Below are 70608 nucleotides of genomic sequence, written 5' to 3'. Positions count from 1 at the left end.
GTGGTTTGGACATGTGCAAAGAAGGCCTACTGACGCTCCGGTTCGAAAATGTGACTACGGGACAGAGGTTCAGGGCCGAAGGGGTAGAGGAAGACCTAGGAAAACTTTGGAAGAGACCCTAAGAAAAGACTTGAGTACTTGGATCTAACGGAGGACATGACACAAAACCGAGCGCAATGGCGTTCTAGGATTCATATAGCCGACCCCACTTAGTGGGAAAAGACTTTGTTGTTGTTGTTGTTGTAGGTCGTCCAATAAAAACTAGAACCCCACATATATACATGGAAGCTTTCCAATGGGGATGCTCAACCAAGAGTAAATTAGAGATTGACAAGGAACAGCTGACGTACTCTGATAAACATGAGATGCTTTATTCACCAATTGTCTAAATTTAATCCGTACTCATAAAGCTATAAGTTGCACCAATTGGGCCTTGTTCCCTTACATAAAACCGTCTCCGAACACCATGACTACATTCGAAGAAGCCAACCTGAATTCCATAAAAAAAAATAGAAAGCCTCACAGATGTCAGAATAGAACTTACCCATTGGACAAAAGTTGAATTTAACCTAAAAGCAAAAAGAAACCGGCAAAGGAAATCTCAGTTGAGAGTGTCAAAAGCTTTAGCCACATCAAACTTTATAGCAACATTCGTCAACGCATTTAGTATCAAGCAAGTTGACATATTCAAAGCCAGAAATATGCAATCAGAGATATGTCGATATTTAAGAAAGCATATTGGTAGGCAAAATTATCCGTGAAGCAAATGAGGCTAGGCGAACAAAAAGAATTCTGTCAATAATTTAAAAAATGAAAGATTCTACTCAAATGACAGTGATTATAACAACTCTTCATTGTCAAGTAATTGTCAAATTGGTTGGGGCATATAAACTGTTCTGTTAATAGAGGGTCGTTTTTGTAGTTTACGCAATAACAAAGCTGTATATCCATTATCTTGTACATTAAATTAGTGAATACATAGGTGTTCAAAAAGTATAAAAATGAGGTTGACAACTTGACATCCCACATCCTAACTTCTGGTTGTCGTGAAGGAAACTCAAGGCCTTGGTATGGGCTGATGGCATCCCCTTTCAGCTAAACCTTTTTTGTTTTTTTGTCAAAGCTAAACTTTCTTTTTAATTGCCGAAATTTCAAACCATATAGCAGAGAGGGTGGCAACCATATTTTGAAATTCAGTCGAGGAGAATTGCCTAGGCAAATTACTGATGAGATTGAGTCTCATATTAATGGAAGGAGAGATCTTATATGAGTTTATAAGTTATGCTACTTCTTATATTGTCAATTGATTTTATAGTGGAACCTCAACTTTCTTCATAATATTAAAGCATGTTGTCTCATGTGTGAAACTCAAACGGCCACACGTGTTTCACGTCATCCAGTTGTATTGTCTACATGTTAGGCTTGAAAATTTACCACACGTGAGGGAGCGTGTTGAGAATGAATCTCACATTGATGAGAGGAGGGACACTGCAAGTGCTTATAAGTAAGTTGAGCTACCCTCATATTACCAATTAGTTTTATAGTGGAATCCCAACTTTCTTCATGGTATCAGAGCAAGTTGTTCCACGTGTGAAGCCAAACGGTCACACGCACTCCACGTCACTCCGTTGTGTTGTCTATGCGTTAAGTTTGAAAATTCGCCACACGTGAGGAAGCGTGTTGAAAATGAGTCTCACATTGATGGGAGAATGGAGGCGGTGTTGAGAATGAATCCCACATTGATAGGAGGAGAGACCTTACATGAATTTATAAGTAAGTTTGGTTACTCTCAATATTGTCAATTGGTTTTATAGTAGAACCTTAACTTTCTTCAATTATCACAAATTTTCTTATCAATACCAAGAATGAAATCACCAAATACTAACAGTGCATCAGGAAACCTGTTCACACTTGTTTGATCAATAGAAGACAACAATGATCCATGTTCCACAACAGTCGTTACAACATAAATAAAAACAATACCTTGCATCATATTGCCAACCAAAAACTGCACAAACAAATGTTGGCTAGAAGAAGAGCACACAGTCGGAGATAAAATATTAATAGTAGTGAAACACCCAATATTTGAAAAAGACTGTCCTCGGTCATTAACACCCAGCAAAACCATCCTAATTGAATTCCAATAAAAAGCTGGAATCCTTGTCATTGAAGTCGTAGGCTCAGCTAAAAAGGTCGTACCCAGTGCACAAGGCTCCCGCTTTACGCAGGGTCTGGGAGAGGTGAATGTCGTAGGCTCAGCTAAACTAAAAAAATCCGACGCATATGTCCGACGTTCATTCACAATCATATCATGCCGATTAGTTGCGACCTGCACATTATGCTCATTCCCACTAGTAGAAAAAACACTTTGCGCAACGTTGGTACCTTCGTCGCGCAAAAGTCAAAAATCGTTGCCTAAGGGTTTGCGTGATGCAACCTTTGTTGCACACTAATTTGTTGCACACTAACCGTCGCGTCAAGGCAGTGACGGTAGGGTTTGCGCAACGAATAAGTAACATGAGTCGCGCAAACCCCTTTTTATTTTGTTTTGGTCAAAAATTTTTTTTTAAATTTTTAATAAATATTGTAATTAAATTATAAACAATAATTAATTAACCAAGCAAAGCTATTTAATTATAAGATATATGAAAATGTACATACAAGATGTCCAAACAAAAAAGAAAAAACTACAAGTAGTCTTCTAGGTTTGATACATTAGGCTATTGGGTATCGACATGGCGATGTGGCTCTGAGAAGTAGCCTCGGTAAGGGGCGTAGGCTCCCCAGTCAATGGAGCACTCACAGTTGGAGCAGTAGATGCTGCTAATGCGGGAGGCGCATTGGTCACACTCCGACGACAAGTGATCAACTGCGACATCTATACATTTTTTGAACCATAAAAATATAACATTAGAAACTAATCCTTTCTTGCATTTGAAACTAGAAGAAAAAGGCAAAGAAAACTGACATAAGGAAATTAAAGTTACTTTTGCATATCCATGAGGCATTACAAAGAAATAATTGCAGCATTATGAAGTAATAGCTTTTGCTAAATTTGATCATTTACCCTTTAAGGAAAAAAACGTTAAATTTGCTATTTGCAAGCTAAATCCTTCATCTCATGCTCACGAAATTAATGATAATTTCCTGAACAAATTAAGCTAAATCCAATGGTATATAAATAACGCATTCCACAAATTATACGATCCCATTAATTAACAACAAAAAGTAAAGATCGAACTTTTTCAGTTAACACTAATGGGATATTGTATTGAGCTTGAGACTTACGAGTGAAGGCAGCAGGTACCAACAGGTTCACAAGTCCGATAAGTTTGCCACCAACGAGTTCTGGGATTGCTGAGGTGATGACCTGCAAAATGAAGAAAGTAACTAAGCCAACACAAATTAGAAACGTGTTAATGCAGAGAAACCCATAAGTGTTAATAGAGCAAGTAATACTCCGATATTGTTCTGAAATCAACTACTTATTAGTATACTATATAGGCTTAACATCTTAAGGGTGCGTTTGTTTGGCCTCACTAATTTTCACTGGACTGAACTAGAACTACTTATTAGTGTAGTCCTATGTTTTTTACATGCAAGGACTAAGTTTAATGAGATTAAAGGGGACTCGTGCCGACTAACTCCCTCTCTAGAAGGTCTTAGAGAAACACCCCCTCCCCAAAACTAGAGGACTGCTAAGACCATATTCGATATAGAGTTGCTTGGTCGTCCTCGTCCTCATCCTGCTAAATCGTCCTCGTTTGGTAAATCCCGCCGATTAGTTGGACCGCCTTGTTCGTGTCTACACCGATGGGATCTACAATCTCTTCCATTTCGGGCACGCTCGCTCGCTCGAGTAGGTCAAGAAAATCGCTAGTCTCTCTCTCACGCATCATTTGCAATTGCCATTTGTTGATTCTATGTTTTTCTTTGTATTTGAAATCTGGGTTGCTCTTATTTCCAACCATTATTTCATTATTATTTTTTATGAAATTTGTAGTTTTTGTATTATTTGTTATTTGGATATCTTTTATTTTGCTGTCTTTTGCTTATGCTGTGAAATTTGCTTTCTTTTTCAATGATTTATGTTATGTCTATTGATTGAATATATTGACTGGTTAATCATTTTCTTTTTCATTTACATCGTTTTGCTTAGGTTTATTGGATTTGATGAGTCAATTTCATATTATATATTTTACTCTATTCTTAGTATGTTTTGGTAGAATTTTGATACTTTGCTTTATATTTTCAATGTAGGATATTAGACTTCTTCTTGAGAAAAAAGTGGCCAAATTGATTAATTTTGGAATGATTCCAATTGGAAGATGTTCGTGTGTCCCTTGACTTGTTCGTATCAAAATTTGGGATTTTTCTGCCAAAAGATTATTTTCTGGCGATGAAATAAGAAAGCAGTGTGTGGCGCTGGAAAATGATCTTTTTGGGCTTAATTGCGAGTTTTGGAGCCCAAGATGACATCTGATGGGTTTGTGGCCTTATGGAGAAGTGTTCAGAATATTTCAAGCTTTAAATCCAGCTATTTTGGGCCTATTTTGGTGAAGGGAAATCTATGAGTTTCTTGTGGGATTTCTAGATGACTATCATGCATATACAATTCAAAAACATATATACATGAGCAACGGAAGCATGTTATCAAATAAAATCAAAGCTATAGTCATGTAAATCCCCTTCAAGGTTCATAGGTTTATATATAATGCATCAAAATATTTTAATGAATCAAGAACAAAGTCAAGGAATAGATCTATACCTCTTGATCTTGATTTTAGACCAAGGATGGACCACCTCCAAGCTCTTTGCTCCTTGAAATCCTTGAGCCTAGCTTCCCTCCTTGCCTCCTCCACTTTGAAAGAATGAGTGCTCCTAGGTTCTCTTCAAGTTTCCAAAGTAGGAAACCTCTAAAGATCCTCACCCACTAGTGTAGTGAGAAGGATGAAGGAATAACCAAAAGGGTGAAAGATTGTTAGCTATTTCATCCCCTAGGTGGCCGGCCCTTTGTTGTGGTTTTGAGAGATATTCTTTTGCCTATTTGTTGTTCTAAACACACAAAAAACCCTCATGAAACATTTGCTATAAAGTTCCTTTTATAGCCAAAAGAAAACAAGTCAACATTTGACCTCTCTCTCTCTCTCTATACCTAATGTGGCCGGCCCTCTTTGTGTTGTTTGGGCTTTGGGCTTTCATTTATTTCAAGTCATCCAATGCTTGAATAAAAGCCCAATGGGTTTAGGCCCAATGGGCCCAATTAAACCCGAACGTTTCTTTAAGCCCAAAACGATCTTTATCGCTTTTATGATTTCTTTAGACTTTTCTAAATTAATCACAACACATAATTAATCCAATTAATTGTTTCCATCATCCATTAATTACTCACTACAATAGTGTATTGGTGAACAATCTTTTAGGTTCTAATTAGCAAGGCAGTGAGGTGATTGACACTAATCCAATTAATTCAATCACTTAGTGAATTGAAACTTCATTTCAATTCACCATTCTTCTTTGATGACTACATTTAATCATCTAGAAGAACTCACAAGCTATGATTGACATCTAACCATATGTCATAGCTACCCAAGCTAATGTAGAAGTTTATTCAGAGAACCTATTCAGTTAGAATTACAATGTAATTCGATCTTTCTCTAATACAATACTCTCAATCACATCATTAGGGTATGGATATATTATGTCAAACCCCTAATGTGATTATTCCTTCTTATATGATTCATTTGAGTCGTATAGGAACGCATTCCTTTTAATACGCTCGATACTTCGGCCGAAGATTCCCGAATCATATCTTAGAGCATTCTTCCTCTCTTATCGAGGATTAGAGATTCCTTGTTGCGCATACACTTGCCTTCATGACTAAGTGGCTTAACCCCAATCATGCCATGGACACCCTCGAATGGGGAGACTTTGACATAATCAAAGATTAAGTACTTAGCCACAAGACAACGACGATGCCTCAGGTCTAAGGACTACTTACATTATTCCAACCATTAGAGTTACTTGCTTGACATGTGAGTAAACCTCCATGCAAGTACTCTCGTTCGATTGTGTTCAGTGAACTCATTCCCCTAATGAGCACCTACATACTTGTCTTGGTGTCACAACACGAATGGGATGAGACTTTCCATCCTTCCATTTGAAGCAGACACAGTATGTACCAGTCTACGTATTGTCAGTATCCCTCCGACAATCCAATGACTAGGAACCTTTTGGACATTTGGTTATATGAAGAAGGTCTCTGTAATCTAACATCATTAGATTACTTCTTTTAGTCAAACTATTGTCCATGGATACACTATTTAGGACATATATCGTTCTTTGAGATAGTCCTAATTCGTGTTTTTGCCTTTGATGTATAAGATTCATCCATACATCCATTCATTTGTCCTGAAAGATCTCTTCCAAAGATTGACTTTCAGGGCATATTTCCAACATTTGGAGTAGATATGGGTCCAAAATATGACTGATTTGTGGCTGGACAGATTTGCCATATTTGATTAGGATTATGTTTCCTAGTTTCTTTGAAGTTATTATGTTTTCTAGTTTTTAGAAGACTTTTTCTAGTAAGGATTTTAATTGTGTAGTAGTATAAATAAAGCTTTTTAGCCATTTGGAGGGGAGAACACACACACTACTTTGGAGAACTTTGCTAGGCTTAGAGAGCTTTTGACGATTCAAGTTTATTTTCAAAGTGTTTTCTATCCATGTTTTTTATAATATTTTGTTTTATGATTGTTCGTAACTAATTCCTTTTGCTAGGGCGAGGCCACGAGCCTTAGTAAGAATATGTAGTTTCTTTTTAATTTACTTATGATATTATGCATGCAAGTTTTGAATTATTAATCATCATGTTTAAACTATCTATTTGTCTTAATGTCTGATCACTATTAGGATGTTTAGAAAAGTAATTTGATGTAATTTTGGTAGGAGGTTGGTCCCTGAAATTGACAAAAGCTTCTTGTGATTAATATGTGCAAGTTCACTTAAGATGAATACCACATCTTAAGGGTTGCATGATTTTTCGAAAGGTTTCACAAAACTTAATGAGTCATGCTTGTTTAGATTTGATCTAAATACTACAAACGGGTATGTTTAATATACGCTCTATGTTGAGGGTCCAAGTAGGCATACTTTAGGAAAACCTAACCTTCAAAATATGCATGTGTAATTCATAAGTAATTGGAAGAACTATATAGGATTGTTAAGGTGACGGCGGAACCCTAGTGCTTTCACAATTTATTTTCAAAAACTGTTTTCTTTTAGTTTATTTTATTTTGCCGATTTATTTAATTATTTTTATTAAATTTGTTTTTATTATTTTAAATATCAAAATCAACCTTTTCCCAAACCTTGTTTTAAGTAATTAATTAAGATTTGATTTTACACAATTTATTCATTCAATCCTTGTGGAGAACGACCTTACTAGAGTTGTTATATTACAATTACCTTGTATTCTTGCAAGCATTTTAGGTGTTTTTATCCCTACTTTTGAGATAAACGCTTATGAGTACGTAAAATGCATTGTTTTCTTGTTATCTTTGAAGTAATTTGTAAACCAAATGATGTGGTTGTTGATAATTAGATTGTTACTTAAGTGTTAATTAACGTGCTTATTTCATATTGGTGACACGTCATTTAATTTGTAAATTTAATTTAAAATTTTATCTCCCTAGCATTATCCTCTTTTTATTATTTGCTTCAAACAAACTAATTGTGACATGCGTGATGCATCATGGTTTTTCCAGGAAGCAGCTGCTAGCCTGCTAGGTCATGAGTGATGATGTAATCTCTCTTATATACTAGTCAATAATTTCCATGCAAAAAGTGAAAAACCATACCAGCCCCCATGATGTACCAGTCCCAGAGAGAAAGAGAAGCATCTTGTTCATATATATGAAGAGTTAACGTTAGGGCAGATGGATGGAATGAGTCATATACTGATATGGGTGGCGTGAAGGAATTGAAAAGTAGACAAGAATACACGAGAGAGAGAGAGTGCCTTCTCTTCCCTCCCACTTGCTTACCAACTTGCAAATCAGATAAGATGTATATAGTCAATCAGTCTCCCTTCAAACATATATTCAAAACTTCACCATTCACATTTCTGCCACAGATACCGATCGATCGACCCACACCCCGCCAACTTGCATTTCTTTAAACGAAAAGAATGACCATTAGAGAGAGAGAGAGAGAGAGCAAGTTGCAACAACTTCATAGTTTGCTTTGCAAGTATCCTTCCTTTTCTTCTCTTTTCTTTGGAAGAACAGCTAGCTGATAGCAACTGTTTGAGTTATCAAAAAGAGCAAGTTGCAAGGGAAGAGGCAGCTAAGCTATTTGATTCCCGTCAAGTTGTTCACCATTTTTCAATGTAAATATATATTCTCCCAACAGTCCAACCTCTGCATATACATACTCTCGATTGTCGATACCATCCATACAATACGACAATATATGCTTTCATATTCTCTTCTTTATTTACTTTGTTTTTCTAGGTTTTGTAAGAAACGTTTATCTCTATGTCATTTTCTACTTGATCGTGATTAGCGGAGGACAAATGAAACAATTGAGAGAGAAAAATCTCTTGAAGGTAGTTAGCCGGCTTCATTTTCAATATAATATTCTTCACTTTTATCTCTCTGTCATTTTGTTCAAAATTAAAAACTTATTAGTAGTTCAAGATAGGAAAATAATTTCTGCACCTCGATCTATCTTCTCCTTTTACACACCATTTGATTTATTGGAATCAAATGCTAAAAATAAACATGAGTATGCAAGAAAATAAGAAGATGAGTGCATGAAAATCAGTTTCATTATCTCTAATTTTGTTTCCGATTTCTTAGTATTTGAATCTTGAAAATGGTAACGTTTTGCTCTATATTTGGTGCCCATACTGTTTTTCAATGTAGTAAAATACATACAATATATTAGCTGTATTTTATGGTTTTTATACATTAGCTGTATTTTTTGGACCTAAAATGTCAAAGCTGTATTGTTTATTCAAACAAGGCTAGCTAGGTTCATTTCTGTGTCCACATTGGCGATCAAACGTGCGACAGAAAGCTAACAGCATGTTTAGAACATTATTATACTACTTCATCACAAACCCTAATTATTAATCAGCACTGTAATTAATTTATTTTTTTGTGAATCAAAAATCTGGAAATATGGTTCGATGCATCAAGTGTCACAACACAATTAGTTGAATTTTTTTTTTCATGTTTCTAACCAATTGTATTAAACTTGGTGTACTAGACCGTATTCCCAATACACTAATTAATCTCTCCGAGCAAATCATATAGGATGCAACGGGAGAAGTGATTTTCTCACTCCCTATATAATAAATAAAATATCAATCTGATTAACAACTTAATCTACATCGTATATGTTTAACTAATACAATACCATCTACATTGCATGTTACCTAAACCAAAACCCTAATAGACGCGCAACTCATTACTGCGCATTAAACGACAAAGTTAATATTTCATGAACTTAAGAGTTTCTAACGATAACATAGATTGATAGCAGCGCATGACAATGAGAATTAACTTAATTACAAAATATAATACACAAAAGAATTTACACAAACTACACTCTTACTCTTAACTTAATTATGCCAGTGCTGTGAAATGCTCGCTGAGACGCCGGACGAATAATTTTGTTGTTGAGAAGCCTAGCCAAGTAGGCCACTGCCTCAGTAGTCAGCAGCACTGCCATTACCATACCCATATTAATGAAAAAAAGTTCAATATTATCCAAAATATTAGGCAGCAGCATGGCTTCTGCTCTTTTTTCAGATCATGTCTTCTTGCATGCCATTATAAATTGGACAAGGATTGTCTGCCTTTCCATTTTTGATGTTCTTTCGTGTCCTCCTGTTTTATATGATCACGGTTAAATTACGTTAATATTTTATATTATTTTTTTATAGAGATAATAACATAAAAATGAATAGTAATATAAAACGTTGGCGTGATTTAACCGTAATCACACAAATAGAAAAACATGAGAGAGCACTGAAAATGGAAAGGCAGACCATCATTGTCCTTATAAATTTCTCTCATATTCCAATTAGACGAACAAAACCATAAAATAATCGAGGACATATTAATTAAATATAGACGATACAGTAATGATCGAATATTGACCACATATCGACTAGATATCAACACATACTGAAATTTATCTTTTCAGCCATTGAAATTTGAAAAGTGATTATTTAGGCCAATTTTTCCAAAATTAGTTTATATCACACACGGTAATAGCACTGATTAAAGCCTTAAACCTTGAACTACTGAAGCTATTTCATCGGATTAAAATCACAAATCGATGGCGGAAACGCCAGAAAAAAAGGACAAACACAGATGACTAGCTCATAACCTCGATCATAGACATTCGATCACGATGATTTGACGAGCCTAATAAATCCATGTAAGCAGAAAAGAAGGAGGATCTAATTAATTAGCTAAGTAGCCAAAGTATGATTAATTAATTTTAATTAAATGATTACTATCATCATTACTTGCGTCTTGCTAGCTATATCCTCGGCGATCTGAGCGAGTGACTGCAGGTTGCAACGAACAATGGTGTCCACGAAAATACACGTGTCATCCCTTGTGTTCCCGTGCGGCACGTCCACCACGTACGACTCCACCACCACCGTTCCGCCGCCTGCGCGCGACGACGGGTGCAGCGTCGTCACCGACCTGTAGTTCGACAGCCGATGGTCCCCGCCAACCATGCTGAAGCTGATGACGTGGCTCTCGTCGTCAAGAATCTCCAGCCTCTCCGTGCTGTTGTTCGCAGGCAGCCCCGATATCACCTGCACCTCCCGCAGCGACCCCACGTCGCCGCCACCCGCGATGACGTGGCAGCTCTTGACGAAGTGCTTGTACGCCTGCGGGTTATCGAAGCGCCGCACCACCGACCACACGGTGGACACGGGCGCAGCGATCTCTTTAGTCACGGCGGAGCAGCACTGGTTAGGACCCACCGCATGCGTGTGGTGCCCCGCCACCACTTCTGGTACTGTGGCCCGCTTCTTACTATTATTATTACTATTGTTGTTGAGTAGCAGTGCAGCAGCTCCTCCGCCTCTTTGGTTTTGGTACTGCGACGACGCCATATTGGATGTCGCCGACGTGGCGGTGTGGACACGGTGGAGCAAGACTGAGGATTTGGGCGGGTTGGGGGGCATTTGAGTATCTCACGCTTGAGTTGAGCAGATGCAAACTGGGTAGCTTTATGGGTGGAGAGCTTCTTCTGCCAAGAGGGAGGCTCTTTGCTTTGCTTTGGCTTCTGGGGGGGAGATCTTAATTCTTAAGGACTCTAGCTTTCTCTCTCTGTGACGCACAAACAGAGAGATGAGTTAGTTGCATTTTTCAAAGCCGAGAATTAGTGAACGTAAAAATGGGGAAAGTTCATGTGCGGGATTATAAAATAGAAACAAGTTGGTCCTTGAAGCCAATAAGAAAAGGAATAAAAAAGGGAAAAATAAACGCAAGTTGATCTGTTGAAGTTATCATATTCGCCCTGTACTTATTTTTTTTTATAGATAAATAAACCACAAGTTGATTTGATTCCAAGTTGACCCCCCTGAAAAACAATGCGGGGGATTTAATTAAGTTATCATTTCATTTAAATATGTTTTCCAACTCATGAATTTGATTAATCTAGGGTTTATAGCTGAAATTTGTATGGTTGTTGGGCCTCACAACTTCAAGTCTTCAAGCTTGGCACACTCGCCGTATACTTACGGGAGAAGAAATAAGTATAAGAGCATTTTTACTTAATAATAATGGGGGAAAAAAAAGGATGAGAAAATTTAGAAATAGAAAAGGTTAGGAAAGAAATAAGAATAAAGACATATTTATTAGCATGTGGTTTAATATTTTAGTAGGATAATGAATAATGTATTGGGTTTCTACGTATGCATTAATTCGAAGTACTCGTGTTCCTCTATGGAAGATGAACATATTTCAATTATTTCAAATAACACATATTCATTATATAAATTTCATAATCGAAACGGTTTAGTATCTTAATCTTTATTTGAGATTATCTCTACAAAATATAATTGGAATTGGATATTGTTTAGCTATCTAAATTTATGGAACTAATCAACGGTGTGAGTACCAAATAAAATATTTATGAGGAATCGTCTATTTATTTGATACATTTAAATGACTAAACAATCTCCAATTAGTATAACTTCTGTGTAGGGAGGATCTTTAAATAAAGATTAAGAAGCTGAATGGTTCTATAATGAAGTTTATACGATGAAGATAGGTTAATTACAAAAGGTGGGATATGTGCATTCCTTCATGAGAAAACGCGAGTATTATTCTTTACGAGTCTTTCCCCTCACTTTAATAATAATAAAATAAAAGTTGAGGGCATATTTATTCAATAGAAATGAAAAATTAAGAAATGAGAAAACTTAAAAATAGAAAATAGGAAATGTTGATTTGGATTGCTAATTTATGGGTGTTTGATTATGAATTTTAAGGGGAAGCTAACATTTTCGGCAAAATTCCTACCTTTTTGATTTCGTGGTTCCTTATATTTATCAAAATATGTGTATAAGAACCATTTTTTTATACCTACTTTTTAATAAATATAGAGAACTCAAGAATCAAAATAATTATAATTCTCATTCATTGTAAGTAAACACCCCTTAAGATGACCTATTCTCTTTATCAATTTAGTTCGTTATTTTAAAATATAGCTTTGTGCATTGTGGATGTGTTTATAAAGTCGGAAACCAATAATTTCAATAACTAGGTAATATCTGCAATGCTTTGTCAGTCTTCTCAGTGCTCATACAACAAATCACCTTCAAATTGGCTCATTCACCACCAAATCAGCCGATAATTCAAGGATCTCATTGGCTGCTGATTTTAATTACTTCATTTGCTATGACAAGTAATTGATTGTCCACTTGCTGAAAAGGAGGAGAGGTCATCCATTGGAGAGGTTGAAGAGACACGATTCACCTCTACGGTAGGTTGGGCTTTATAAAAAAACTTTTCGGGTTTTGCGCGCACTGCCCGCTACTCTTTAGTTTTTTGTTGTTTACTTGCCCTCCTGCTAGAGAAGGTTGGGAATTCGCTGCCTCAGTTTCCTTTCTGAAATGACGACATCGATTACGCTTGTCAGGCAATATTTCATGAACTACATCAATGGGAAAACTATGACCCTCACGTTCAACCATGACGGAGAACATTATATATCAATGGAAGCTATGACCCTCACGTTAAACTATATCAATAGAAGCTTCACCATATATGACATTTTTGCATGGTGGTGTTTGTCTCAAGTGCTAAGGTTCATAGGGTACCGCCCGGACCACCGGTTGGTGCAACAGAGTTTGCTTCAATTTGATGGAATTGGATACAGAATTCGAATTCACGACTGACCTTTGGATAGGAACTCCACAACCCTAATCAAATTAAAAATTCTATAGTGAAAAATACTAATCTTGGTTAATTTACATGACATAAGCCATATGGCGTTTTTGGTCATTGCGGATATTATCTAATATGTGTTGTTATATCATCAAAATATGACAAAGTAGGAGCAGCTCTTTAGCAAGGTCACGTTTTACTAAAACAAAAACTGAAATTGATTGAAGTATCATAGGAATCATGTATTCACTATAAAGGACTTCTTATATATTTAACTCTTTCTCCGGAATACAAGGGTCCTTTATGGTAAATACATGATCCTTAACTCTATCGTTCCTTTTTTTCTACACTTAGACTAAAATAGAATCCCTACTAAGAAAGATCTCGAGGTAAAGTGTTAATGAACATAAACAACATGATTATATTGATAATTCCACATATAAATTTGTGTGTGCCAATGTGTTCACCTCGAGTTCGATATATATCTTTCAACTAAAGTTTAATTGTAACATCCCACATCGTCCAGGGGAGTGATCCTTAAACGCATATTCACATCCCTACCTAGCACGAGGCCTTTTGGGAGCTCACTGGCTTCGGGTTCCGTAGGAACTTCGAAGTTAAGCGAGAAGGAGGTCAGAGCACTCTCAGGATGGATGACCCACTGGGAAGTTGCTCGTGAGTTCCCAAAAACAAAACCATGAGGGAATGGTAAGCCCAAAACGGATAATATCGTGCTACAGTGGTGGAACTGGCGTGAGATGTGACATTAACCCACTTGGTTTCTTCTTTTTAAAATACCAATCAAATTGCTTTATTCAATCTTTGCTTCTTGATTTCGTCTTCTAGATTGATTCCATTCTTCTAAAAGCATTGCTTAGCTTAGCTTCCACTTGACATTTAAAAACAAACCTAATGAATTGTGGTCGCTAGCTATCTTATTCTACTTTCAGACCTTTTAAACTAACGCCAAATTGTGACTACTCTATTGGCTTTAACGTGCCAATCGGTATATTTCTTTTATTTCCTCTCTCACTCATGATTGATATTAAATTTATTGTTCGAAAGCTCACAAGCAATTGGCCATCACTCAAAGATTTAGGATATAGTGTTGTCAATCATTTTCAAGTTGTGAGAAATTTTCTAGTGTGCTGAAAATACGGTCCGGTACCCCAAGTGTAAGAATATAACTAGTTTGAAACTTGATAAAAAAAATTCAACCAATTACATTGCCACACTCGGTATACCAGCTGTATTTCGAGCATATTGAAAAACCTCTCTCAAAGTGGTTCTTTGTGCTTAATTATCTTAACCATTGCATTTCAAAGGATGAAGTTTTGTATGAATAATGAGTCGGATGCCCAACTTGTCCAAGATTGTGATGCCAAATGCTATTAATTTTTAGAGGACAGGAGATTAGCAAGTGTTGACAAAGGTATGGACTTTGGATTCACTCAACTGTTCGGAAGCAACTTTTCCCAAAGAAGAGGTACGAGCTAAAACATGGGCAATATACATGGACCAGAAGGAGAACATCCCTTCGTGCTATATATATGAAGTATGAATAAGTACGAAGTAAGGATGTGCTGTTTGTCGCTTCAATTTTGACACACAACCTTTACGACGAGGCTCATCAACATGTATAAATAGGCAAGACTACCCTGCAGATAGTAGCAGATCCAGAAAAAATTATTCAGAGAGTCGCATGTAAACATTCACATATATTTCTTAAACATATCATAACCTTAGAAGTTAAATTGTAGTTCCATCATTTATGATTTATAGAATAAATAACAATACAAGTTACAATTGTCCACGATGCGTTTTCATATTTTAAAAACACTGCATTATAGCTTCATTATCAATGAACGAAAAAACATTGCTCTCCATATAAACTACCATACTATCACTCAACCACTGATTTCCCATTCAGTTACCCAATAGACTTTTTACAATATTATAAGCGGAAAATGCTCTCTCCACTGAAGTAGTAGCAACTGGTAGAAACAAAACTAATGCAATTAGCAACATGATTATACACTCTATTCCTCCCCATCTCCACCATTTTTTTTTGTTGCAAGACTACCAATCATTTTCAATTGAGAAAATTCACCACTTAAACGTGTACCAAGAATATAATGTCCAAGTTGATATTTTAGAAAAATAACAAGAACGGCAACTCCTCTTTGAGGCATTTTATCATGTAGTTTGAGGATATGTATAAAGGACAACTCCAATCTTTAAAGGGGCAATACTCAAGTCATTTATGGAAATTCATGGGAGTTTGGAGAGTCAATTGACCCCACTTGCCCCTTAAGGGATCCACCAGTGCCTGCAAATTAATTATTTAGTTCACTTCTACATTCTACATACTAGAGAGCATTAGGCATACATTGTAGAGTCATTTGCAAGAGAGGGTTTCCTACATATTCTCTATAAATATAAGCTTCGAAGAAGAGGAAGGCATCCCTGATCAAATCCACAATTTGTCATTCTATTTTTTCTTCAATTCTTATCTTAGCATAATGTAGCTCTAATCTAGATCATTTTTATGCAATTTACTTCCCGCACTGGTATTTTAATTCATTGATTAATGCAATTTAGATTATGAATTTTCTTTAATTCCTTTAGTTTTACGCAATTTAATTCAAGCACTTCTTTACATTACACATTTCTTGTCCCTCATTGTGTTTTCAGTTTCTTTTACTTTCAAGCACCTTTATTTTTACGCATTCGTCTTCATTTAATTTATTTTCTTACTAATATACTAATTTTAATTTCGTTTATTTTCAGTTTCTTTTACTTTCTTACTCGATCTTCACCTTCACCATTACACATTATTTTGATTGTTCGGTCAATGCCACCTTCAAGGTAGAGAATGAACCTAGGCAGAGAAAATGTTCCTTGCTCGGCTGCTGCATAATCGTTTGATTAGAATCAAATCCATAATGCAAAACCAAATCACTTCACATGCTTTCTACGTCGACCAACCTAATTGACGTGGTGGCACACTCGTGCATTTAAACCAAAGAAGGACCCAAAATCTTTTTAGACCAAAGCTTCGGCCGAAAATATGGAAACACTAGGAAACTGATGAAATTAATCAAAATCGACTGCAAGCCAAAGTATCCGTTGCATCATAGCCCATATGGTAAACTACAGGCTGCAGCTAGGCCTGGTAAACAGGTCGTGTTTGTCGTGTTTCATGTCGTTTTCGTATAATACCTATTATTTTAAAAGGTCGTGTCGTGTCACATCCGTTATTTTAACGGATCCTTAACAGGTCGGGTTGCTTTACCCAATAGGTAAAATGACCCAACCCGTTATGAAAAATATTTTTTTTTCTTAAATTTGTACATACCACATTACTACATAAATATTACTTTAAAATATAAAAACACATTTGTGGTTAAGTTACATCTACACACCAAAATAAGAGCCTAATAATAAAGCACCAATACACTACTAGTCTACTACAAATATCAAATGTGCAAGGTTATGCAAAATGAATGAGTTTTTCTTTTGAAGGTTGTGAAGTCTTTTCTCAAAAGTTAAAACCTTGCCTATGAAACTCAAAGCTTACATGTTATTCCTTTAACAAAATCCTTCAATTTTCATCAATCATCATGGGGAATTGTATTGGAACTTTGGCTTGATCTATTGCCTTCAAGAGTTATGTTGATGATGTTTTCAGTAAGGTTATCTTGTAATGACCTGTCTCGGAATTTACGGAACAGAAGAGTATCTTTGTAAATTTTCACTTTGGGCTAGATATTTTGAAATGGGTTTCCCTTGGGTCTTAAATGGTGTGCGTAAGAGGGCCCACCCTTGATTTTGTCCCCCAACCCAAATCCATTACCTCACTCATTATTCTCTCTTCCTTCCCCTCCCCGTTAACCACTTTTGGACCTCTCTCTATTCTCTGTGCGCTCTCCCTTTCCTCCCTGAAAACAACACACACACATACACACCCATACTTACATGGATGCACCAAGTCGCCATCTCAGCGAAGGAAGGAAGATCCTCAACGGATACCAGCCTTCGAACCTATAACCTCATGGAACAACGACCTCCTCCTCCGGTGAACCCTCGACCACGGTAAGCTTCTAGAACCCCATAAATCATTTTAGGAGTGAGTTTGTGACGTCTCTGAGTAGTTTTTGTGGTTTTTGGACGAAGAACTTCAGGAAAAGATTTCCCAGATTCCAGCTAGAATGCCGTGACTTTTTGACAACTTTTTCGACCAACTTCGACCATTACTGGGGAAACCAAAGGTATAATCCTAATCTACACTTGTTTGTCTTCAATTTGGTAGGTAGATCGTAGATTGTAGTTGAGGTTCGAGGTTGACCAGAGCTGGGGAAGCTTTGCTTTTCTTCTCCGTCGAAACTAGCTTAATAACGGGTAAACCCGACCCGCAACCTTAATTGGCCCAAATCTTTGGGCCATGGACCTCGGCCTAAACTTTTAGCCCAAATCCATAATTATGACCTTTATAACCTAGCCCAGTCACAAGCCTAAACCCAAAACCCAATGGTCCTAGCCTAAGAACCAAGCCCAACCCAGAACTTGAATCCTGCCCAACCCAGTCAGATCCCAGAAGCCAGGCCGTTCGTGGGCCTGCGTATGGGTGTTTGCCTTAGCCGCGCGTTGAGCACTCGTGCCTCCACCAGAGGTACTGTGCTCTGCCGCTGCAACGACTTTTTTGGTCAACTTTTCGACGACCCAACTTTGAGCGTGGCCGTTGGGGCCGCGACCTCGTGGGGGTGTGTGGGGGTACTCGAGGTCCCCTATTATGTTTTTCGACGTCCTAAATCCGTTTATGATGTCCGTTTCCCGAAATTCAACCGTTTTAGTATAGTTTTATTAATTGGTACCTTTATGTGCTTAGGTGCAATTGTTTATGGCATTTTCGTCCTCTCTTGTTTGCACGGCTCTTCGCCAACTATGTAAGGTGAATGGACCCCTTCCAAAATGCATAATTTTGCTATTAGAAATGCATATGTGAAAAGCATGATTTAATGGTTACGTTTTATGAAACGCTTTATGAGTAAATTAGATTTTACTTTTTATGAGATGTCATGCTTTACTGAGAATGTTTATTTCATATTTAGGGTCTCGTATGTAGATCTCGTACAAATACTCGGGGGACTTAAATGTAATTATGTGATAAAGGAATGGGCAAATATGTAATAAGTGAGGAGTCCTTATTCTATAAAAGGACCCCTCACCCTCATAATTGTGGGGATGTCATTTTTGGAGCCTTCTCACCCCTCTCACATCCTCTCTCATATTCAGAGGTTCTCTCCCTCACCTCTCAGATAAATACAATATCAGTGTGGACGTAGCCCAAACCTTGGGGTGAACCACGATACATCTTGTGTTATTTACATTTCTTGCAAATTCACAGTCGGATTTACGTTGTTCCAAAACCTCCGGTTTTGTGCATCAACATTTGGCGATTTCTGTGGGAATCGACACGAAAAGTTATGTCGGTTATCTTTCATTTTTCATCTCACCACCGTGAATCTGCAGAAACGAAGAATCCAAAACTTTTCCAAAAAAAATCACGGAGCCTCCTCATCTCACTCAGTCTCTCTCTATCTCTCTGTCTCTCTGTGAGTGTACCCACCATACCTCATTTACCATTTTCCATGTCGAGGTTCTATGAGAACGAGATCTTCAACTTACTGGGCTGGCTGTGACCGTGATTGCTAAGCAGGGACTAGCTTCGACTTTTCCCAAAATCCTAAAAATGTCCCCCCAGCTCACCGAGGCCTACGCCTGCGTCCCGTCAACCAAGCGCGGTCATGGGATTCTGATCTCTGGTAACTCTGCTCTGCAGTCTCTACCTCCAGGGGAATCAATTATCAAGTGAGTCTCCGACCGGGCAGACCCAGTTAGAGCGGTTGAACAGGCTCGTTCTCAGCTCCAAACAACTTCACCGGTTCGATTCCATTTGCCGTCAGCAGCCTGACTCACCTGACGTACTCTTTCTTGAAAACAATGGTTTCTCAGGCAAGTTGTCGAACATCCAGGCTCCCAATCTGATGAACTTCAACGATTCAAACAACAAACTCAATGGCTCGATCCCACAAACGCTATCAAAATTCCCAGCCTCTGCATTCTTTAGAAACTTAGGTCTTTGGGTTAGCCTGCTTAAGCCGTGCAACCCATTTTTCCATGTTGTGATCTTCTTGAGATCGGTGGCTTCGACGGTTATACTAGCCTACAAAAAGTCCAAGAAGCTCATCCACCATCTTCTGGTTTTAGCATTTTAATCTCGTTTTCTCTTCCTTCTTCTCCAACGTCTTTTTCTCCGACTTGGGTTTTGCGTGCGAAGCTTTGTGGAAATTAATGGAGAGAAGGGTTTTATGAAGGAAGAAGACGGAGCTCGTCTTCTGCTTTGGGTTAGCTTTAAATGGCGATTCTCTTTCCTCTCGACTCCCCACTCAACGACGAAGGAAAAACCTTGATGTCAATTAAGGCATCGTTAAGCAACGTTGCTAACGTGTTGCTCGACTGGAACGATGCCCATGACGGCGATTTCTATTCTTGGCGTGGGGTTTTCTGCGACAATGTCAGCCTCTATGTGGCCTCCTTGAAATATGTCTAATCTGAACCGCAGCGGAGAGATTTCGCCAGCCATCGGAGACTCGTGCTCTTCTCCATGGAGCAACCCAAGTAGAAGGATTGGGAGAAGGCGCTGGAAATCCTGTACAGTTACTAGGAGCCTCCGATGTGAATTATCGGTGTCATCTGAAATTTGTGTTTCCCGTACAGTCAGCAAATTTTGTCTCAGATATGGCAGAAGAGTGGAAGCTGTCCAGATGGAACCATTCCCATTAGGAGAATTCGAAGGCAGGACTTACTGAGAGCTACTTCACTTGAACACTTTGGGAAGAAACCGGCAAATTCCTACTACTCAACTAACGATGAGAAAGGCGCTATAATCATTAAATGGCACCAGAGTCGAACTCGGTCCTCAAATCAATCGTTCAGTAAGCTCTGGTATGGATATGTTTGCTGTAAAGCAAGTCTGCATAAGCAAAAGCAAGTTTGCCAGAGAGAATGGAGGTGGAAAGACAGAAAGAGAGATGCAGTGGAAAGCAAAAAAGGAAAAGAGAAAAGAAAGAATTATGCTTTCTTTAGTTGAAAGCTGAAGCAATTCGATAATAGCGGTTGGTGCTTTCTTTATTTTGTCGACCACACTATGGATAACAGGCACGCAAATCTGCAAAAGCAAGGAATAAAGGGAGCAGATCATGCTGACCAAACCCCATGATGTAAACCTGCAGTGGGAAGAAAAGGAATATAAAAAGGAAAAAGATCTCTGGGGAGAAAAACAAGAAGGTGTCAACCACTGGAAGAAGATAAAGAACTCTATTATCTTTATCAGGAAAAATGATGTAATTTATTTTTCTTATTTTTCAGAGATATCTGTATAAGCCCCATCAGAGGGTAATAGTATATAAAAAAGGGCAAAAGCCAAAAATAAATGGGCTGTAATGTTGTGTGAAGAGCGAAGGTCCATAAGCCCAAAATAGCACCAACCAGGTGATCAAAAGTACGACCAGTACTCCAAAATTATTCGGCAACCTGCCTCTATTATCACTCACCAGGTGACCAAAAGTACGCCCAGTACTCCAAAATTATTCGGCAACCTACCTTTATTATCACCAACCAAGTGACCAAAAGTACGCCCAGTACTCCAAAATTATTCGGCAACCTGCTGCTATTACCACCAACCAGGTGATGAAATGTACAGCCTGTACTCTAATATCATTTGGCAACTAGCCATTCATGCCACCAACCAGGTAATAAGAGACCTCATCACCTTCAAACGCCACAAGCCAAGCCAACCAAGGCAACATAAGCCACAAGCCGAGCAGCCTCACAACATGTGCTACTTATAGTTGAACGTCATTTCACTTTGACCACCGCCTCATACCAAGTACTAGTTCAAGACGACATCTAGTTACTTCGGCACACACATGGACTGAATTTCAAGTCTCCAGCCAAAAGACTTTCTTGACTGAAGACTTGGGGGACTACTGTTTATACCATATTTAGGGCCTCATATTTAGATCTCGTACAAATACTCGGGGGACTTAAATGTAATTATATGATAAAGGAATGGGTAAATATGTAATAAGTGAGAAGTCCTTATTCTATAAAAGGACCCCTCACCCTCACAATTGTGGGGAGGCCATTTCTGAAGCCTTTTCACCCCTCTCACATCCCCTCTCATATTCAGAGGTTATCTCCCTTACCTCTTAGATAAATACAATATCAGTGTGGACGTAGCACAAACTTTGGGGTGAACCACGATACATCTTGTGTTATTTACATTTCTTGCAGATTCACGGTCGGATTTACGTTGTTTCAAGACCTCCGGTTTTGTGCATCAACAGAGAATATTTTGGAATATCATGCTTTATCGATTTCATGTTCTTTGTAATATATATTATGGATGACTATATACTATGAAGATGTTTGAGCTACTGAGCTCCGTTGAGATATATGTACTTATGTTGGAAAGATTATATACAATGTTTTTGTGCTTATCTAATGGTCAATGTTCTGCTTACGAGGCATATGATCTGCCTACGAGCGTATATTACTGCCTACAGGTGAATGGTCATGCTTACGGGCAAATGCCCTGCCTACGGGCGTATGTTATTACCTACCGGTGAATGGTCCTGCATACGGACGATTGATACTTATATGCCTTCGGGTGGGTGTTGTAGGAGCCTACGGGTAATTGATACTTATATGCATTCGAGTGGGTGCTGTAGGAGCTTACGGGCGAACGAAGGCCTGTGGGCGAACGAAGTGTTCTGAAGGAAGTGTTCTAAATGAAGTGTTCTATATGCCTTCGGGTGGTACTGATACCATTACTTAGCACACTACATATAATATATGTTTTACAAAGGTTTTATGGCATGCTAGGATTTTCGGAAAACCTATTACATATTATACTATTGAGTTTTCATAAACTTTGGGGGTTAGTACGTTGAGAATAACTGTTTTAGTATTATTTATATATCAACTTGGTCCACTTATGTTTTATTTTGCGCCCCTTTAGGACTTAGAATCAAGGCGTACAATTCCGGCATCAAGGCATTCGCACAGCGGTATTTTCAAGTCCTCTCGATGTAGGACCCATCCTTTTGTTCATTCAATTTTATATTATTCATTTTTAGTGTCTCGGATTAGTTATATGTTCTGAACACGATCCACAATTGCATATTCATTATAATTAAATTTACAAGTTTTATTTATGTCGGTTATTTGTTTTTAGTTCTCATGCATCCTAATATGGCTTTGTCACCTTTGGGTGTCGGCCAGCACGTGCTTACCCTGATGTTTGGAGAATATCAGGGTCGGGCTTGTCATTTCCACATCAAAACTCTCTTTTGCATAAACTAAGTATAGAAAAATTATAAACCATTCAAATTATGAGAAGTTTACCAAAATAATTATGAAAATAGATAAAACAATAGCATTATACCATATAAAATATATTACCTCATTTTTTTTCCAAATTTTCTAAATTTAATTTATTATATATCTATATATAATATTATATATAATTATTATAGTATTTTTACGATTATAAAATTATAAAATTAATATTTTACTTATTGTGTATCGGGTTATCCACGTGTATACCCAGACCAACCCGTTATCTTAACAGGTGATTACGCGCTACCTGGTAACAACCCGATTCATTATCTTGTCGACCCGATAACCTGTTAATTTCATGTCAGGTTAATAGGTCGTGTCAGAAATTGTCAAGCCTAGCTGCAGCTATAAAATTACTAATTAAACACTACTTGTGATCTTCCTCTAGCTCGTTTCAATGTATAATAGGGCAGTGACCTTTAGAGGCCAAGAAAGGCCAATTATCTATTTATAGTTCAATTATTGTTTGTATCTAGCTAGTTTTATTTTATTTTATTAACAAATGATATTAAATACACTAAGGGGGTGGAGAAGTGGACTAAGTCTCACAATGGGCGAGTCATAATAATGTGATTCAAATTCGTCTTTAGTGATAATCGAACATAAGACATTTCACTTACAAGTGAAAAGTAATATCATTAGACCGTTGTATTAAGTGGGGTATGTAGCTATTTAGCATAGTTTACAAAATACAGAACGAGTATCGCATGTGAACAATGCCTACTTATATTATTTAAAAACTTTCATAAAAACCAGCTAAATTTGGGTCATGATATGAAATTTTAAAAAGTATTATTTAAAAATAAATAATTTTTAATGTTTTTTTTCATAATATGTTAAATATATGTGTTTAATGCATGAATTTTATATGTAATATTAAAAAAATAGTGAAAAATACATGTTTTTTTTGTTGATAAGAGTAAAAATTACATGTTAAACATGAAAAGTATGTAGATACATGTATTATATGTATATGGTACGTTGAAAAACGTGTATGTTTTCATATTAATGAGAAGTGTATGAAAGGAATTTTTTTTTTTTTACACAAAAGTATGTACATATAAATATAGGGTTAATTAAACCTTAAACCAACATCTCTTGAGGTTTATCATGTTTTTATAGAACTTCTTCACTTTTGTTGAATTAAAAAAATAGTGAAAAATTCATGTTCTAATTTTCTTCTATAATTAATTACTTAAAAAATAAAAAACTTCCATAAATTAAAAAACAAAATTGCATTAAACATTAAAAAAGACAATTACAAAACGGGTAATTCTATTAACACCCCACAATCTTATGAAGACACTCCACACTTAAAATTTGTCACGTGAACTTCCAATTATTTACCAGCAGCCAACTACCTCACACCCATCCACTTACCATGGCACCACATTATCAAAAGTTCATCTTCTTATTCGTATGTTTTCTCTGTAATTGATATCTGGCATCAATTGTCAAGAAACTAGTGCTTGTTGAATATTTTTTTTTTTTTTTTTTTACAATAAAACAAAACCAAGAGATCAAAATTAACCCAAGATCCATCAAAATATTAATATAAACTGCAGTACTTCAACTCCGATACAATGCAAATGACGTTAACTGAATTACAAAAACTCAAGCTCCTGATTGTACTTGCGAGCCAAAGCCATCAGAGAAGGCTCGATAATCCCTCCACGGAGCCTCAACACTAGTTGAAGAGTTGACTCTTTCTGGATGTTGTAGTCAGCTAGGGTTCGGTTGTCTTCGAACTGCTTGCCGGCGAAGATCAGGCGTTGCTGGTCCGACAGAATGCCTTCCTTGTCCTGGATCTTTTTGGTGTTTCTTTTTGTTTATGGGGTGGGTGTTAGATGAAACACAAACCAAGAACAAGTAATATGAATTACTGTGATGAAAACACAAACTAATGTTCATTAAACTAATGTATGGAAAATATTATACTTGCAGATGAGCTCGAAGAAGCAGCCATGTCCAAGTTTCGCTGTAAGGTTATAGTGCACCTTCTCGTCTCTCCAGTAATCGGTTTTGCTCTTAACTAATAATAAGTCTTAGCCCAGAATCGAGCATATTAACTGTGAGGGCAGATGCCACTATATATACACAACATAATCCTTGCCAAATCCCATAAGGATTCCCCTATTAGAATCCTTATAGGAAATTAATCCCTTAAATAGTAGTCCAATGTAATATGGATTCCAAAATCCATTCCCAATAAGACTTCTCATTCAATCTCAAGACCAATAACTAAGTTCATAGATTCATACTTATGCTCATATTCTTACAGTGGGTTGGCTTCAGAAATATGAGGGACAAAGTTGTAATTTTTGAGGAATTTTTTGGATGTGGGGTGGATTTATAACATTGTGGGGTGTGTATAAAACAACCCTTACAAAACCCTATGCATCATCTTCTTCCCTTACTATTCCAGCAGCCATCCCCAAAAGATATTGGAGCCACCAAAAGACTCATACTCCCCGCTAATAGTTGTAGCCCATTCCATTCGGTATCAGGGGCACAACTCCTTTTTTCTTTTTCTGGAGAGCAGGGCAGGTGTGTTTTCTATCAAAGCTCTAAAAATGTGCAGATTTAATACCACCGTCTTGATTATATCCGACGGCTAGAAAACATAATAGAAAAGAAAATATTAGGGTTTAATGATCTCAGTCCTTAATAATGTTTATCAAAAGAAGGGAAAACCCTATTCCTTGTTCTCCCTCAGACTGTTCTTCTAAATTTCTCGATCAAAAACCCTAAACCCTAGAGTGTGAAAACCATCAAAATCAAAATGCTGCCATGGGCCAAAACCACGATATCAGCCTGGGAACTTCCAGTGATTCTCTGTGCTAGTAGGATTAAAAGATATATTACGAGATAGGGTGACAAAGATGAAGCAAGATCTGGGCTTATTTTTTGAGGTGTACTTTGATATTATGTTGTGTTCCTATTTTCTGTCGTATGCTTGTTTAGAATTGTGGTTAAGATGATATAGTAAATTAAGGAACATTCTGATATACAACTATGAGTGTTATAAAAAAACACTTTAAATTTGCCGTAACACCAAATTATCATATTCTACAAACTTAGTGCAAAATCACCAAATTAAAGAACATTATGATATACAACTATAATTTGCCATAACACCAAATTATCATATTCTACAAACTCAGTGCAAAATCACTTATAATTCAAGTTTTTTTCTTCGTCAAAGGGAGAATTTATTAAACAACCACCACAAAATTACAAGCTAAACAAGGCCCAAGAAACACCTATTAACAAACAAAACAAGGGTCTAAGACTAAATACAAACAGAAAAAGAGCCCACGAAAACAATAAGGCCCATAGACCTGCACAACAACCAAGAAACCGAGAAGCTTCCACTGCCTTCTCCACCATCAGCTTTCCAGTCCACCGCCGCTGAATAATACCTCACTAGACGCCACCTCCAACCCCGAAAAGCTACTTGAGCACAACTGTAAGCAGGGGTTAGTCGGCAGCAGAGTGAGAGAAGCCAACTACCAGTATGAAGCTTGTGGAAACCCATGAGTGACACTGCCGAAACAGGCCAATAACAGAGAGAAAGTGGTGGTGTTGGAAACTGTTGGATATAAGTCAACAATATGCGATTTAATTATATATGCTAATAAACAATAAATGCGAATATAAAAATTAACAGAGTATGAACAAAACAAAAATATAAAACAAACAACTTGAAGATTGAGGCTTGCGTACCGCAATGTCCTTGAAACAGAAATTTCATCCCTACTTAGTACTTGTAGTTCTACGGATGTCTGCTTCACTAGGATTCAACGATCTAAGTTAGAATTCCAGTATCGGAAAACTAGACTTTTGGCGAATTTGTTTGTGGTACTCTCAATATGCTTGGTATATGAGAATTGATTATTTTCAGTGATATGAATGATATGTAGATGCATGTATTTATAGTGAGCATATGTCTATTCGCAACATACATGTTTTTGGGAGGCAAATGTTCAACGTAAAGGGTGTGTTGCTCCATCTGTTTCTCAGATACGCTTTCAGACTTCATCTGAAAAGATGAGTCTTTTTATAAAATAAAAAATAATTTAATTAAATTCAAAATTAATTAAATATTAATTAAATATATTAATTATTAATTCATTATCAATTAATTATTTCACCCCAAAGCCCAATTTTAGACTCCAATAAAGTGAGGAAACCTTGTGTTGGTGAGCAATGTGAGACAATGAAATTCTACTCAAAATTTCCAACAGAAACACCTGAGTCGGTGTAAACACCAAAACTTTACACACGATCTTAATAGGAAACATGGCTGAAGATCGGACCAAGGGATAGTCAGGATGAGGAATACCTTTGGAGATAGAGGAATTTGATAGACCGAAGTTAAAATTTGGGAGAAACAATAGTATAGGCAAGGAGAAAAGAAGGAAAGGGGAAAGCAGATAACACGATAACCAACCCCAGCAGAAGCTAAGGCTGGTGCCACTGGAAAAGTTTAGGTTTAAAAGTCTCACGCAAACAGTGAGAATGACTCTAAGTGTGAAGAGAAAACTCTCACCTCGGAGAGAAGTTTTTTTTTGTATTAATATAAACTTGTTTTGCTTTCTTATAATTCAGGTTTAAACATTTGGAAAACAACGATGCAAAACATAAGGAATTTTGAATCTAAACAAATGAGTTCAAATACATACATAAGACTCACCTCAAATCGTGGTTCCAATGGAGACGACACCTGCCTTCACGTAGGGCTGGGTTCGGTTCTTATCGGTTCGGTTTTTTACCAAAACCGAAACCGAATCGAAATTTCGGTTCAGTTCGGTTCGGCCCAAAATTTTTTCGGTTTTTTTCGGTTCGGTTTTTCCGGTTCGGTTTCGGTTTTTTTCGGTTTTTTTTTTCTCCAAAAAATGCAAAACAACCACAACATAAGATAGAAATAGAAAATATGACATGTTTCCATCTCTCTTCCACATTGTCGTGTTGTTTGAATCAAACAACGAAACATGATACTTTTACAGGCACTTCAGAGTCCTGCATATGAGATGAATGATTTGAGATGGTCAAGTACATATTCAAGTATGTGCTGGTTGCTTGAAGATCATTTTAGTTCTCACTTCTCACTGAGTTACATACTCAAGTTTGAAGTGGCTACACATAACCAAGAGTGAGTCCTTAGAAAGTCATAATGCTGAAAGGTTGCTAAGGTGAAACTTAAGCAATTACAGCTCGCATAGAACCAGTCTCCCACGAGGCTCACGAGCAAGCAACAAACCCGTGAGCTCTGCTTCCTTGACTTTAAGCTCTTCCTCCCTCTCTAGTCGTTCCTGTGGAAGCATAGAGTACATTTTTGTTATATTCAGCGATATCAAAGCTATTGATAATCTTAAATATTCTGTCACATCACTTCATTGAAAGCTCACCTTCCGTAACTTCTCCTCTGCTTTTTCCTTCTTTATTTGTTCAAGCTCGGCCAATAGAGCTTCCACGTCATCCTCCTCGTCATCGTCATCTTCACCACTATAATCAAAGTAAATGTTCCAAATATACGAGGAAAACACGTAGTAATATCATTACACCGCAAGAAATGGATTGAACTGTGCAAGCAAAGAAAACATTACTATCAACAAATGAAAGGCTAGTTAATAGTCTATCACAGCTATTTTTGATTTGCAGATATTGTTACCGTTTCAAATGGAAACCCAGGAAACAAGAAGTTCATAACTACGCAAACCAAAATCCCTAAATCTAGAAAACCCTAAGTTACTGTGAAAAGAACTAGAACACACAATAACACAAGTAAGTGAATAAAGCCCGTAGCAACTGTGAAAAGAACTAGAACACACAATAACCCAAAATCCCTAAATCTAGAAAACCCTAAGTTACTCTTCCTAAATCCCTAAAATTGAATACCTTTTGATTGAGAGAGAATAGGGGATGCCACAGGGTCAGAACGCTCGCAGCCATGGGGATGGGTGCTGGAGCCAGAGGGAGGACTGAGAGAGAAGAGGGGTTGCCGCAGGGTTACCACGCTCGCAGCCATGGGCAGAGGGAGGACTGAGAGAGAAGAAGGGTTGCTGCAGGGTCTGCACGCTCGCAGCCATGGGGATCGGTGTTGGAGCCAGAGGGAGGACTGAGAGAGAAGAGGGGACGAGAGAGAGAAGAGGGAGAAATTGGAGGCATGGAGGAAGTCTAGAGGTGTGGCTGCGCTAGGGAACGAGAGAGAGAGATGAGGGGAATGACAATTACAAATAGAAAAAGGCTGCTAGGGTTTTGTTGATTTGGTTATAAAAATTAAAAAAAAATCTCCAAAATCCGAGGGGCATGAAGAGGTTTCGAACCCATGCGCACCAGCTTGGAAAGTTTCACTAAAACCAACTTCACAACAAGTTCTGTTTTGTTATAATTGTATGACTAAACTATTTATAAACATTGAAAAAAATAATTAAATATATATATCGGTTCGGTTCAGTTCGGTTCGGTTTTCGAACCTCAAAAACCGAAACCGAACTGGGCAGATTCGGTTCGGCTCGGTTTGAGAGTTTCGGTTCGGTTTTTTTTTCGGTTCGGTTTTTTTCGGCTTCGGTCCGGTTTGGTTTTCGGTTTTTTTCGGTTTTCGGTTTTTTGAACCCACCCCTACCTTCACGTAGTTGGTGGCTGGTCAGGACACATTCATACTCCTCAACCCTCTCTGAGTCCTCCACAAAGATAACGAATTGAAATTTCTCGTGGATTGTAAATTTGTTTTGAATTTTTGAATTGAAAACTGATTGATGTTGAAAATCAAGGCTACATTGAGGCACTTTCAATCACGAAATTGATTCTCTTCGAAAACGAAATGGCGTTCAAGAAAAATTATATCCCTTTACTCACATTTAGTAAACATCTATAGAAGGAATATTGATATACGAAAACTTATAAGTCAAACAAATTACAAAATTTGTGTCTCCCAATACAGGAAAGAGAAATTGAGTAAAACTGATTTATTACAGCAACTCTCATATCAACTAGAATTACTTAAGATTGAGTGAAACCAAAACACGTAATGCATTTACTTTCATACATCATGCTCTATGAATGACATGATCAACCATCCCTATACTCCTATTCAAGTATGAAAATTTCCAAGTTCATAGTCGAAACAATGATAGAGACGCTTATACTATAGAATGACAAATTGACAAAGTTAGACACCAAATAATAATTAATTATATGCCCAAAAAGAAATAACGAAATAAAATAAAACGACTTGGCGTTGGCGTGCCAACGAAGAGAGAGAAAATTCAACGAGTGATAGCGAGTCGACTCATCATCCTTAAAAATTTTCCCCAAAATTAAATGGACAATTAGGTGTGGGAGATAATTTCTGAGAAACCATCACAGCCAAGCCAGAGGGAGAGAGCCAGAGATCCTCTTCTCTCTCTAGCATTCTGATCGGTTTCCTTCTAGTGAGAGAGAGAGAGAGTGTGTGTGTGAAAGGAAGTTACATGGATCAGATTTTGAACAAGGCCGGATCCTACTGGTTCAACCAGAAGGCCACCAAGGAGCTCTCGTCCGTCGGGGATGACATCAACGTACCTCTCTCTCCCTCTCTCTCTCTCTGTCTCCCTCTATATATATATATATATATACACACATATAACTATGGATCTCAATTTAATGTAATTATGTTATTCAATTGAGCATTTGAATCTGATATAGGTTCCAATTAGGGTTTTTTTTCCTGTTAATAATGATTTGGGTTCACAAAGTTGATTTCTTTACACGATCTGAATTTTCTGGGTGTGATTCACTGTCGTAATCGTATTTTAGATTAATTTTTTTATTTAATTGTTTCCTTGTTAAATTTGAATTATGATTGATTCCATGTATTAATTGTCAAGATTAATACTTTCCCAAATTTGGGTTCTTTTGTTTGTTTGTTTTGGTTTTGGTTTATGACATTTTTTTTCGCTAACGTTGTTTGTGTAATTATTAGTCATTGCAAAGCAGTGTCGAAGGAGGAGCCAAATGGTTGGTTAATAAACTCAAAGGTTAGTTTTCTCTGCTGGCTCTGTTTGGTTACATTGCCTGTTAAAGTAACCTCACATATTGCTGTAATATGGCTGACTTTGCGAGCCCGAAAGTTTGGACATTGTAGTAGCATTAATTCATGTGGTTAATATGTAAGAAGTCTAAGTAGGGGCAATTATAAGTGAGTGTGTGATTGCGGATACTGGCCAAAGTACGGGTGTGCCAGAGCTGTAGAAAGCATTGTGGTTGAAGGGTTGGGTCATATTCTTGAGATGGTTTGTTCCTTACGTTTAATGGTGCTGGGTAGATATGAGTATAATTATATAACCCTTTTCATATGGCTTTAACTTGCTTGACTCTCAAGATGTCATATGTGGAGTTCAAGCAAGGAACTTGCTGCTGGGGTTTCTTGAAATAGCACAAGGCAAAAGAAAAACAATATGTGATATAAGTTGTATTTGTGCTGCTAGGGGGGGCGGAATGGTGCTTCAAAGTTCCAAGCTCTAGGTTTGGATTGTATAAACTGCTATGTTCAGGCTGTAGACTAGGTCTATATTCGTTCTCTCATTTTTTTTTATGCTGCAGAGTCATTACTGGTGTAGTATATTGAAAAGAATTGATTAGGATTTTAGTCCTCGTGTAGGTCTGTGTTACTTTGATAAATCTCCCTTACAATATAAGCCACCTTCACAGGGAAAATGCAAAAGCCGTTGCCTGAGCTTCTAAAGGATTTTGACTTGGCAATAGGAATCTTTCCTCGTGATGCTACCAACTATGAGTTTAATGAGGAGACTGGGAAACTTACCGTCTATATACCGACTGTCTGTGAAGTGGGCTACAGAGATTCATCTGTTTTGCGTTTTTTCACCACTGTAACTGGATATTTGAAGAAAGGAAGGCTAGAAGACATACAGGGGATGAAGACTAAGGTGCTTATATGGGTAAATGTGACATGCATCACATCAGAGGGATCGAAGCTCCATTTCACAGCTGGGTTGAAGAGAAGCAGGAGTAGAGAGGCATATGAGGTGCAAAGAGACGGAATTACTGTTGAAAAGTTTTAACAAAGGTCAAAATGCTCGTAAGTTATTATCGTGGTAATTTAGTTTGTAGATCTTTTGGACCATTTGGCTTGTACGAATTATGGTTTAATCAACTCTTTTTTGTTTCCTGTGGATGTCGAACGGTTTGATGCAGTAAATATTTCATCTTTTGTATGGTTGTAGAATGTTTCCGGGTTTTATGTATCGTATTGGGCATTTGCTTCGAACATATCGACTTAAATCACTTGTGTATCTCTCTCAAACATATTAACTAAACTAGATGGTTGGAAATGATCATTTCCCCCTTGGATTGATAATTCATCTCTACATTATTGTTTTTAGCACATAATCGGCAGTATAGATCTTTATCTGCCTGAACCGAGTTCTTCCCGGTGAAGTCATTTACACGAACAAGGGCATTCAACAGAGTTAAATATGTGCATCAGTTCCTGGAACTGTCACTGCCATTGAGTTCTTGAAAGAAAGTTTTTGATGCTTCATAAGTTGACCAGCAAATTGCAGCAGCAGGGGCATGGAAGAGCATCCTTGGAATCCAACCTCGCATAAGACTGCGGTATCCATCCTTCATCACCAGGCTTCGAACAACATCCCCTATCGAGTTACTCGAAAATCTTTCGCACCCGCAAACCCCCTGTGGAAAAAAGAGTGAAAGCAAGGCCTACTAAGGGAATTTGAAAACAACAAATACAATCTTTCCAGTCCTTGCATAGCAAGAAATTCATAGCAACTAGGACTTTATCGTACCAAGAATGTCATTGTGGCGGTATCTTCAGCCAATCATGCACTTCTAAATGAGAAAGTTAAGCCATAAGACAATGCGTGAGTGGCATGGGGTCCCGCCACAACGGATCCCCATTTTTGGTAAGTTTCGCTTTGTAACAACAAATAACTAATTTTTTGTGTGGTACAAAACAGCATGTTCCTTCATCCAGATTCCAAACCCAATAAAAACCATATATACAAATTGGCTCAAACATATCCATGTGCCACAAAACAAAACAAAACAAAACAAGGATATTGAAGCAACTAATTGATTGATAAAAGTTCTGACCTGGCACTGCAATTGAGTTTTCACAACATCAAGCGGGGTGGTCACAGCCGCCGCTAAAGCGCCAGCAGCCGCACCTGCAGTGGCATGAACCACCAGCCTCTCGTCGTTCGCACTCTCCGGCGACACCTCCATCAACCCTCGTTTCGCTGCCTCATACGTAGCGAAATGGACGGCAGTGAACGGGGCATTCATCACGACAGTCGTCCTGTACGACTTGTAAAATGCTCCAACCCCTTCTTCCACTAAAACCCTCCTCACACAATCGGCAACTCCTTTGTACGGACTGCTCTGCAGCTGCAGCCTCTGTTTCACCACGTCCATCGGTGTGATCACCGCGTCGCTTGCAACGGTCGCAAACACCCCTGAAACCGCGTGAGCCACCGAGCTATTCGGATTCCCACGTGTGAAATACTCCTTGAACATCTCGTACACTGAGAAATAAACTGCATGGGCAGGTCCTGCTCCGAGCCCCATTGCGCCGATGCCGCGGTAGAGCCCTGCGGGGCCTTCGAGCTTCAGAATCGAGCCGAGGGCCTGTCTAACTCCAATAGGTTGAACGGAGCAGGACCCGCCAAAAGCCTGCATGCGGGTTTTGAGGGTGTCAACTGGGAACATAGCCATGTGTTCAACTAGGCCCGCTATGGAGCCGGCTATCATGAACTGCCAGAACTCTAGGCCGTCGTGGGCGGAGGAGGGGGATACCGATATTTCAGGGTGGAAGTCGTGGGGTTGAGGAACGGGTCGGAATGCAGGGGAGACATCCGTGGCCATGGCGAGTGATGTAGGACAAGATGGGGATCAAATTTCGTGGAGAAAATTATAGAAAAAAAAACCAGGGAAAGTGGGTTCGAGTATGGAAACTTTGTTCGTGCTTGTAATCCGAATGGGGTTGGAGAGCTTAAAAAAGGGAGTGAATAATTGGAGTTTGGGAATCGCTTTCCGGTTGAATGTGAAATACTGGGTTGTCTCCATATGAAGAGAGAGTTTTGGTTTTTGGGTGGATTTTTGAGAGAAATAAAAGAGACTGAATTACATTTATTTACACATTAATATCAAGAGACAATTACAGATGGAAAGAAATTAACTGAGAGAGATTAATATGTGTCTAAAATGAGTAACTGGTTTTCTGTTAACTATTGTGTTCTATGTGAGACCTATAAAGTTCATTTCTTCTTTTGGTACTTTCCCATAAACTTGCAGTTTCAGTTTGCAACTTGAAGTCCTATACTAATTCAAGAATTCCACAAGCTAGTCCGGCTATGAAACAGTCTGATTGTTCTTCAATAAAGGTCTCATTGTTAACATATTATCAATAATGTTCAATTATTATCGTTATGGTATCTGCCGATAAGCTCACTCATCATGCATTGACATTTGTCGGCATGCTCGCTCAAAAGTTATTGACATTAATCGACATGCTCACTCGAAAACAGTTGGCATCTGTCTACAGGCGTGAAATGTGACTTGGCAAATGACCTCAAGTCTATCAAAACTCGATGAAATGCCAATTTGCATGTTATTTTGTCGAAGAAAAAAAAATTGCACGATGCGCGCTATTCTTGCTGACCCCAAACAATATTTCTTGCGTTCGCCACTGTGCTTATGCATCCTGATGCATGCTCGATCCCTACCAATCCCCCTAGTGCTATCGTTTGTAAAATAAATCATATTAGAAAGAGAGAAGCATTATTTACGAATATTCCGCGTGTAAACATCACATTAGCTTGTGTTTGAGCTCTGAAAGCAATTCTATAAGCTTGAGGACAAATGGTATGCCATGCTTGTGCTATCCACAAGCTTCAATCTTCGTTTGTGTCCACATGCACGTAAGTCTTACCACAATTGGGTTCCATCCCTATCAAAAAGTTTACATTTCATTTTCAATTCAATCCCAAAGGCCATACCCCAAAGCATAATATCTCATAACGGAAAATCCCCTAATGAGGCTCCCATTATAACTACGATAGGAGTGCTATGTGGCACCTCCACAACCGTAGGTATTGAGATTCAATTCATTAGAGTGTTGTTTGTTGGTATATGGTCCAGCCCATAATCAATGTTCTAGATTATTCTAGTAAGCAAGAGATGAGGCTGGAGCTTGCTAGACAATTCTAGCATGTTATTAAGTTGATGGAAGAAGCTAGAGAGTACTAGCTTCCTTGGTTGCAAATGGAAAGATCTAGAAGCTACAAGTATGTGGCTAGTCTAGATTTTTCTATACTAGAGGTTTGAAGAAGGAACTAGAAACTAGTAGAATGCCAAGCCCTCACCTATAAATATGGGTGTGATGTAACCAATTGAGAACCAAGAGTGAGTAGCAAAGGATCAAGTCCAAAGCTAGAGTTCCACTCCAAGAGTGAGAGTGAGAGTGTTCCACTACACATTGTGTGAGTGAAGTTTAGAGTGATAGAAAGTGTGTGTTATACTTTCTTGTATCCATCAAGCCTTGTCTTTGGCTTGGTAAGACTACTCTTGTTGTATTCATCTTTTTCATATAGTGAAGATTGATCCTTGTTTGGTGGACGTAGGCATAAATTGCCGAACCACATAAATTCTTGGTGTCCATTTTCTACTTTACCTTGTGCATTCTCTATCTTGTAGTACCGACATTCCTAGTTATGCTCACTGACCTGTTCTATTTTTTCATGCATAGTCCACTCTTGATTATTCTTTTCTTTATCATGACTTATGGGCTCTCAAGACAAAAGTTGTAAGACGTTCTGTGGCTCTGAAGATGTATAAAAGCCTATATGCATCTGTTGTATGTAATAATTCTCGTATTAATTCTCAATATTATGGAAGTAGCACACAACCATAGACATGATATAGTCATTGAACGACAAAAACTCTTCCATTGTAGAAAATGAGACATGCAGGTGTCGACATCAATCTCCACAAGGCTTCCAAAAGGGTCATCCATTCTTCCAAAATAAGATATTTTGACGTGGGAGAGCCACAAGTTTTCACATCGATCGTATATTAGCTAGACAAGCTCTTGCATAAAATTCAAGCAGGCAGTCGTGCTTATTTTGCAGATTCCTTGCGTAACTGATTTGATGTGCTCATTTTCTTTTCTTCTTTTCAAAAAAAGAAACCAATTGATGGTTTCGCCACAGCTATCACCATTTTGTAGGTCAGAAAGACTCATAAAGGCATTTAAGTCTTCCACTTACCACCATAGTGTGATTCACTAGCACCAAAAATTGAACCCAAGATGTGATCATGATAGGCTCATTTTCTGATGTTGTCCAAAAGCTTTTGGCTTCTTGGCTCGAGTTATTATATATCAAACTCCCTAGTTAATTAGTCGCCTAGTCCATGTTTGGTGTCTTGGCTTAAACCGGGCTATTGTTCTGATCGTCGTTCTGGTAAGAACTTATTAACTTGGATAGTATTTACAAATTTTGTCCAGCTTCATCACCAAACGAATGAAGTATTTCTAGCATAAGAAAATGTCTTCACTAAATCAATAAAATCATGCCAGAATTGAGAAATCCCATAAACTACTCACCCTCACACGTCACTATTTACGTCTAACAAAAAACAAATCTCAAGAGAAAAAAGGACCCCTATGAAGTTGTCAAAATACGTAGACACATCCATTTAGTTTGGAGATTACGGTTTTTATTTGCTTACATGAGATTTTGAGTTCAAATCTTATATATGATTTTATAGGCATCGTTTGATGTTAAGGATTGGCTTGGCTTAGAAAATTCATTAAATACAATGAATGTTGAATAAAAATATGAATATCAACTTGCATATTTGTTTAAGTGAACGTAGAAGACATAGAAAACATGAGAAAAACTTATCCTCCTAATCCCTCCAAAAATGGTAAGGCTGAGAGGGATAATTCTTGTTCATGATTTTTTCATCTTCTACCTTCACATAAATAAAAATTTAAAAAAATGCAAGTTGATGATATTCATAATTCTATTCACACATTTATTAAATCTAATAGATTATCCAACCCAAGCCAATCCTTAACATCAAACGAGCCCAAATAGTTCTCGATGAGCTAACCTTAAATAAGGTCAGTTGAATATCAGAGTACGCACAAACGAGACTAACAAAATAATAGGAATATTATTAAACTAACTGATAATGCCGGAACGGCTACAAAACCCTAAGAGACTACATTGTGAATAGCTTGATATCTAATGAATAACAAAGCACTCTATTTATAATAAACTAACCATAAACCCTAATGCTAATAGGCTAAGCCCAGAAAACAAAACATTAAAGTAAACCTAAATACTAATATTTTCCAACACCCCCGGTCAAACTCATGGCGGTATACGACATGGGTTTGCAAACAAGCAGATGCGGACTGGCTCCGTTAGGCGGACAGACAGACAGGCAGGCTCCGCAACGTGGACAGACAGACAGGCAGGCTCCGCAACGCGGACAGACAGACAGGCAGGCTCCGCAACGCGGACAGACAGACAGGCAAGTATGCAAACTTGACTTGACTTGACTTGCGAACTGGTGAACTTGCGAACTTGACTTGACTAGCAAACTTGACTTGATTCTTGCTGGAAAACTGATTGTGGTTCCGACTGACTAGAGTTGAGAGTATGGAAAGAACCCGTCACTAAACGGACGAGATTTCCATATCTCAATTGTACCAACAAACGAACAAAACAATTCAAAACAGCCCACAACCCATTTTTCCAAAATAGGTTTCAAAAACATCAACCAAAATGGGCGGCAAACAGCCACAACCCATTTTTCCACTTTTGCCCGTGTGGGCCAAAAACTCCAAACAAATTTTATGTTTTTCCTTTTTTTTTTTTCCCTTATTCTTTTTTCTTTCCTTTTTCCCTTTTCTGCTGGGCTTCTCCAGAACTGCAGCAACGTGGGCTTGCAGCGAGTGCAGTAACAGTAGCATGTTTCTTGGTCTTGTGCTTCGGTGAGTTCAGGAGGCAGTGCAACAAGGATGTGATGAGCAGCGGCAACATGGGTGGATGGTGATTGGGTGCGCGGGACGACGGCAAGGGATCTGGGTGCAGGTGCAAGCAGGTTGTTCCGGTGGCAGCGTGGTGGTGATCTGATGAAGAAACGATGGCGGGTACGGTTCAGGCAGATGCGAGTGCAGGCTGGTGGTCTGGTGCGAGATGGTGGTGCGGTGGTTTAAGCAGGCGAGGTGCAGGGTTCATGTCACAGGGAACTGGACGCAGTGGAAGGTTCAGGTTTTTTTGTTTTCCTCTGCAAACTAAACCAACAACAAAAACTAGCATACAAACTGACAAATAACATACCAACCCAACCAAGCAGATTAAATCCCAAAGGATTGAACCTGTTCTGATACCAAGTTGAATATCAGAGTACGCACAAACGAGACTAACAAAATAATAGGAATATTATTAAACTAACTGATAATGCCGGAACGGCTACAAAACCCTAAGAGACTACATTGTGAATAGCTTGATATCTAATGAATAACAAAGCACTCTATTTATAATAAACTAACCCTAAACCCTAATGCTAACAGGTTAAGCCCATAAAACAAAACATTAAAGTAAACCTAATACTAATATTTTCCAACAAGGTCTTCCGATAAGTTAATATCCTTTTCTATTTTGTTAACGAATTACTAATAAGTTAATATGACTTAGTGTATTCAATTGTGATTCTGATAGATTTTAGTTCTTTTAATAAATGTAGGGGTATTCAATTAGGATTTTAAGGTATTATCTGAAAATGATTGTGTATTCAATCAGGATTTTAAAATAGTTTATTAATTTTTTTTAGAAATCCGAGTGTATTAAATCAGGATTTTAAACAAGTTTATAACATTCAAGTTTATTTAATTAGAAATTTATTTAAAACTTTTAAAAGTTGAGGAATTTGAGGCAATTGTAGAGATTTCGTACTGTATTTTAAGCATTCATAAATCTCATCTCTCCTCCTGAGATTTCGAGATAATTAAAACAAAATTTTACATGAAATCTTTATAAATCAATTAAACCGTATCTAAATTCATGAATTCATAAATCCCATAAAATTCCTCAAAATCTCAATTGAAACTAATCTAGACATCACACTCCAATTAGCCACCGCTTTACAGTCTGGGCTTTTCGGCCCAACTCACAAATCAAGCTGTAGGACTTAGTAAGCCCAATTAATTTCTTTCCCCTGCCCAAATCCATCCCAACATATATAGCAAATGAACAGCTAGCCAACTACGACTATTCCCTTGCAAATTTGCAATCATATCATCCAGATGAAAAGTTATACTTTTCGTCCTAGAGGCGTCCAGATTCTTCCATCTTCCGGATCCTCACCGGATCATTTTTCTAGGAATCCGGGGATTCCGTGATCATAATCGTTATATCGTGTGGTCAGTTTTCGTTAAATACTATTTATATTTAATTTTAAATTTTAAATCATTTATGATTGTACGATATATGATGAACGATCATAATTACGGAATTCGGAGCGATCATAATCACAAGATCCTCTAGATCTCCAGAAAAAGGAACCAACGAGGATCCTTTTCCCATCTTTCCATCTTCATTCATGCCCAACTTTGTACGCTACAACACTCTATTTTTCTTTTATTGATGTACACAACAATAGGAGTCCTTAAGCGAAAGGATCTCAATTTTTTTATTTTATGGAAACGAGAATTAGTTGTAGGATCCACATCACATTAATCTTTAGCAGTTCGAATCATTTATTGTTCAAGTTGCATCTCATAGATTATACTTGCAAAATATTAGCCAAATAAAAAATATTTAAGGCATTTAATTAAGTTCAAATAAATTGACGAACATTTTGTTCTCTAAAAACTATTGAAATTTCATTGTGATAATTAAATAGTCAAATTATTTCGGATTGAATTAAAATTTTGTAAGGAAGTTCTATAAATTGAGACTTACAAAATAAACGGTTTAGATTGTTGAAGTTCAATGTGGAGCTGGTCCCATAACTAATCCCTATTTTTTTGAAAAAAAATGAAAATCTCTTTCCGGGCTACACAACAATGATATAAGGAGATGATTTTTTTTTCCCACACACCTCTCAGAGAAATGCTAAGAAAACTATCTCAAAACAGGAATCTCCATGAATCTTGCCATCTTACAATCTAACATTACTTCTCACGTCAATATTCTAGAATGATAATTTTCCAACTTTAAAATACTTTTCAAGGATTTTGACGAAGAAATTTTTTTTCCAAGCTCGCCACGCTGTAAAAGCAGTTTACTCGCGTACTCGCCAATGGAAAACTATTGCATTTTACGAAAGTACCCTTTCCTTATATTCAGGCGACTGAAATAGCGCGAATTTCCCCTTAGGCCAGTCGAGCGAGTGAGAGCTGGAATAGAAAAAAGACAAAATTCTGACCCTTCTGCGAGTGCAACGTGGAACGGAAAGTACGCAAGATTCCACGACTTCAGTGGTATTTGGATAACTACCACGAGCTCACCACACGCCCTCACACGTGTTCGAATCGTAGCCACCCACCTATTCTCTTATCCAACGGTGCAGAATAAAGCCCATGCCAACTGGATTTCCTCCATATCCCTATATAGCCCCTCACCCCACTCTCAGCCTCTCACATTTCTTCACCGTTCTCCAATTCCTCTGCAATTTCCAATCCAGATTCTTATTCAAACTCTCTTCTTTCCAATCACCCGTTCGAGATAATCCGATCGAAAACCATGTCGACGATGTCTCTGAGGGCCATTTCGACGTTTTCCGTCCCATCCAAGCTAGGGGACAAAGGTGGTGCTGTTACCACCCTCTTGTCCAACTCAAAACTTGGATCATCCTCTTCTGCTCTGAGCTTTAAACCGCAGCAAAAACTCGAAAAGTTTGCTGTTTCTGCATCGAGCGAAGCAGTGGCGTTGACCGGCGTCGTGTTTCAGCCGTTTGAGGAGGTGAAGAACGATGCCTTTGTTGTCCCCGTGTCTCCTCAGGTCTCTCTTGCCCGTCAGCGTTACACAGAGGAATCCGAGGCCGCCATTAACGAGCAGATCAAGTGTGTATCTCTATGTTGTTGCAAAATTTTAATTTCATTTATTATTGTTTTGATTTTTGATGATTTTTTTTTCATATGGTAATCTTAAATCTCAAATTTTTGTGTTACAGTGTGGAATACAATGTGTCGTATGTGTACCATGCACTGTTTGCGTACTTTGACAGGGACAACGTTGCTCTCAAGGGCCTTGCCAAGTAAACACTAAATTCCTAAATATCCCCGCTTAATATATAATATACTAGTCTCCTTGCACGCGGGGTTTAAATTTTTATATTTTAATTTGACGTATGGTTAATTGGTTGTGATGTATCAGGTTTTTCAAGGAATCAAGCGAGGAAGAAAGAGAACATGCCGAAAAGCTGATGGAATATCAGGTATACGAGTTTTTGTGTGCCCGCGCGCGCGTGTTCATGTGTTAGGGTCTTTGTATTGCGAGATCTGATGGTATTGCGATTTATTTCTCAGAACAAGCGAGGTGGGAGAGTGAAACTGCACTCTGTAATCGCGGCGCCTACGGAGTTTGATCATGCAGAAAAGGGAGATGCATTGTATGGTAAGATTTTTCATTCCGTAGGCAACACACTTATCGGCGTTGACAATTTCTTTGCTGCTGAATGATGAATTGCTGTTATGTGTAATGAGAGAATGAGCATGTCTTTATCTGAAACTTTTTCGTTGATTCGTTGATGTAGCTATGGAGTTAGCATTGTCTTTGGAGAAGCTGACAAATGAAAAACTCTTGAACTTGCATAAGGTAACACATTTCTGTGATATAGGATTGGTTTTGAAGTCATTCGTAAAGCTCATGGGGTCTGGTTTCCGTTTGACGCTTTCTTTTCGTACTAAATTCTCATTATTTGATCCAAAACAGGTTGGAGACCAGAACAATGATCCCCAATTGATGGATTTTATCGAGAGCGAGTTTCTGGCTGAGCAGGTGAATTAAACACGTTTTCTACTCTAGTACTAGGTTGAATTACTATTGTGATGTTGCATCGTTAGAGTAAAAACCACGATCGGATCGGTTCTTACTTTGGTTGTTAATCATTTCGATAAGTGAACATAGAAAAATCCAAGAGAAAACCTGCAATTACACTGAAAAACATTTTTCTCGTCACTAACAACCTTGGACAAGAACATTCACAGCTTTTTACGCCGGACTAGTAAGAAAAACCGATGCTTTGCAGTATTCTAACACTGACCAAAGCTTATTCGCGTATTGTTTTACAGGTTGAGGCCATCAAGAAGATAGCTGACTATGTCAGTCAACTGAGGAGGGTTGGAAAAGGCCATGGTATGAAACAAATTTCATTCTTCCAACTCATCACCATCATATTTTCCTTCCAATTCGCCTCTTATCGCAATTTCTGGACTCTTATCTAATGAGCTATTTCATGGCTTGCAGGAGTGTGGCACTTTGACCAGTATCTCCTTCATGAGGATGATGCTGCAAACTGAAAATTCACAGCGCTCTGTTTGCTCTCGTGTTTGTTTCTAATGTTTTGGAGTGCTCTCTCTCCAGAAATATGCATATTTATATTAAGCAAGCTCATAAGAGTATGATCTCAGATAGGCGCCTTTGACATGTCAGAGTAGACTTACCGCATCGCAAATCGTTGGTTCGAGGGTTTCATCGCCTCCAACTTATGTAGTTAAAGATCAGTTGAGCAGTGTAAACGTTCTAGTTATCCTACGAGTCTATGGCTATGTATACAAATTAAACCAAGTTCTGTAGTGATTAAGTGGACCTTGTTATATGCTTTTATTCGAAATAATCTCGTTTTGCTGTTCTGAAATTACAAAGTGTGACGCTCGAAAGACGCTAAAAATGAAAAATCAAGAGCAACTATATCATCTATGGTCATTCAAATTACTGGTATTTACATGTGACATCCTGCAGAATCAAAGCTAAGGTTCATGGCTGGTTAACCAAACGCCAAGTCTTTTGAAAAGGAAGGACAAAACTTATGTGGCTGAAGACACAATCTCCAATAAGAAGACGACCACTTCCTCCTCCTTATAGTGTTGTTTGCATTCTGTTGACAAGAGTGAATAATCTCCCACATCACTCTTATATCTTCATATTCCCCACAGGACTCCATGTCTTTGTACAAGCTCACCAATCCATGCCCATTTCCTGCAAATTTAAACCAAATCTCAAAAAGAGTTCAACGAGCAGAGAAGTTCATCCCTACCGAGAATCCTACCGTGTCAGTATTCTAAACCAATCACACAACTTCTTTGAGTTTTAAGATTTTCAAATAACAACGCATAATTGGCTTGGAATACCGCCACAATCGATGGCTTGGAATACCGCCACAATCGAATTTTTGCTGTAAGGAAGTTTGAGCCAGATAGAGAGGGAGAAGGGAGAGAGTAACTGAAAACTTAACTCACCTTTGGATTTGTGCCTTGAATGTGAAGTAAGCTTGAGAAGGAACCACTTAGTTGGGAGGACGAAGGATTGCTTGAAGCAAATCAAGGTCTTCCAATCCACCATCTTGACATGGTTCCTATTCCTTCCCCTCCTCTCCATTTTATATGTTGAATTTTGCACTTGAGTCCTAACTTCCCCTCACTAAAATACTAATATCCAACTCCAAGCAAAGCCAACAAAATGCATGTAGACATAGCACTAAGCAACACTCATGAAAACAGAGTATTTTTGTTGCACTCTGATTGGATCCTTCCAAAATTAAACCTGTGGCCAATCATATCACACCACCTGTGTCAGCCCCAATTCAACTTTGCTTCCAATGTCAATCTTATCAAGTAGGGAGGGATAAAATTGGTATTTTACCTAATGGTTCAATTTTGTATGGCAGGTGGGATTTACCCAATTTGAGAATTTGGGTTTTGTGGTCTAACCTGAGTTAAAACTTGTGAGTGGGATTGTTAAAAAAATGAACATAAACAAACTAAATTCAAAATTTTTATGATAGAAAATTTGGTAATCGAAACTCTTTATAATGATGTTATTTACACATTTATTTTTTACTTTATATACATTATTTATTTAATTTTTGTTAGATCAAATGAACTGAAAAAAAAAAAACTGAAATTAACATGTGTGTGAAAAGTTAAAAAAGCTTGTGAGATAACCCCGCCCAATCTTTATTTGGAAGAAATGGACAATGAGTAGGAGAGTGTTTTTGGATTTTTGCTTTTCTCATATCCTTGATTCCCAAGCTTCTTAATTTAATAATAATGGAGGGAGGTAGTGATGGGTCCCCAGTCAAACGGTTAGCTGGATTTTCTTTTAGTGCCATATAGTTTGTGCTTCTACACTTTTATTTTATTGTTATTATTGTTTATTAAATTGGTTCGTTAGTGTTGTGATATGTAACATATACCATGTAGCATAAAGTTAGGTTATGTGAAAATTTGTCTCGGTAACGTCATCAATTTTAGACGGAAGTTTAAACAAAATGAACTTGGCATCTTAAAAAGCGTCGCTGTTATTTTTGAAAGTTTAAAAAAGTAATAAAAATACAAAAAATTCAAAAGACTTCAGTGTAACTTACGTAAAAGTCCAAGGCCATAGTTGTTACTTTGGTTGTCACTTAATCCCTATTAGCACTTCTAGTAGTGGTAGTGGAGTGGAGGGAGTGAAAGCATGTGATATGCAACCGCTTATGGTTGGTTGTGTGTTCTTCAACTGTACTCCATCACGTCTCACCGACTGCCACCAAATAAATCATCATCTCCCAATATGACATTATCTTTTGAGATTTGAGATTATATAGACTTGCAATCTTGTGTTTTTGGTACTCATTTCTAGGCCTGGCATTTTGGATCCAACCCGTTAACCCGACCCGACCCAACCCGTTAATATTTGTATTTGGGTGGATGCTTAACGGGTCGGGTCGTTAACGGGTGAACCCGTTAACAACCCGTTAAATAACGGGTCACTTTGGGTCAACCCATTAGACCCGTTAGGACCCGTTAACACCCGTTAGTTGAGGATATTTTAGTAATTTTAGTAAAATCTTAATGACAAAAAATAAACTTTATGCAAAAAATAAAAATAAAAATAATTGTTAACGGGTGTTAACGGGTGAAACGGGTGACCCGTTAGCTTAACGGGTCGGGTTCAACCCGACCCAAACCCAATAAATCTGACCCGTTTACAGGTCTACTCATTTCAATTGTAGCAATTGATAGTTCCTATAATAGATAGGGCTTCAAGTTCGTTTTGACAATTCAATTTACAAAAGCACTTTTACAAGATGGCTATACGACAAAGTTATGTTAGCGAATTAACTGGACCTGAATAATGTACACATTGCAATGTATATGATACTAACATTAATATGATTCAAATTTAAGACATTCTTCAACCGAGCTGGGACAACTACAACCGTATCAAATGTTGGTTAGTTGAACTTAAAAGAGGTTATTGGACTACATTGTAAAGCAAAAACGCTAGCCTCGTTTAGTCTCTTATATTGGATTAGAATAGATAAACCACTATACTCAATGTATGTTTAAAGAAGAAACAATGAGTTATCCATTCTAATCCAATTCTTTAGACAATACGAAGTCATAGAGAGAGTTTGCAGCGCAAGGAATCGTATGTTTTGGTTAAAGTGTGCTGAATCTCCACATATGGGCCTATTTTTGTTTCCCTTTCTTGGTGAACTTTGGGCTTACTTGGTGTTGGTTTTTGTTTTTTGGGCCAACCACCAGTAACCAAGTTGTATCAAAATATAAAATTGAAGACAGATGGTATCTAATCTTGCACACCTCAAGAACTAGTGAGTTTTCCAATGCCATTCTTGTATCAAATCAATACAGAGAGCCTTACCAAATCATAACATACATTAACATTAACAATTTACCACAAAAACAACAACACCGAAATCGAAAAAAAAACAGAAAACAACAACAATTTGGAAGGGAAAGAAAATAAAATACAGGCACTTGTTGTACTAGTAGGCACACATTGCCTGCTTAGTCTTTGACAATCGAGGTAATAAGAATGGAGGCTTCATCCGCTGTCGGAGCTGCATCATCTGGTCATTAGAAATTCATTCGACAATATTCTCAGTTCACAAATAAATCTTTGGTGCGATCGTCGCACCGTCACATAAACTTCGAAGTTATTTTTAGAAAAAAATTATTCAAACACGCATAACAAAAGTGCTTATGAACAAAAGCAGTTTCTATAAAATGCAATTCCAATCAGTTAAAATGAGGACAAACAAAATACTTTAAAATTATTTTAGAGAAGAACTAACGGACTGACCTGGAAGTTTTGTAGGCAAGTGAGAGACAATGTTGTCAATGATGCCACCTCCACCGCCACCCTCCTCCGCCTCCTCTGCCGTCTTCATCCTCTTATTCCCAATATCCTTCATCACATTCTCAGCTTCTTTGTTCACCTCATCAACCTCTCCTCCTCCTCCTCCGCCGCCATTACTCTGGTTAAAAAAGTTGGAGATGAGATTTGAGAAAACCCCTCCATTACCATTTTCACCACCACCACCACCCTCTCTCTCCAACTTATTAGAAAACCCCTCGTTTCCCACATCATCGACTTCAAACTCACCTTTTCTTTTTCCAGCATCCCCGCCTTTCGGAACGCTCCCCGAAGAAACTAAAGATATAAGGTGTGTTATAATCCCACCACCTCCCTTTTCTTCTTCCTCCTCAGTACCTTCGATCATGCTTTTCTTCTCTGCATCAACTTCTTTGCCCTCACCTTGCTCGCTGTGAATGTACCCTTTTTCCGTCCCTTCACCTCCATTAACAGCTCCATGACCTTCTGTTTTGGCTCCGCCATTTGTATGGCGGAGATTCACCGGAAGCAGCAGGCTTTCAGACTCTGGTATAACATCCTCCATCTCTTTCTCTCGTTTTTGTTTCTTCCAAAGAATTATTCTACAAACTTCTCTAATTTACAGAAAGGGCGAATTGAAGAGCGATTCGAACTCAGTTGCAAAGAGGAAAGCTCAAATTTCTGTTTAGGGTTTGCAGACACTTTTTCGTGTATTCTTCTTCTTCTGTTAGCTGCACAGATGCAGCTTATGTAGAGGAGACAAGCGTCCTCCTTCCAAAGCGGTCTTTTAATGACAAAGCTATGGTTTTCCTACACGTACTCCGATTCTCATGCAAAAGATCCAACGAGAGGTTACCACGTGTCGAATTTTAGGGATGGTAGCACGCATCTCAAAATGGAGTCGGTGGGGGTAACGACTCCTTGTCGGATTTGAGCACCACGGTGTGAGACCATAGACTGCCAAGCGTTAACCCCTATGTTGTTGTTTTTCTTTTTTTTTTCTTTTTTTTAATGCATTAATATTTTTACACTAAGATCACTTCCAATGGTGGGCTAAATGCTAAATTCCTCCCAAAATTTCCCTCCACACTCACTCCAACCCAAGGGGAAAATGTGGGCTAGATGCTTAAAGGGGAAGTGAGGCCAGAAACCGCCCAAAATGTAGCCCAAAATCGGAGTGTGCCCCACCGAAGAGAGTGGTTTTCAGCGTTTGGGCTCCAAACCCAGCCCGTGGACTCGCCAAATGCGCCTAACGCGCAGTTCTTCAGACTGGCTGGTACCCACCCACGTGGGCTTGTCGGCCACGTTCCCCAGAGCTCCAACGGCTTTTTCGATCGAATGGCTGTGATCATCAGGCCGTTGGTTAATCCAATGGTCTAGATTCAAAAAAAAATTATTTTATATTTATATATTATTGAATTCAACTGCTGATATCAAATATAATCAAATCTAACGGTAAAAAAAAAAGATCTAACGGCCCAAATTTAAATCCAACAGCTAAAATAATTAAAAATATATATTTAACTCAAAATTCACCCAAAAACTCTATAAATACCTATGTATTTGTTCAAACATTCACACAAAACTCATTTTTCTCCTACAATTCTTCCAATATATCTTTCTACCATTTCTTTCCATTTCCAAATTGTTCAACATGGCAAGAGAGCATATTAGAGGTCGTAATTGGACATGTGAGGAAGATGTTGCTTTATGCTTGGCATGAGTTTGTGTTAGAGAAGATGGTGCAGTTCGCATAAATCAAAATAAGAAGGTTTTGTGAGATAAAATCATTGCAAAGTTTCAAGAAAATTGCAATGGCGGCGGGCGGGATGGTAGTGGTGTTTATGATCGGTGGAAGACTATCAACAAAGCATGCACTTTATGGAAGGGAAGCTTGGAGAGAGCTGTGGTTGGTTGGCATGGCTATGTGGTTTATGTATTTTATCAAATTTATGTCCTATTAATTATTGTTTCTATTAATCTAGATGTCTTCAATAATTATTGTACTTATTATTCCACACTTTGATGTAGAATAGATGCCTTCAATAATTCAACTTCCATTCAATAATTTATCCACATATTTAGTGATTTTTCAATATTCATTGGAATTTAAATATTTTTAGATTAAAATGTTCATAAAATTAATTTACGATAGTCTACATATTTATTTATTTTTTAAATTTAATTTAAGGAAAAAATAGCCTAAGTTCATTCTTTAATGATTCCGGGCTAAAATTTTATTCCAAAATGGTTGGAGTATGGGCTAAAAGCTAAATTTTTCAGGCTAAAAAATTTGGCTTTTAGCCCAACCATTGGAGTTGGTCTAAAGGGAATGGGAGTTCAACTAAATTACATAGTAAGCAGCCTATTTTTTTTTTTATGAAAACGAGAATTAGTTGTAGGATCCATACCACATTAATCTTTAGCAATTTGAATCATTTATTGTTCAAGTTGCATCTCATAGATCATACTTGCAAAATATTAGCCAAATCAAAAATATTTAAGGCATCTAATTAAGTTCAAATAAATTGACGAACATTTTTTTCTCTAAAAAATATTGAAATTTCATTGTGATAATTAAATAGGCAAATGGTTTCGGATTGAATTAAAATTTTGTAAGGATGATCTATGAATCGAGATTTACAAAATAGATGGTTTAGATTGTTGAAGTTTGATGTGAAGCCAGTCCCACAACTAATCCCCATTTTTTGATATAAGGATATGATTTTTTTTTTCCCACACACCTCTTAGACTCTCACACACGGCTTTCTGTTTTTTGCAATTAGATTGAATAAATCAAACACAAACAATAACTATAATTAATAGAAATGCTAAGAAAACTCTCAAAATTGGACTCTCCATGAATCTTGTCACATTACAATTTAACATTAATTCTCACATCAATATTCTATAATTAGTTTTCCAACTTTAAAATACTTTTCAAAGATTTTGAGCAAGAAAAAACTTTTCCAAGCTCGCCACGCTATAAAAGCAGTTTACTCGCGTACTCGCCAATGGAAAACTATTGCATTTTACGAAAGTGCCCTTTCCTGATATTCAGGCGACCGAAATAGCGCGAATTTGCGCTTAGGCCAGTCGAGCGAGTGGGAAACTGGAATAACAAAAAGACAAAATTGTGACCCTTCTGCGATTGCAACGTGGAACGGAAAGGACGATAGATTCCACGACTTCAGTGGTATTTGGATAACCACCACGAGCTCACCACACGCCCTAACACGTGTTCGAATCGTAGCCACCCACCTATTCTCTGATCTAACGGTCCAGAATAAAGCCCATGCCAACTGGATTTCCTCCATATCCCTATATAGCCCCTCACCCCACTCTCAGCCTCCACATTTCTTCACCGTTCTCCATTTCCTCTGCAATTTCCAGTCCAGATTCTTGTTCAAACTCTCTTCTTTCCAATCACCCGTTCGAGATAATCCGATCGAAAACCGTGTCGATGATGTCTCTGAGGGCCATTTCGACGTTTTCCGTCCCATCCAAGCTAGGGGACAAAGGCGGTGCTGTTACCACCCTCTTGCCCAACTCAAAACTTGGATCATCCTCTTCTACTCTGAGCTTTAAACCGCAGCGAAAACTCGAAAAGTTTGCGGCTTCTGTATCGAGCGAAGCAGTGGCGTTGACCGGCGTGGTGTTTCAGCCGTTTGAGGAGGTGAAGAACGATGCTTTTGTTGTCCCTGTGTCTCCTCAGGTCTCTCTTGCCCGTCAGCGTTACACAGATGAGTCCGAGGCCGCCATTAACGAGCAGATCAAGTGTGTATCTCTATGTTGTTACAAAATTTTAATTTCATTCATTATTGTTTTGATTTTTGATGATTTTTTTTCATATGGTAATCTTAAATCTTAAATTTTTGTGTGACAGTGTGGAATACAATGTGTCGTATGTGTACCATGCACTGTTTGCGTACTTTGACAGGGACAACGTTGCTCTCAAGGGCCTTGCCAAGTAAACACACTAAATTCCTAAATATCCCCGTTTAATATATAATATACTAGTGTCTTTGCACGCGCAATTTAAAATTTTATATTTTAAATTGATGTATGGTTAATTGGTTGTGATGTAACAGCTTTTTCAAGGAATCGAGCGAGGAAGAAAGAGAACATGCCGAAAAGCTGATGGAATATCAGGTATACGAGTTTTTGTGTGTGTGCGCGCGCGCGTTCATGTGTTAGGGTCTTGTATTGCGAGATCTGATGGTATTGCGATTTATTTCTCAGAACAAGCGAGGTGGGAGAGTGAAACTGCACTCTGTAATCGCGGCGCCTACGGAGTTTGATCATGCAGAAAAGGGAGATGCATTGTATGGTAAGATTTTTCATTCCGTAGGCAACACACTTATCGGCGTTGACAATTTCTTTGCTGCTGAATGATGGATTGCTGATATGTGTAATTAGAGAATGTGCATGTCTTTATCTGAAACTTTTTCGTTGATTCGTTGATGCAGCTATGGAGTTAGCATTGTCTTTGGAGAAGCTGACAAATGAAAAACTCTTGAACTTGCATAAGGTAACACATTTCTGTGATATAAGATTGGTTTTGAAGTCATTGATAAGGCTCATGGGGTCTGGTTTCCGTTTGACGCTTTCTTTTCGTATTAAATTCTCTTTATTTGATCCAAAACAGGTTGCAGACCAGAACAATGATCCCCAATTGATGGATTTTATCGAGAGCGAGTTTCTGGCTGAGCAGGTGAATTAAACACGTGTTCTACTCTAGTGCTAGGTTGAATTACTATTGTGATATTGTCATTGTTAGAGTAAAAAGCCACCATCGGTTCTTACTTTGGTTGTTAATCATTTCGGTAAGTGAACATACAAAAATCCAAGAGAAAACGCTATCTGCAATTACACTGAAAAACATTTTTCTCATCACTAACCAACTCGGACAAGAACAATCACAGCTTTTTACACCGGACTAGTAAGAAAAACCGGTGCTTTGCAGTATTCTAACACCGACTAAAGCTTATTCGCGTATTATTTTACAGGTTGAGGCCATCAAGAAGATAGCTGACTATGTCACTCAACTGAGAAGGGTTGGAAAAGGCCATGGTATTTCATACGTCCAACTCTTCACCATCATATTTTCCTTCCGATTCACCCTATCTAATGAGTTATCTCAATTTCTGGACTCTTATCTAATGAGGTATTTCATGGCTTGCAGGAGTGTGGCACTTTGACCAGTATCTCCTTCATGAGGGTGATGCTGCAAACTGAAAATTCACGGCGCTCTGTTTGCTCTCGTGTTTGTTTCTAATGTTTTGGAGTGATCTCTCTAGAAATATGCATATTTATATTAAGCAAGCTAATAAGAGTGTGATCTCAGGTAGGCGCCTTCGACATGTCAGAGTAGACTTAGCGCATAGCAAATCGTTGGTTCGAGGGTTTCATCGCCTCCAACTTATGTAGTTAAAGATCTGTTGAGTAGTGTATACGTTCTAGTTATCCTACGAGTCTATGGCTATGTATACAAATTAAACCAAGTTCTATAATGGTTAAGTGGACCTTGTTATATGCTTTTATTTGAAATAATCTCGTTTTGCTGTTCTGAAATTACGAAGTGTGACGCTCGAAAGACGCTAAAAATGAAAAATCGAGAGCAACTATATCATCTACGCTCACTCAAGTTACTGGTATTTACATGTGACATCCTGCAGAATCAAAGCTAAGATTCATGGCTGGTTAACCAAACGCCAATTCTTTTGAAAAGGAAGGACACAATTTATGTGGCTGAAGACAGAATCTCCACTAAGAAGACGACCTCTTCCTCCTCCTTGTAGTGTTGTTTGCATTCTGTTGACAAGAGTGAATAATCTCCCACATCACTCTTATATCTTCATATTCCCCACAAGACTCCATGTCTTTGTACAAGCTCACCAATCCATGCCCATTTCTTGCAAATTTAAACCAAATCTCAAAAAGACTTCAACGAGCAGAGAAGTTCATCCTTACCGAGAATCTCAATGTGTTAATATTCTAAACCAATCATGCAACTACTTTGAGTTTTAAGATTTTCAAATAACAACGCATAATTGGCTTGAAATACTGCCACAGTCGAATTTCCACTGCAGGGAAGTTCGAGCCACATGGAGAGGGAGAAGGGAGCGAGTAACTGAAAACTTAACTCACCTTTGGATTTGCGCCTTGAATGTGAAGTAAGCTTGAGAAGGATGCACTAGTTGGGACGAGGAAGGATTGCTCGAAGCAAATCCAGGTCTTCCAACCCACCATCTTGACATGGTTCCTATTCCATCCCATCCTATCCTCCTCTCCATTTTATATGCAGATTTTTGCACTTGAGTCCTGTTGTGCGGAAGTGTCAAATATGAAACCAATAAACTACAACGGCAAAATATGACAAGACAAATAATCCAAAAGACACAAGGATTTATACTGGTTCGGCGTAAGCCTACATCCAGTTCCGAGACGGCGAGGAAATTCCACTAATATCAAAAGGAGATTACAAATAGAGTTTTAACTCTCAAACCCAAATCCCACATACAACCAATAGCTCTCACTCAAACTAAGAAACAAATGGAGAAGAAGAAACACAGATCAAAATCCTTCTCTCCCAAAAGCTACTCAAGTAGCACCAACATCTTTGATTGAGTGATTACTAACAAAATGGGATTATTACAAATGGTGGGAAGGAGCAGCTCATATTCAAATGGGAGAGCCGAATGCTCTCCCTGGTTTCTCTCATCTGCCGCTCCCCCACATCCAAAGGCATAACCAAATGCCTTAATATAAACAAAAGGCCCCACCTTCTCTCTCTCCTCTTCTCTCTTTCGGCTGCACTCATCACACAAGGCCACATATTCTTTGCCTTTGTAAAAGCCACAAATCAAGGGCTAGACATCATAATGATGTCCCCCTTTTCCTTATTCTATTTTATTAGCCGAAAGGTATTTTGGCTTGTTGTCCACTTGGTCACAAATCCAACAATCTCCATCTTGACCAAGTTCCGAAAGCATCACAGAGAATCGAATCAACAATCACCATAAGCACCCAAAGTACAAACTAAAGACGATGGAAACTAAATCAAATTCCCCAAACTTACCAGTGCTCATAACAATTTCCACCTCGACTCAAACTGTACCAAAGCCAACGAAAGTGAACATTTCTCTACTGTCTTCTCCAGATTTCCAAACCATAAGTGTCTTGACCAAAACAAAAGTGATTCAAACGAAGAATTGAAATTCTTCAATATCGCCAACAAAAGATCAAGCACACCATACCAAAGTTGGACACACAATGAACTCCACCTGCTCACAAACACCATGGTCTTAAACTGCACCAATAGACTCATTCACATAGCATGGCACATTCTCCAAGTCAAAACTGATTACAAATTTGGCAACAAGGTCTCACATACCACATACAAAAATATGCCCTTCACTCAAGTTTACCATCATCACATGAGCACCAACAGGACAACCAAAATTTCAAATTCAAATAATCAGCATAAGATCCAAAACCATACCTCAACTGGAGTCTTCAAGAAAACTAATTGCAGATGATGGAGACCAACAAACCAAATAGCAGTGGCAAACAAATCCAACCAAATGTACATAAACCAAACAAAGTTAGAAAGCATATAACTTGCCTTCTACAAGAGGGTTCCACACAAATGTTCTGCAGTGCATGTGGTGTCTCCAAAATAGTGTGGTGTCACACTATCCAAACTTGCAGAACTCAACAAATTGGCCCTCACAAACTCCTCCAATGTTTCCATCAACTTGCTCCAAAGGCAACTAGTGGGAGTGAAGAAAAAACTTCTCTACCGTTGAAAAAATGCCAAAGAGAAGAAAACTTAGCCTTAGCCTTTTTCCCTTTTCTTCCAACCAACAACATCATTTGTCATCATGATGTCCTTCTGCCAAAACAAATGCCGAAAGAAAAGAACAAACATTTTCTTTCCAATTTTCAACTGCTTCTACTTTTTCTCCTTCCCACTCAACTCGTAGACAACAGCCCACAAACACCTCCGGTGCAACGATGACCAACGGAAAACCCACCAAAAGCAGTACACTACACCTGCAGCCGTCGAACACCAACACTTCAACAACATCGATGGCAACATTGCAGCAGACACGCTGTTTCCGAAACCATTCTCCAATCTGCGAGCTCAGTGACTGCAGCATAGTCCCTTACTATCATTCTTCAACGCCACGCATTTTGCAGCCAAACTCTGCATCTCCAATTGACCAAATGCCAAAGTCATTCCTTCAGTCGAATTTTTCCAAAAAAACATATTTCACCGTCATTCGAAGATTTCATATACATACTAGTACAAAGCCTCCAAGTCGAAACCCGGAGCTCTGATACCACTTGTTGTGCGGAAACGTCAAATATGAAACCAATAAACTACAACGGCAAAATATGACAAGACAAATAATCCAAAAGACACAAGGATTTATACTGGTTCGGCGTAAGCCTACATCCAGTTCCGAGACGGCGAGGAAATTCCACTAATATCAAAAGGAGATTACAAATAGAGTTTTAACTCTCAAACCCAAATCCCACATACAACCAATAGCTCTCACTCAAACGAAGAAACAAATGGAGAAGAAGAAACACATATCAAAATCCTTATCTCCCAAAAGCTACTCAAGTAGCACCAATATCTTTGATTGAGTGATTACTAACAAAATGGGATTATTACAAATGGTGGGAAGGAGCAGCTCATATTCAAATGGGAGAGCCGAATGCTCTCCCTGGTTTCTCTCATCTGCCGCTCCCCCACATCCAAAGGCATAACCAAATGCCTTAATATAAACAAAAGGCCCCGCCTTCTCTCTCTCATCTTCTCTCTTTCGGCTGCACTCATCACACAAGGCCACATATTCTTTGCCTTTGTAAAAGCCACAAATCAAGGGCTAGACATCATAATGATGTCCCCCTTTTCCTTATTCTATTTTATTAGCCGAAAGGTATTTTGGCTTGTTGTCCACTTGGTCACAAATCCAACAAGTCCTAACTTCCCCTCACTAAAATACTAATATCCAACTCCAAGCAAAGCCAACAAAATGCATGTAGACATGGCACTAAGCAACACTCATGGAAACAGAGTATTTTTGTTGCACTCTGATTGGATCATTCCAAAATTAAACCTGTGGCCAATCACATCACACCACCTGTGTCAGCCCCAATTCAACTTTGCTTCCAATGTCAATCTTATCAAGTAGGGAGGGATACAATTGGTATTTTATTTAGTGTGTGTAAAGGTAATGTGTGGGTGGATTTATTTAGTGTGTGTTGGATTCTTTTCCATCACAAATTACCCAAGTAATCTACCCGAAATAAATGTTTATGGATTATGTTACATGTTATATGAGAGTAGATTTGGAAAAGAAAGCTGGCGCAGAAGTAGACAGTGCTATGGAGATGGATGTAGGTACTTCGGGAAGAGGTTTGGTTCCGGAACCTTATATGGGGGAGAAATAATAGGTTAGGATTTAGAGTTTTTATAGGCCTTTTTTTAATATTTTGAGCTTAAAGTTTGGCAACACATTGGGTTAGCACATTTTAACTTACAAATTGGATTTAGAAAATAATACCCAAAACAAATAATTAAATTAAAAAATTAATTTAATTAATTCGGTTCGGTTCGGTTTGGTTCGGTTTCTAGATCACTAAAACCGAACCGAACCAAAAGAATTCGGTTCGGTTTGGTTTTTTCAATTCGGTTCGGTTTTTTTGTTCGGTTCGGTTTTTTCGGTTTCGATTTCGGTTCGGTTTGGTTTTCTGTTTTTTTCGGTTTTCGGTTTTTTGAACCCACCCCTAGTCGTGATAGGTCCCCAGTCAAACGGTTAGTTGGAGTTTCTTTTAGTGCCGCATAGTTTGTGCTTCTACACTTCTATTTTATTGTTATTATTTTTTATTAAATTTTCTGTTAGGGTTGTGATATGTAACATATGCCATGTAGCATAAAATTATCTGAAAATTTGTCTCCATAACGTCCTCAATTTTTAGACGGAATTTTGAACAAAATAAGCTTGGAATCTTAAAAAGTGTCGTTATAACTTTTAAAAGCTACAAAAAGTAATAAAAATACAAAAAATCTCAAGAAACGTCCGTGTAATTAACTCGTAAAACTAAAAGAAGGTACTTGAAAGAACAAGGGGTCCAAAGCCATATATTTTCCTTTGGTCGTCACTTAATCCCTATTGGCACTCCTAGTAGTGGTGGTGGAGTGGAGGGAGTGAAAGCATGTGATATGCAACCGCTTCTGGTTGGTTGTGTGTTCTTCAACTTCACTCCATGACGTCTCACCGACTGCCACTAAATAATTCCCAATCATCACATTATCTTTTGAGATTTCAGATTATTTATAGAGTTGCAATCTTGTGTCTTTGGTACTCATTTCAATTGTAGCAATTGATAATACCTATTATGGTAACAAATTATAGATAGGGCTTCAAGTTCGTTTTGACAATTCAATTTACGAAAATACTTTTACAAGATTGCTATACGAAAAAGTTATGTCACCGAAATGGAGTTAATTGGAACTAAATAATGAACACATTGCAATGTATATGATACTAACATTATTGTGATTCAAATTTGAGACTCTTCAACTGAGCTGAAACATCTACAACCGTATTAAATGTTGGTTAGTTGAACTTAAAGAGGTTATTGGATTAAAAAGGAAAACCATATCCTTCAAATTTGATAGTAATTCGTGTATACTAGAATATGCAAAAAATTTGATTTCCAATAAACAGAAAATCATAAATTGATCGAATCTGGAAGTGGAAGAATGCTCAATTTATGTCCGGTTGCTGATAAAAAAAACAATTAGAAAATCCTCCAGGTTTCGTAGAAAGGGTGATTCTCAACAGCCAAACACAAACAAAAATTCAAAACAAATTAAAAAAAAAAAACTAGATGGAATGGTTGAAAGATAAGATTGGAGACTTTGTAGTAAAAAGCATACCAGCACAAAGCCAATGAAGGACCCTCTTCAACCAACACTAATCTTTCTTAACGAAGCCGAGACTCCACGGTCCAGTTCGTTTGCAGCTCCAGTGAGTCGCAAGGAAGAAAACCTTGAAATTCCTTTTCGGCAAACTCGAGGCAGTTTGTACCACAAGACAAGGGCTGGCCCTAAGAATTCGGGGGCCCTAGGCAAGCCTTCGAAGTGGGGCCCTAGAGTTCCGTTTTCCCATTTCAAATCATCAAAGTCACCAAACACTAAGAGAAACGACATCGTATTGCCGAAAAGGAATTTCAAGGTTTTCTTCCTTGCGACTCACTGGAGCTGCAAACGAACTGGAACCGTGGAGTCTCGGTTTCATTAAGAAAGATTAGTGTTGGTTGAAGAGGGTCCTTCATTGGCTTTGCGCTGGTATGCTTCTTACTACAAAGTCTCCAATCTTATCTTTCAACCATTCCATCTAGTTTTTTTTTATTTATTTATTTTTATTTGTTTTGAATTTTTGCTTGTGTTTGGCTGCTGAGAATTGCCGTTTCTACGAAACCTGGAGGATTTTCTGATTGTTTTTTTTCTCAGCAACCGGACATAGATTGAGCATTCTTCCAATTCTAGATTCGATCAATTTATGATTTTCTGTTTATTGGATATCAATTTTTTTTTTTGCATATTCTAGTATATACGAATTACTATCAAATTTGAAGGATATGGTTTTCCTTTTGTACACTTGTATTTGAAGATTATGGTCATTTTTTGCAAGTTGGGTCGTCTATGGAATTGGGTGACGGTGGATTTCATTTTATGATGATGAGATTAAAATTATAGTGCATTTTTTCTATTGAACTTTTCTTGATACAAACGATATTCTAAACTGTTATGATTTACGGCGAATAGGGATTCGAACTCCGGCAGTTAATGTGGTTGCTTTCTGTATTTTTGTGCAATCTGGGTTGTCTATGGGTTTGGTTCACCAGAGGATTTCATTTTTATGATTAAGGAGTTCTACTTTGGTATTTGTAGTTTGTTGATGCACAAAACCGGAGGTCTTGGAACAACGTAAATCCGACCGTGAATCTGCAAGAAAAGTAAAGAACACAAGATGTATCGTGCTTCACCCCAATGTTTGGGCTACGTCCACACTGATATTGTATTTCTGAGGGAGAGAGAGCTCTGAGAGTGAGAGCTTTGAGATGGGGTGAAAGGGCCTAGGAATTGGCCTCTTCCAATTGTGAGGGTGATGAGTCCTTTTATAGAATAAGGGCTCCTCACTTATTACATATTTGCCCCTTCCTTTATTACATAATTACATTTAAGTCCCCCGAGTATTTATACGAGATCTAAATATGGAGGCCCTAAGTATGGTATAAACAGTAGTCCCCCAAGTCTTCAGTCAAGAAAGTCTTTTGCCTAGAGACTTGAAATTCAGTCCATGTGTAGGCCGAAGTAACTAGATGTTGTCTTGAACTAATGCTCGATATGAAGTAGTGCTCAATCTGAAATGATGCTCATCTAGAAGTTGCACATGTTGCGAGGCTGCTTGGCTTGTGGCTTATGTTGCCTTGGTTGGCTCGGCTTGTGGCGTTGAAGGTGAAGGAGTCCCTTTTATAGAATAAGGGCTCGCTCCTCAATACATGAATGATGGGCTAGAGTTGATGTTCGCGGCGATGCGGTTGCTCAATAGGCGGTGATGCTCTCTAATGATGGTGAGGGAATCCCTTTTATAAAATAAGAGCTCACTTCTCAATACATGAATAATGGGCTAGAGTTGATGTTCGCGGCGAGGCGGTTGCTCAGTAGGCGGCGATGCTCTCTAATGATGGTGAGGGAGTCCCTTTTATAGAATAAGGGCTCGCTCCTCAATACATAAATATGGGCTAGAGTTGATGCTCGTGGTGAGGCGGTTGCTCAGTAGGCGGCGATACTCTCTAATGATGGTGAGGGAGTCCCTTTTATAGAATAAGGGCTCGCTCCTCAATACATAAATATGGGCTAGAGTTGATGCTTGCAGCCAGGCGGTTGCTCATAAGGCGGCGGTGTTCTCTAATGATGGTGAGGGAGTCCCTTTTATAGAATAAGGGCTCGCTCCTCAATACATAAATATGGGCTAGAGTTGATGCTCTCTAATGGTGGTGAGGGAGTCCCTTTTATAGTATAAGGGCTCGCTCCTCAATACATGAATGATGGGCTAGAGTCCCCCAAGTATTTTTCATGAGGCCCAGTTGAGGCCCAATATATGGTACATAATGTAGTCCCCCAAGTCTTCGGTCAATAGAGTCTGTTGGCTGGAGAATTCAAATTGAATCCATGTATGGGCCGAAGTGGCGGTTGTTCGGAGGCGGTATTTGTATACCCTGCACTGAAGCTTTGTAGGTAAAGCTTTGCAAGTGAAGCTTTGAAGCTGGAGCTCTGTAAATGAAGCTTTTGAAGCTAGAGCTTTGTAAATGAAGCTTTTGAAGCTAGAGCTTTGTAAATGAAGCTTTTGAAGCTAGAATTTTTGTAAATGAAGCTTTTGAAGCTGTAGCTCTATAAATGAAGCTTTTGAAGCTAGAGTTTTTATAAATGAAGCTTTTGAAGCTGGAGCTCTATATATGAAGCTTTTGAAGCTAGAGCTTTTTGTAAATGAAGCTTTTGAAGCTGGAGCTTTGTAAATGAAGCTTTTGAAGCTAGAGCTTTTGTAAATAAAGCTTTTGAAGCTGGATCTTTGTAAATGAAGCTTTTGAAGCTAGAGCTTTTGTAAATGAAGCTTTTGAAGCTAGAGCTTTTGTAAATGAAGCTTTTGAAGCTGATTGACATGAGTGATGCTCATGAATGTTTATGTTGATTGATATGAGTGATGCTCATGGATGTTGACATGAGTGATGCTTATGAATATTGACATGAGTGATGCTCATGAATGTTTATGTATGATTGATATGAGTAATGCTCATGAATGTTTATGTATGATTGATATGAGTAATGGTCATGAATGTTTATGTATGATTGACATGAGTAATGCTCATGTATAATTTGGGAGTACTGGGCGTACTTTTGATCACCTGGTTGGTGGTAATAGTGGCAGGTTGTCGAATAATTATGGAGTACTGGGCGTACTTTGTGGAGTACTGGGCGTACTTTTGATCACCTGGTTGGTGGTAATAGCGGCAGGTTGTCGAATAATTGTGGAGTACTGGGCGTACTTTTGATCGCCTGGTTGGAGCTATTTTGGGCTTATGGGCCTTCGTCCTCTACACAATATTCCAGCCCATTTATTTTGGGCTTTGCCATTTTTTTATTCTTATTATTACCCTCTAATAGGGTTTATACAGATGTTTCCGAAAGATAAGAAAAATAAATTACATCATACATCTGTCAAAAAGTAAATCACATCATTCTGGTGGGGTGTTTATTCCTTTCTTTTGCTTTCTTCTTTTCTCTTTTTTGCTACATGGTCCACGAGTCCATCCCCAAGGCTCTATTTTTAGTGAAAAAGAATTCTTGTGAATCATGATTGATACCACCTCCAACCATATCCCCAGAGGTGTAGGTTGGGCCAAACGCTTTTCATTTTCCATGTCCCTGATAAAGTAGTCCATCATTGCCATGATAGCCACGACTATTTGCTTTTATTATTGCTTTCCCGATCTGCCAAAATATTGTTGAGTATTCTGAACTTATCACATGGTTGCTGGGTAAAGCTTCGAATGACAGTTCAAAGTAACAGAGCAGTAAGCTCGTGGATCAATGCTTAACCCCTAATGTAGTCAAATGCCGGAATCAGAGACGAAGTTCCTAACAGAGGCGAGGGAGCTGAGATCGAGCGCCATGACGGGATCTGGGTGCGGGAGAAAACTCGAGTACGATATAACTGCTTTCCTCATCCCAACATACCGAACTGCCTTTGCAAACACAATAACTTTCAACACACCCCTGAACTGCCTTTACAAGAATAACGAGGTTACTCTGGCCTTGAAAATGTTATGGGGTAGTAAAGGATGGGCGTATTAAGGATGCTTTCAAAATTGCTGAGAACTTCGTGTATCAGGAGCTTCGAGAAGAACTACTGGAGGAGGAAGGGGCAGACGGGGGGGAAGAACTGCTGGAGCTTCGAGACGTCAACAACCAGGTCAACGTACCACCGCCCCATGTAGCGCTGCAGATCCAGGCACTATTAAGGAGAAGCCATGGCTCCGACGAGCAGCTGGGAGAAGGATTTGCAATCTTCGCCGCCATCGGAGAAGAGGTTGGAGACTTGAAATTCAAATCCGTATAACTTCATGTCCTTCTCATCTGCCAATTCCTCAGGAAGCTTCGATGTCGCCAACAATCTCTTCTCTTGGTAGCCGTGGCCATGGTCGTGGTGGTGCATATGGTTGCAGCCATGGTGGTGAGTGTGAGGCTCGTGAGCGGCAGATGCAGAGAACCCAGAAACAAAACTCAGATCCGAACAGTGCCTAACAACCAAAGCAACAGCAACCAAGACGAAACCCTGCTCAATTATCCTTTCGCCATCCTTCTTGTTCTCCGAGAACCAAGATTTAACTTCATAGGTGAAAAAAAATCCAGGGATTTGGTTAACTGGGTAGGAGGAGGAACTTGTTTCCTGAAACGGGTCGGGTTTACTTTTGGTTGGTTGAAGCTGTATGGAGCAGATGAAGTTGGTGCGAATGGTTGGGAGCCAATGAGAAAAAGTTGAATTTTGGTTGGTTAATTGAGCATGAAAGTTGAATTAATGCTGGAAGTAGATGTGTGGGAGGCGGAGGCAGATAATATGATATAAGATCTAGATCATAAACTTGCTTAAGAAACTGTGGTTGAGTTTCGGAGTTTTCATTTTTGCAATTTTTAGATATAGGTTTTGCAGTGACTTTGGTTCCTGGGTTTCTGTGATTTTGCAGATTCACGGTGAAGGTGAAAAAAATGAAAGAGAACCGACACAACTTTTCGTATTGTTTCCCAACTTTTCGTATCGTTTCCCATAAACGGCACCAAATGTTGATGCACAAAACCGGAGGTCTTGGAACAACGTAAATCCAACCGTGAATCTGCAAGAAAAGTAAAGAACATAAGATGTATCGTGGTTGACCCCAAGGTTTGGGCTACGTCCACCCTGATATTGTATTTCTGAGGGAGAGAGAGCTCTGAGAGTGAGAGCTTTGAGAGGGGTGAGAGGGCCTAGGAATTGGCCTCTCCCAATTGTGAGGGTGAGGAGTCCTTTTATGGAATAAGGGCTCTTCACTTATTACATATTTGCCCCTTCCTTTATTACATAATTACATTTAAGTCCCTCGAGTATTTGTACGAGATCTAAATACGGAGGCCCTAAGTATGACATAAACATAGTTGTTTTATGTTCTTATGTAAAAATATTGGTTTTGTTCTAAAAGAATCTTTGAATATGTTGTACTTCTTGTTATGTTTTCTGGATTGACTCATTGGCTTTTTGTCTACCCTTTTATGGAGCAGATGTGACTCATTAACTTCAAGAAATAAATCATCCAAATTAGAGGAAAACCAATTAAACCAATAAAATTAACAAATTTTAGATAACATGGATAATTAGGAAGAACAAATTCTCTGAAATTCAAAAAACCCACATACAATTAGATCAGATCCCAAAAGAAAAAATTCAACATACAGCTCGCTCTATTGATTTACAGGTAAGCCACGAATAAAGCAAACCCTAGAATCGATAACCATTTTAGAAAACAAAGAAGTTAGGAGAAGAATACCTCTGTTGTGCGAAAAGGCGAAACTTGTAGGAGGATTCGACGGTGGAGCACAATCTAAAAAAAAAAAAAAAATCTTAACTTTGGAATCGAATCGAGAGCCCTAGCTAGCACACATCTCGTATTTGTAAAGGTCAGGTGGGCCCAAGTTGGGCCGGGCTGAAATAAAATTACTTTGACCCAAAGTTTAGAAGTTTGGGCTTATTGGAAGAGAGAGAGGGTGCGTGACGAAGAATGAGAGGGCTTAGAATATATTACTTGCTTGGCAAGTGATGCAATTATTTCGAGAGATATTACTTGCTCAGCAAGTAATGCAACTACATATAAGATGGAACGTCTACATTTCACAGGTACCCTTACCTGGCATTCACAAATCCGGCTGGATTTCTATCATGTCTACCAAAAACACTAACACAGATGACCAAAACGACGACAACGTTGAAGGGTCTGCCGCGGCATCACGTACCCAAAGATGTTATCCACCAAATCCTCCAACTCATCCACACTATCCCTACGGCTCGCATGAGCTTTCTTTCCAAGCAGTGGGAAGGCCTCAGGTCTTCAGGTTGTGTATTAGATTTCGTGGAGGACAACCTTGATGACGAGTACAACATTTGTGAATTTTCCGAGATCCTTTTGTTCCTCAAGACCTTGAATGGAATAAAGAGCCACCTTCCATCAAGGAGATTGAGTCTTGTGCAGAGCCGGCCCTGAGGGTAGCCGGAGTAGGCGCCCGCCTAGGGCCCTGTAACATCCCACATCGCCCAGGGGAGTGGATCATCTATGCCTTATATGTATATTCCCATCTCTACTTAGCACGAGGCCTTTTAGGAGCTCACTGGCTTCAGATTTCATTGGAACTCCGAAGTTAAGTGAGATCGCACGAGAGCAATCTTATGATGGGTGACCCATTGGGAAGTTCTCATGTGAGTTCCCAGAAACAAAACTGTGATGGCGTGGTCGGGGCCCAAAGCGGACAATATCGTGGTACGGTGGAGTCGAGCCCGAGATGTGGTGGCGGCCCGAGCCGGGATGTGACAGGTCCCCACTTCGGAAGAGCCCCCAATTTTTAGGCGGAGCCAGGTAGGTTTGGATGGAGATGGGCGAGAGCTATGCGGGCTTATAAACGTCAGAATTTGAAAATCTTTTGCTGCAGGGTCGGCCTCGTGCGGGGAAGAAGACAACCCTATTCCCAACATCATTTTAATTGTACGGTTTTACTTAAGATGGTCCCACCATCTTTTTATAGTTGCATGTCTTCTCCCTTTTAAATAGTCCCACCATCTTATTTTTACTTTTCTCTTAAATATCACCTTTATGTTTATCCATTCATTCATTTATTGATGTAATAAGAAACATTGTAATAATAGAAAAATGATTGAAATTTGGCATACTGGGTAGAGACTTCTCTTTCAGTTTGAATTGGTTGAAAAATTAGATTATGTAAACTTAATAAGTGCATTTGCATCTAAAACGCGAGATGGGTAACATTTGAGTAATTTTTGTATATCTTTCCTTTTTTTTATATTAAATTTTAATGATATTTGATGTAGAAATAGACTTTTTCATGTATTTAGTGATTTTTTTACACATGTCAATGTACAAAGGATCGGGAGTTAGAGAACTCTAGGGCCCCACTTCGAAGGCTCGCCTAAGTCCCCTAAATTCTCAGGGCTAGCCCTTGTTTGTGGTACAAACTGCCTCGAGTTTGCTCGATGCGACCAGCATTCTGGTGAAACTGAAGACTCAAGCAGTCAATGAGCAGAGGCAATTGGTTCTGAGCAGGAAACTTCAGCTTCAAACGGGATCTGGGGACAGTCTATCGCAGTAAACATTGATATGCATAAGAACAATAATCCTATAGCTGAAAATCAATCGTAAATTAGTCATAGTACCGAAGATCTACAGAGAAGCATAAGTAATAAGCGTTCCAATGATTTATTAAGTTGAATTAACCATCTAAAACATCATTAAATACAAGAAAAGCTTAATTAAATTTCCGCGTTCCTGTTTCTGCATGCATAGCTAAAGCAAAGCTACAAATTCGATTAGCTCTTTCATGCTCCAACTGAAGGGGCAATACACGTTCAGTTGATTTTGCAACCCATCTTGAACTCCGTTGTCAGTCATCTGATGTTACAATCATTCTCAAGAATGAAGATCAGACCATCTAAAAGGAGCTTTTGTGGTGTTTCGTTTTCCCATTTCAGATCGTCAAGCATTACAGCTATAAGCAATTCTACACACATCTGTGATCCAACAGTCCTGGGGAGCTTCTGCTAGGTTCAATATTCTACCTTCGAATCAACCGGCATTTAAATTTGATCATTCGGTTGGAGCAACCTTTGATCTCCAAGTATGGTACTTACACCGTGCAGTTTCATCATGCAGTGATACTTTGGAGGTGCAATGGCACCTGCCTGTGTGCATAGTTCTACTACTTCCAGAGCATGCCCATAAAATCCCCTCCCTTCATTCAAAAGTACTTGAGGATCCTGAGGACGCCGCCGCCACAGTCTTTGGAGGTACAAGATCATCTACATTTGCCTTCCTCCAAAAATGGGTTCCCTGCCAACTCTCATATTTAAAAATTCCACAAAGCCTAGCCTTATGCCCAGATGGCCCAACATGAACTTCTGAACAATGTTTACAGACTTTCGCTGGATAAACCATCAGCAACTTCTCCACGCCATTTCTAAGTATTTCCCATGCCCTCAAAGTTCCACTGGCAACCAAAATCAGTTCATCAGATGACAAAGACTCAGCTCCATCAACGCCAACACAATCACTTTCAGAGTTCCAATTTAAATAATTTCCATCATTTGCCCCTGCTTGCCAGCATAGCTCGACAACTGCATGAACACGTTCAAAGTCAAACCTCTGATGGTGTTTTATAACATTCTGGAACATGTGCTTGAGGTGAAATGCCTCTACTGGAACAAGCACATCTTTCAAACCACCAACTATCCATTCATGAACTCGATTTTTGCCACGACGTTTGAAGCCACAACAAGTCTGAATTAAGTGGCCTTTCGTTGAGTCACATAAATTGCTCCTAAAAATAACATTTAGGGAGGAGTCAGGACCATTCAGATAAAGTGGTCTAATTGTTCCAAAACAAGAAATACAGAACATAAACTATGGAGCTTCAAAGTCGGTATTATTCCAGGACATGACATGTCAGTAACTATGCAATGGAACAATAAAGTGCCAAGTAGTTCAAAGCTTAAAAAGAATTTATTTTATAAGTAAACAAATACTTGGCAGATGAGGAATTTACTTGCAGGCCAAAACTGGTACCATTTTGAGGAGAGTAGAGACACCTTGCATAACGAGCCTCCGGGAATTAAAGACCTCCTGGGCAACTGGTACCATGGCCGGCACTAGGTAATCTTTAGCTCGGTTTTGGATTCTCTTTTGAATCATAGGCTTTAGCTTCCTTAAGTCCATCTTCGAGCTGTAATACCTTGCAAAGTTGTCCATAATTTTGCCATTGAAATTGGATCCTTCGCACAATTTCTTCCTCAGTGCCATAATTTCTTTTTGGTGCCAAAATTTTTACACAAAAGGGTAGACAATTGGTTGTTAGGTACAAAGATTAATTAAGTAAGCTACATTTATATGTACATTTATTAGACATTGAGAAAACCTTATAGTTAAGTTTACAAAATATTTTAAGGTCGATGGTTTTAACACAAAAATGTGTCTACAGAACATTAGCTTTTGTACTTATGTGGACTCACATGAACGACAACTAGCGTATCCAATCACTATACACCTATTTAACAAATGAAATTGAAAGACCTGAACGAAGGTCACTAATTGTACTTAGTCACATGATACAATTGGTATATACTGTGCGTATCATAAAATTCTACAGGTAAAACAAACAGTTTTTTGTTGTTATCCTAGTTAAAATAGCTATGTTATTTCATTATCAAATAAGATTAAGAAGTGTGATTATGATTAGTAAAATGACTAACTAAAGAATTTCCAAGAAAGCATCAAAAGGAACTTAAATTTATCAAGTTATGATTTAAGCAAAGCAAAAAAAGTAGATGAGATTAACTTACCTATGTGTGGTATATGCAGGATGATCAAACTTCTTTTCAGCTTTGGAAAGAATGGATGATGAGGATGTAAAAAGCGGAAAATCACATTGAAAATGTTGCAACTGTGACACCAGGGGAAGGTAGGAATGTTTATAATTTAAACTGATAATCAGATTTATCTAGTCACACTAAACTAAGAATTTGGAACTTTTTGTTTGTTGTACGTTAATAAAACGTGTACCATAATTAGTCTAATTACCTACTATTTTTTAACATGTGCAGTTTGAGCCCAACCCTAAAACCTGGTAAATGTAAAATAGAAATCAAATTTGTACGACATTTAACATTTTATTAATAAGTGAGCAACATAGTGCAGACAAAAAATGTAAATCACTCGAAAACAGGTGTGCCACCACAAAATTAAATCTGAAAACAATTTAATGAAATTGAAAGCGAGCATTTTATAAATATTTACACATGATTTTACAAAACTAAAAACTTTCCTGTAAATTTTGTAATACATCTTTAAAGACAATATTTAGAGTACAGTTTTTAGCATCACTTTCTCCATTTTCTATCAAAAAATTTAAACTGTCGAGAGTTACTCTAGACAATGCAACATATAACTGACCATGTGTTAAAACAGGTTCTGAAATATATAAACCAACTTGTTTCAAAGATTGACCTTGGCTTTTATTAATTGTCATTGCATAACATGGTCTAACTGGAAATTGGCGTCTTTTAAAAATGAATGGCCATTTGCTTTTTGTTGATGTAAAAGTAATTCTTGGTATGAAAACTTTGTGACCAATATTGCCTCCAGCAAGAATCTTAGCTTCAATAATTCTATTAAACAATTGAGCAACTACTAATCTAGTTCCATTACATAAACCTAAAGATTGATTTAAATTTCGTAGCAACATAATGGGCATTCGTATTTTCAAAACCAGATTATGTGCAAGTAAACCATTGAAGTCAAGTTTGTTCAAAAATTCAGTGGGATACATTATTTCAAGATTTTCAACTTTTGTATTCGAAGAGCACAAAGAATCATAACTCAAAAATGTGTGTTTCTCTACAGGTAATAAATCGATGATATAATTATTTATATCTGTAACAACTGTATTTCTAGGTGTTATAATAGCTTGCTCTCTTAAATGTACAAAACCGTCAAAACAATTTTCAAAATTGGGATAAGTTGCACAAAAAATTGAATGTATGTGTTGTAGGCATAAATTACTGAACAATTATGGAGGCCATAGAGAGAGGGAAGGTGCGGCATAGAGAGACGAAGAGAGAGATATGTAATTGTGGGTGTGTGTTATTCCAACCCATTGTGCCTTTATTTATAGTAGTAGGAAATGTTAATTCTTACCCTTTAGGATTACAACATTTAATAGGTAATCTACTTCTAATAGAAATATAAGATACATTCTCATATCTACTAGGATTTACACAATCACATTCTTATTCTAATAGGACTGCAACACTCTCCCTTGAGTGTGTAAATACTCAAGTAAATGGTGCATCAGGTCTTCAATGATGAAGTAAATACAGTTGTTGAAGTCGTCAGCACAATGAGCGAATGCGAGTCTCATATCAATGGAAGAATGCATAAAAAAATAAAACTCACAAATCCTCGCTATGGTAAAACCTAAGGTGGGGAAAAACCCATAGTCTAAGGAGAAACGTGAGAAGTTGCATTAAGTCAAAACTATACATCTTTTGGACGCAAGAAGAAGAACTCACAAGGGTATGATCAACCTAGGATAGGTGCCTCGTTAAAACCTAGTTAGGTAGCAAAAACCCAATGGGAAAAATACTCGTAATCGTAGGGAAAAATAGTACATCAAGATCAAGTAAGTATACTTCTGGATACTCCCCCTGAGTTTGACATAACTTCCAAACGAGAACAACAAGCATTGCATATGAATAGTTAGGCATACCAATTCCTCGGACAAACTTCTAGAAGGTTGACTTCAGCAGTGACGTCATGTAGAGGTCGGCAAGGTTGTCTGGGATCGGCTTGCATGACTTCAATCTTCTGATGCTTTGCTGATGTAGATGTGGACACATTATGTCTTGGTGTTGACTTCGTTGATGTATCATGGCTTGGTCGGGTTGATACATGCGGCATAATCTTCATGGATCGTCGTTGGGACTCAACGATGGATGAAAACACAACAAGTACTTCGAATATCAATAAAAACTCCTAACCATGTCTCACTTGTGGCGTAGTGAAGTAAGGTGAGTCTTGGAACAATTCAAAGATTTCGCAACTAAGGTCATATCATGGACCTCCAAGATATTGCGATATCCTTAACGGTAAAGACATAACCATTTTGGGATTTTGCCTTGTGCGGGTTTGATAAGTAACCTGCATCAGCATAACAAATAAAGCAAGCATCATTCTGAGGATCAGGGGGTTGGATCCACTGAGATATGTTGGGATTTGCCCATGTAGTACCTTCATGGTACGTCTTTAATACCAATTTAGTGGATGCGTGTAGGCGTAGTGCTACATCTTTACCAAGATCAACAGCGAATGAGATGTCCTGTCTAAATACAATGAGCTAAGTACAACGAAGCGCAAAGTTGAACTTAGATATGGAATTTCGGATTCCATAACCTCTTCAATGGTCTCATTTGCATATAACGTATGGATGATCATAGGTATACTCAAAGGTAACGCATTCGGGGTGTAGTTCGACTGGTAGACCAAAATACCATCAGAACAATGCTTCAACTTTGGGTTAAGACATAAACGAGTTTTCCCAAGATTCTCATCTCAAATTCCGTCTTCAAGTGCGAGGCAATTTTCTCAAACTCTTCCGGAGTCTTAGTGAGATTCGTGTCAATGACATAAATTGCAACTCTAGCAATTTGGAATAAGACTTCATAGTTTAACACGCAATGGCATAATTCATCCCTGACTGATCAAATAATCACTTAGATGGGTATACCACATCCGTCGAATTGTAAGTGAACGCCTCAAACAAGTTAAGAGGGTGTTCCATGGTTTTGGAACTATTTGAAACAGGCCATGTAATTCTTCGAGAACTTACATGTAAATCTCCATATTTATATCCCCATGGAGAGACACTAACCACATTTCATAATGCTGCTATCAATCACAAGACGTTTTGAGAGAAACCTTGCGTCGTAAGACGTGCATCATATCGCACTATTTCATTCATCTCATAACGTTTCCTTTCCTACTTGTAACACTATAGGGTTACCTTGGGCAATGTAGGAACGATAGGTCCAATACACACTTTGGCAAGGAATTTAACCTAGATTGCAACTTTAGTTGTCCAATCAGTTTTATGCTGTCACTTAATCAACGAAACACAGTTCAATATCGTCATTTTTCATTTATGTCGGTAGCTACCATATAAGTGAAAACATCATCGATGGTAATCTCATTTCAATTCTATTTTCTCATCCAAACTAGTATACTAGACCAAGAACTTTAAGTCTTGGGAGTAATCCGGATTAATCTCATGAGATGGAAATGATTTGAGACAGCAATCAAGTTTAGATTCATTGTTGTGTCGTGTCTTCCTCTTCCAGGGAAATGAATCCTACGAACTGAGTGATATGTTATACTCCAGG

The 70608-nt window shown here is 38.3% G+C and overlaps 6 protein-coding genes, 2 long non-coding RNA genes and 1 pseudogene across 9 annotated transcripts; 3 read left to right on the top strand and 6 right to left on the bottom strand.

The window, feature by feature from the left end:
• Window positions 1–9320: 9320 nt before the first annotated feature.
• Window positions 9321–11537, bottom strand: LOC114819947 (abscisic acid receptor PYL4-like). 2 transcript variants are annotated; one of them, XM_029089696.2, is made up of 2 exons: window positions 10547–11537; window positions 9321–9734 (listed from the first exon to the last, which is right to left on the bottom strand). In XM_029089696.2, the coding sequence occupies exons 1-2, from the start codon at window positions 11219–11221 to the stop codon at window positions 9726–9728; spliced, it is 684 nt and encodes a 227-aa protein (XP_028945529.1). In that variant the 5' UTR covers window positions 11222–11537; the 3' UTR covers window positions 9321–9725. The 2 variants fall into 2 exon arrangements, with proteins under 2 accessions (XP_028945529.1, XP_028945528.1); XM_029089695.2 differs by having other exon boundaries at window positions 9321–9899; window positions 10547–11531.
• Window positions 11538–27856: 16319 nt separating this feature from the next.
• On the bottom strand, window positions 27857–29131 carry LOC114820127 (uncharacterized). The gene is made up of 3 exons (XR_003767528.2): window positions 28797–29131; window positions 28307–28480; window positions 27857–28210 (listed from the first exon to the last, which is right to left on the bottom strand). It is a non-coding gene; the product is annotated as an uncharacterized lncRNA (long non-coding RNA).
• A 970-nt stretch (window positions 29132–30101) lies between these two features.
• LOC103450697 (uncharacterized protein At5g01610-like) lies at window positions 30102–32166 on the top strand. Its single transcript, XM_008390070.4, has 3 exons — window positions 30102–30457; window positions 30862–30916; window positions 31590–32166. The coding sequence occupies exons 1-3, from the start codon at window positions 30371–30373 to the stop codon at window positions 31958–31960; spliced, it is 513 nt and encodes a 170-aa protein (XP_008388292.2). The 5' UTR covers window positions 30102–30370; the 3' UTR covers window positions 31961–32166.
• A 40-nt stretch (window positions 32167–32206) lies between these two features.
• LOC103450696 (uncharacterized) lies at window positions 32207–34189 on the bottom strand. Its single transcript, XM_029089694.2, has 2 exons — window positions 33012–34189; window positions 32207–32591 (listed from the first exon to the last, which is right to left on the bottom strand). Exons 1-2 carry the CDS (start codon window positions 33780–33782, stop codon window positions 32382–32384), a joined length of 981 nt encoding a protein of 326 aa, XP_028945527.1. The 5' UTR covers window positions 33783–34189; the 3' UTR covers window positions 32207–32381.
• A 5149-nt stretch (window positions 34190–39338) lies between these two features.
• LOC103450695 (ferritin-4, chloroplastic-like) lies at window positions 39339–42852 on the top strand. The gene is made up of 8 exons (XM_008390069.4): window positions 39339–40998; window positions 41109–41192; window positions 41312–41372; window positions 41464–41551; window positions 41691–41752; window positions 41870–41935; window positions 42229–42292; window positions 42404–42852. Exons 1-8 carry the CDS (start codon window positions 40679–40681, stop codon window positions 42454–42456), a joined length of 798 nt encoding a protein of 265 aa, XP_008388291.1. The 5' UTR covers window positions 39339–40678; the 3' UTR covers window positions 42457–42852.
• Window positions 42726–43670, bottom strand: LOC103450694 (uncharacterized). The gene is made up of 2 exons (XR_011574319.1): window positions 43396–43670; window positions 42726–43135 (listed from the first exon to the last, which is right to left on the bottom strand). It is a non-coding gene; the product is annotated as an uncharacterized lncRNA (long non-coding RNA).
• A 2083-nt stretch (window positions 43671–45753) lies between these two features.
• On the bottom strand, window positions 45754–47082 carry LOC103430425 (heavy metal-associated isoprenylated plant protein 34). Its single transcript, XM_008368562.4, has 2 exons — window positions 46247–47082; window positions 45754–46013 (listed from the first exon to the last, which is right to left on the bottom strand). The coding sequence occupies exons 1-2, from the start codon at window positions 46842–46844 to the stop codon at window positions 45952–45954; spliced, it is 660 nt and encodes a 219-aa protein (XP_008366784.2). The 5' UTR covers window positions 46845–47082; the 3' UTR covers window positions 45754–45951.
• Window positions 47083–49612: 2530 nt separating this feature from the next.
• On the top strand, window positions 49613–51853 carry LOC103450693 (ferritin-4, chloroplastic-like). Its single transcript, XM_008390067.4, has 8 exons — window positions 49613–50056; window positions 50166–50249; window positions 50371–50431; window positions 50522–50609; window positions 50749–50810; window positions 50928–50993; window positions 51289–51352; window positions 51465–51853. Exons 1-8 carry the CDS (start codon window positions 49743–49745, stop codon window positions 51515–51517), a joined length of 792 nt encoding a protein of 263 aa, XP_008388289.2. The 5' UTR covers window positions 49613–49742; the 3' UTR covers window positions 51518–51853.
• Window positions 51854–64856: 13003 nt separating this feature from the next.
• On the bottom strand, window positions 64857–66475 carry LOC103451214 (APO protein 4, mitochondrial-like; annotated as a pseudogene).
• Window positions 66476–70608: the final 4133 nt, after the last annotated feature.

The sequence above is a fragment of the Malus domestica genome, chromosome 12 (genome assembly GCF_042453785.1).
Source record: "Malus domestica chromosome 12, GDT2T_hap1".
NCBI classification, from domain to species: domain Eukaryota; kingdom Viridiplantae; phylum Streptophyta; class Magnoliopsida; order Rosales; family Rosaceae; genus Malus; species Malus domestica.
Note: the sequence above shows the minus strand (reverse complement) of the source record. Positions and strands in the feature narration are given on the sequence as shown.

Bases quoted from the DNA above. Each gene is read 5' to 3' on its own strand.
- LOC114819947 (XM_029089695.2), bottom strand. From the start codon at position 11,221: ATGCCCCCCAACCCGCCCAAATCCTCAGTCTTGCTCCACCGTGTCCAC. The intron at 9,900-10,546 runs GTAATGATGATA...CATATAAAACAG, and splicing joins ATATAGCTAGCAAGACGCAA to GAGGACACGAAAGAACATCA.
- LOC103450696 (XM_029089694.2), bottom strand. From the start codon at position 33,782: ATGGCCACGGATGTCTCCCCTGCATTCCGACCCGTTCCTCAACCCCAC. The intron at 32,592-33,011 runs GTCAGAACTTTT...TTTTTTCCACAG, and splicing joins AAACTCAATTGCAGTGCCAG to GGGGTTTGCGGGTGCGAAAG.
- LOC103430425 (XM_008368562.4), bottom strand. From the start codon at position 46,844: ATGGAGGATGTTATACCAGAGTCTGAAAGCCTGCTGCTTCCGGTGAAT. The intron at 46,014-46,246 runs GTCAGTCCGTTA...TCTAATGACCAG, and splicing joins CTTGCCTACAAAACTTCCAG to ATGATGCAGCTCCGACAGCG.
- LOC103450695 (XM_008390069.4), top strand. From the start codon at position 40,679: ATGTCGACGATGTCTCTGAGGGCCATTTCGACGTTTTCCGTCCCATCC. The intron at 41,936-42,228 runs GTGAATTAAACA...ATTGTTTTACAG, and splicing joins GCGAGTTTCTGGCTGAGCAG to GTTGAGGCCATCAAGAAGAT. The intron at 42,293-42,403 runs GTATGAAACAAA...CATGGCTTGCAG, and splicing joins GAGGGTTGGAAAAGGCCATG to GAGTGTGGCACTTTGACCAG.
- LOC103450693 (XM_008390067.4), top strand. From the start codon at position 49,743: ATGATGTCTCTGAGGGCCATTTCGACGTTTTCCGTCCCATCCAAGCTA. The intron at 50,057-50,165 runs GTGTGTATCTCT...TTTGTGTGACAG, and splicing joins GCCATTAACGAGCAGATCAA to TGTGGAATACAATGTGTCGT. The intron at 50,250-50,370 runs GTAAACACACTA...GTGATGTAACAG, and splicing joins GCTCTCAAGGGCCTTGCCAA to CTTTTTCAAGGAATCGAGCG.
- LOC103450697 (XM_008390070.4), top strand. From the start codon at position 30,371: ATGGATCAGATTTTGAACAAGGCCGGATCCTACTGGTTCAACCAGAAG. The intron at 30,458-30,861 runs GTACCTCTCTCT...TGTAATTATTAG, and splicing joins CCGTCGGGGATGACATCAAC to TCATTGCAAAGCAGTGTCGA. The intron at 30,917-31,589 runs GTTAGTTTTCTC...CCACCTTCACAG, and splicing joins GTTGGTTAATAAACTCAAAG to GGAAAATGCAAAAGCCGTTG.